The sequence below is a fragment of the Gasterosteus aculeatus genome, chromosome 12, assembly GCF_964276395.1.
Source record: "Gasterosteus aculeatus chromosome 12, fGasAcu3.hap1.1, whole genome shotgun sequence".
Taxonomy (NCBI): Eukaryota; Metazoa; Chordata; class Actinopteri; order Perciformes; family Gasterosteidae; genus Gasterosteus; species Gasterosteus aculeatus.
The window spans coordinates 19,154,195-19,226,283 of record NC_135700.1 but is presented as its reverse complement, the minus strand read 5'-3'; the positions used below and the strand labels follow the sequence as shown (position 1 = coordinate 19,226,283).

Genomic DNA, 72,089 nt, shown 5'->3' with positions numbered 1-72,089 from the left:
CACGTTTTGGATCGACATGAGCAATAGAACTTCATTAGAATCTCAATACACAAAATAGTCAAGAAAAGACCAAGAAACTAAACACCTAACTGACTGACAAATTACAAAGCATAATACAAAATGCTTTACCTTTCATTGGTATAAGCACAAAGAGTAAATGACAACAGCTCGACAACCCGGAGGACGTCATATCAACGCATTTATCACAATGAATGACGATTTACAGATCCAGTTCAAATAAAAACAACATTTTTAAGTTCTTCTTCTCTCGTCCCGGGTGTCAATTTGTGACAGAGCCGTCTGTCCCCTGGCCGTCCTCTCCAATCTCATGAAAAGCTGCATGGAAATGGGAAAGATTTTCTGGCGGAACCCTAAAAACGAGTTTTCTGCGGTGAACTGAGAAGCACAGAAACGCTTAATATACATTTAGCATGAAAGCAGTACGTTGGGCTGAACCTATGCACTCATTTTAATCAGAACACATCCTGTATGTGCATAATTCTTTGTTAACCAAATGTCAATGAGAAGGAATCGTTGAGCTGCATTTCATTGAAATGAAACAATGGAAGCTGTGACAAAATGTCCAGGCGAGCTGCTTTTCAGCCGCGCTTCAGAAACAAAACAGGTGTAAAACGTGGCTCATAGTGACTCAGTTACACAAGAGGTAGATCTACAATAATGGTCCTGGGTAATTATGCTCATGCTGAGTCAGAAAACCCAGCAGCTGCTGCCTCATGAATAATCTGGAGTGGCACATAAAAAACTGTTTTAAGTTACATTGCTGTAATTTTTTACGGTTACTATATTTCACTAAGTATAGTGAGATTTCCTCATAAACCACAGAATTATTATATCCTCATTGGAAAGTTTGGAAGACCCCAACAAAAGAAATTGTCTGTAGTATTCATGTATTTTTTTTTTTTGACAGCAAGTCACTCTGTGAACGGCAGGGACCGATCGGCACCAAACGTTTTACCATTTAGATCCGTCTTATTTTGCTTCATCTCACTGAGCTGAACAGAACATTCTCAAAAACATCAAAAGAGAAAGATGAAAACATCATAACAAAATGAGTGCTTCTTATTCTTAATTCAAAAGGTTGAAAGCTTTATTCAGACTGAACGATCATTACTCGGTTAGTCTTTTCTTTTCCGAGATATGCTGCTTGACAAAATCCTACTGTTCAGTGAACACCTCTAGTCTAAATACTAAAGACGGGTTGGGATGGTCTTTAACCCTCCCTCTTTGGCCAACCGGTGTCAAACAATGACACACCGCTCTGCCGCTCTCCAAATCTTGTGTAAATGGCATCGGGGTGAAAAACATTTTGTCTGGCACCACCTTAAACAAGCCACATGGCAATTTCATGAATGGAGCAGCGCAGACATTTCTCTAATTGGCATGCTGTTGTAGAAGAAATAATTGGCTCATTTTAGTCAGTTGAGTGATGACTGGAAAATGTTCCCTTAAAGAGTATCCATTCTGTTCTTTGGGGACTAATCTGGAAAGCATTCATATTTATTGTCTGTGCTCAGTTAGACATGGATTTCCTTGTCTCTCGTGTCGAGGGTATGAAAGGAAGGGATGATTAATGATGCAAGTTTCTCTTTTAAGTGCCATTATGGGGCGTCATTCACCACCGCTATAACCTCGAGCACCGCGGATCTTTATTCAGTCCGGGCCGCCTGTGTGAAGAAGACAAGATTCAATCACTTTCTCCTCAGTAGTGAAGAGGACGGGCTGGAAACAACGTGGCCGTGTTTTAAAAAGCAGGTGAAGTGAGGCAGCTACGTTGAATTCTGCCGTTCGAGAGAGTTTAAAAAGGGCCAGAACAAAATGTTCTTTGTGGCGCTGCTCTACAGTGGATTTATCCGTTCTCTGTTTTGCTATTTACGCAAATTCATGAGCAATTTTTGTTATTTAGGTTGGGATGTATTTGAAAGATGTCTGGCGTTAGACATTGCTTGCTTTGCGGGATCCACACACATTCATAAAGCCTCCTCTCTCCCTCCTATGGCGCAGTTGACTTGCTTGAATTTGCCCCACAGCACTTTCTCAGACAGTAAATAATGGAAAAATTATCCAAGCTCCCACACGTTTACCATCCTGTAAATAAACCCAATTAACAATCGCTACACTAGTATCTCCACACATGCATGTCTGCTACAAATTACTGTACATTCATTTGCATTAGCAATCATGTTTCGGGGGAATGTCTTGGGGTAATACAATTACCAATGCAAAATACATTGGATTGCTGTGGAAATCAAATTACTTATTTTCTGCTGCAACGCAACACTGTGTGTGCGTGCTTAAAGCTGTGTTCATCTCGGGCAGGTAAAAGGTTCATTGGAGAGTTTGGTGCAGGACTCGGCTTGTAAAAGGTGTGGCTACAAAACAGTGAACCCGCTATCTGTTTGTACAGAATTCCTAGAAACCACACCGCTCAGTGGCCTCCTGTTTATCTGTCGTAACACTAGTGTGTTTGAGCTTAGATCCCTGTTGGGATACGCTGTATAGTCTTTTTTCCCCGACACTGAACGTCAACAACTGGCTATTGTGTTTATGCCCTTCAACAGGCTAAAAGATACAATTCTGCACCAAAGGATTGTTGTGGTTGTATCAAAAGATAAAGAGCAGGATTAATACACCTCTACAGTAGTGATCTTAGTATAGAGGTGTGTTTATCTGACCCTTATCTTTTTTGTAGTGTTTAAAAGTATTTATTTAGCGTGACAATCCCCACACTGTTATTTGTTAAAAGATGTCTTCATGCATAGTTTGGGAAGGCTGAAAAATGGTTGATTTTCAAAATATTTATGGGATTGCCAGCCAGAACATCCATCAACATTTCTTTTCTCCAGAGGATAATTACCTTTGACCTTTAGAAAAGCTCTGAGGTCAAAATGTCCCCGCGGCTCGCACTCAGAAAACAAAAGGCTGGATTTCGATAAAACAAATGTGATATTCATGGTTCACAGGCGTGATTTTTCCTGCAGCACCAACGTCAGGGTAAAGGTTCCTCTAAAAAAAAAAAAGCCCCTTTGCATTTACTCATCCACTGTAATGGTTTAGCAGACCCTTGTTCTGCCACTTCATAATGCTACCAGAAGGTACGCATCACCTTATCCTAGAGGATATGGTGTATTAATGATGCAACTAAAGCCCAGGCACAGTAAGGCTGTCAACCACACAAATCATTGTGTACTTACTGTGATACCACTATGCTATCTAATGCTGGGGTGGCTGCAGCGTTGGGCTTTTTCAAACTGTTAAAGAACATCAATTCTGCTCCTAGAGCATCTTTACAAACATGGTCTGTGTTGCCAGGCAACAGACACATGTATCAATGGATTTAAGCATGCCCAGACACACTATTATAAATGGAGGGACTTGTTTGGCATGACATCAGCTCAGTCACGACGGTTCCCAGTGCTATATCCTCAAGTTCTCTCCTTAAGCACAGCAGGCAGAGGGAAACATATTGCAAACAGGGTGTTATGTTGTGTGCTCATCTCTCTGTTTACACCTCAGGCAACACAACATAACACAACCAGCGCTTTCAGTATTCGACTGCAGTGAAAAGGATCACTCGCTCAAGTTTCGCAATCCAATACATTTTAATAGTTGTATATGGGAGCATTGATAAAAACACGATGTGTATTAAAAAAAAAAGTACAGCAATTCTGTGACCCACAGTACTACAATCTGTGCAAAAATATACAAGGCTCAATCTGCTCGACGTGCTGCGCAGCCCCCCGTTTCCTGAGAAAACGTCTGGCCGAGAGGCTCGAAGGGTGGCGTTATAATATTAAGCACTATGCAGTCCAGCAGAAATACAGAGGGCCAGTAAGAGCAGAGGCAGCATAATAAATAAATATGACACCAAATCTCTAAAAATACACATAGACTTCATGTAACGCATTTCCCTAATATTGATCCTGCATATTCTGATGTATGATTGGATTTTACTATAATTTGCTTTACGTCATTTCACAGAATTTTCTTTTCAAAGCAACCCAACGCTGGACTGTGCACTGTGGCACATGCCTCCACAGGGACTTCTGGATCAAATCATCACATATGATCTACTGCCAAATATCAAAGAAATTAGAAATGATTACTATATCTTGGAATTCAAACAGTAAACCAAATATGTAGATGAAACAAATATCTTGCCACATTTGCCAATAAAAAAATGTTCAGTACATACGTCTGTAACCATCTACGATCCACCATCTTTAGTGCCCTTTTTGTTTCCCTATTTTGTTGATTAGAAAGTCATATTAATCTAGAATGTCATGAGAGATGGGGAAATTGTTTCTCGGGATAACCGATCCAAAAGTCTAAAGACTAGACATTTAATTATAACTCAGTTATGGTTCAATGAGAGCCGGGGTCCTTCCATGTTGACGAAGCTTAGACCACTAAACCAGTGAAGCAATTAGGAGAAAAAGAAATACGTTTCCCCATAAAAAAAATCGCTTACAGTTACTGTGGTGCTGACTCAAAGTCCTGCAAATACTATGTCATCAATCCAGAAACAGATGAGATGAACAGCTGTGAGAAAACCAAAACAACCAATAATTGAGGAAATGACATGAGAACACGCGCAAAACAGTTTTTAACATGTTAGACCCAGAGGGATAAATGATCAAATGTTCTCACTGTAAATACCTCATCTAGTACTTAAACCATCAGCTATTAACCCTCAACAAGGCTGTGCATGAATTTGTTGTATACATTTCTTCATTATATCACAGAATAATGATTCAGTAACTGTAGATGGCCTAACAAGCCGCCTAGTCGATTACTCGATGTTGCTATCATCATGGTGGAAACGCAGCCACTTTTCCCGTTAAGTCTCCACATCTGCCAGGCGGACTCTGTCCGAGTGTGAACGGTTTGTCATTAAATAAATGCTACAACGTGACTCACATGCTACCTGCTGATTAAAGTAAAAAAGCCCCAAACTGCTTTTATCGTATATACTGCTTTTATTTTCACAGTCTGTGAACATTTAAACCATCAATTATTAACATCCCTAACAGTAACCTTTCCTTTCTCCTAAGTTCTGCCATTTCCCTGCAGCAGATGGACAGTGAGCAAAGAGAGCCAGTGAAGCATGCAGGAGGCCTCATGATACAGAGGAACATGCTCTATAGAGAGAGCGAGGGCTCAGGTTCAGCACGTGGGCTCCTATTATTTGCTCCAGATGTGCAGTCTTGCTCTTTCAGCGTTTTACTTAAAGCCCGTGTGTTAGAACTGCAAGCTGCCAGTTTGATATCTGCACCAAGAAGCTGCTGTTTATCAATGCAGCTCAGCTGGGAGATGGAATCTCGGCTCATGAGGCAACTACCCATGCAATTACACACACACACACACACACACACACACACACTATATATACATACGCATTTTTACTCTATTGTGTTCTTTTACTAGGCAAGGCTGCTAAGGATTTGTAGCAATGTCACAGTATGTTGACAGTTCCGATGTCGAATGACAGCTTTGTTAACAAGAACAAACTCATTCACATTTCAGCAGAAACAAACATCAAATATTAATAAGGAAGATAAACACCTCTGAGCGAAGTTTATAAAGGTTTAAGAATACAGACATCCGTCACGGTCAGTCATTCATCCCACATGTATAAACAACAGTGACCAACAGAATTAAGATTCATTTTCATTTTCGTGTATTTATAAAGTAATGGAATTTTTATCCACTAATACTTTATTGCGCGTACAGAAACGGGCGTGATTACCTTGTGCTTTGTGTGCATGTTGGTGTCCGTGTGTGTGTGTGAGTTTGTTTGAGAAGCAGGAAAATAACGATTCTTAGTTTCAGGTGTTTATACAACGATCAAAACAAATAAAGGATTAGCGCTGCTGCTAAAATAGAATTTCCTCTAACGCAAAAAACTTGCCATGCTTTCTTTAAGCAGCCAGATTCATAGGCAGCATTTATGCGATTAACCTCAAAAAGGAGAGGGGAGACAGGTACAACTAGTACCAATAATTACCCAGTACAGGAAATGCAACTAATAAACAGGGTTGTCTAATATCGTGAAAAGGGTCTTTTATTAGGACACATGTCCTACGGTTCGTCTTTGTGTAAACTGCCACACATTTTGTCTTTGTCGATGGACTGCCTGTCTACAGAGAACATTCTTTGCAAGGGATCAAACGAGTGACAATAAAGACATTTTCTGCCCCTTTGTTTTTCTTGCTGCCCTACTTTTGTCAAACGCCACAGAGGAGGAAAGAGTTCCTCCAGTTCATGAGAAGCAGCAGAGCCGCAGGGCTGCTTTCAGATCAGGGGGGAAATATGCCACGTTTGTATTTTACTTACCTAGATTTTCCTCTCAGCCTTATGTCCTTTAAGGTTTTCGGAAATGTGAGCGTAATTTGCAATAAGATCTCAATTCTAACAGACGAGCATTTCTTAAAATTAGCTTAAAACAATATAATTGATTGTTGCATAACGTTAAATAGAGGCTGGTACTTTCTTACACACTCTGGGAAAGTACTTTGGTTTCTCTTTTCTGGTTCAGTGTATAATCACTGGCACTCGAATAGAAAGACTCACCAACTGACAATGCTTCCATTATTGATGATAGGATAACAAAAGGACATTTTACATACATATATAATTATTTTTGTTGACATATACATGATATTATGTAAGAAATGAACATTGCAGGAACAGCAAACAGATGCTAAAGAACATGTTGCTTTAGTACAGGCCTCTGGCTAAAGGATTAACACAATTTAAAAGGGAATTAAGGATGAGGAGATATCAGATATACTGAACAGACTGATTCATACATGGCCTGGTTAGTACTACTAAGTTTTAATAGTTTCCAGCTCAGATGTTATTTTTATGAGATGTTTTCCATAAGTTTCATTTGGGTAAATATGTGAGGGTATTCCTGCATACAATTATGCTCTTTAGGTCGATCTGAGTAAGATGTAAATAGTGTAAACAGGTTAAAGCTCTCTGAAGGGGAATTTCTACTATGAATTTACATACATCATCTCTGGGTTAGTAGCGATCACCTCATTGCCTTTCGTCTGTAGCCTTGTGAAACAAATAAAAACTATAAATTTGACATTGCATGTCCCATGGAAATACCGTTTCTTATTCATCCACCTTGTTCTCCTGATACGTGTCCACGTCTTGTCTGTTATTATAGGGAATTGACCATCACTGCCTCCCGCCTCAGACCCTGCAACAGGAGGGCCAGCTGTAATTGGTTACTTGATAAGCGTAGTTTACTGTGCAAAAGGTTGGAAAATGTCATGAGCTGCGTCTTGGTGTAGCAATAACATGCAGTTGCACAGCACTACAGAATCATGAATAATGCATTTACATGTGCACACACACACACACACACACACACACGTACATGCACAGTACAAACATGCGTACAGACACACAGCAAATAAATCACGTCAAATAAATGCTTGATTATAATGTATGAAATGTTTCTGATCAGTCGGCTGAAAAACTAATTTAATTTCCTCATTTGAAGTCTCTGCCTGAGGCTCATTTTCATGCCAGTGTTTATTACTCTGAAAAACAGAAAATTAAAATCGTCAGCTCGGTCAGAACCAGAGCTGTCAGTCACTATTTATGACGGAGAGAGAGAGAATTTTTTATTAAAGACTGGACAAGAAATGAATGGATCCATTAAATTTTACTGAGGCAGTGGATATACAGCCCACATGACCTTTCCTTCTCCAGAGATTTGTTGCCCCGCTGTTGTTTCTAATTTTGCAGGTAGATGCAGCAGGTTAGTGAATAGTTGGTGGACAAGTTAATGACTAAGCTTTGGCAAGCTGAGTAATGGGTTTTAGTGATGAAATGATTACAGAGTGCGAACATTTTTATGACCAGCTAAGACATTTCCTTTTGCTTTATTTTGGTTTTCCAGGAGAGATTCCAGTGCAATTGGATAGATTTGCACATAGTCATTATTCATTACACACACAATTTAGCTTCGGCCATTACAAATACGAGCAAGCAAACCACTTCTGTGTAAATGCTGCATTTCGCCAAAAGGCCCAGAGACACATTATAAAAACACACCGAAAAAGCAAGACCAACAAAAAGAGATGCAGAGAAGATCAATGGCAGGATGGAAAAGGCAAAACTATTGAAGAAGCATACACTTGGTGGAAAGATTATTCAATTTGGTTGAAAATATGTTTTAATATGCAGTAAACAATTATGTACAATTAGTGTCAACTTATAGAAAATGCCAAAGGTCTAACTATGGAAGTCTGTTATTCAGTCATTCGGATTGGTTGGTATTTTTATCCCCTCGGATCTCAAGACACGCTCCAATTTAGATCCGTGCAAAACCCTGCGCTGCGGCGGTGTGAACAACTGTAACAGTAACAACACATTCGACAGGCGTGTGGGGTTTATTTGGGGTACAGTTCATGTTGATCCAAGGTTTTACTCCCCACAAATGATCCTGGCAGCTCTCAATGAGGATGAAACGGAGTGTTGTCGTCTTTACAGTTGATTACACAAAAGGATTTGTATTTAACTTTGTTTACCTGAGCGTCGCCCTACGTGTGGCCTGTTCATTTTAATACAGTCCTTACACTATTTTACACTGTTTATATTGAACAATAATCCTGCTATATAATCTTTTAATTGTAATTGTGTAATGTAGCTAATACTGTAAATTTTTTTATGTATTAAAAATAGAACGAGACGTATGAACTACACTGTTTATGGTGTTTTACGGTGATATTACACTTAGTACCAGCTGTAGGCGGCAACATTGACATTTATGGAAAGATGAATCAAATGAACTGCTCCTGAATCAATTCTGTTCTGAGTGGCAGCAGCTTAAAAGAACGAGGCTTTTCTTGTCCCCACTGAGGGACTGGTCTACACCGCGCCCCCCCCCATAAACACACACTCATTATTGACAGCTCCGTCCCCCTGTGCAGAATCAGGTTAGTCAGACATGTCATTTTCTATTATGGTGCCTGTATAATTATTGCACCTGAGGCACTTATTTTACAGCAAATCATTTTCTGCTTTTAGTTAATCACATTTTCGGATGTTAGCATTAGCGTGAGGCTCCCTGCTTGTTGTGCTGGACGTATTCTTTACTTCATCACTTTTGTCTGCACACTAAATAGACTCAACCTCATCTGTATTGCCTTGTAATGTTTTCCTTTATTACAGCCCTACTACTTTCTCCCCGCTTGTTCTTCGCTGATGGGCTGTGAGTGTTGCCATGGAGATACTAGTTTGTTTCATTTGTTTCACATCTGATCAACAATACTATTAATAATAGACGATGCATATCTTACAAGTGTAAGCAAGAGTCGAGTAACAGACTTTCTGACCACGTTGATTCTTACAAATCCACTGATATTTGTATAAGACAAAAGTTAAGAGTCAATGCTTGAGATATATACGTTTGCATTGGGCGGATGCATTTCCCCATAGCGACTTACAATAAGTGCCTTTAAATCAGGAGTGTATGGAGCCAGAGCGATATGCATCAAGAAAAGTACAATTTCCTCACGAAAGCCAAACTACAAAGCCGTAGAAGTGGGGGCCGTCGCAAGCGATAATTTCAGCTGTGCAAGTCAATATTTTCAACCTCAACCCATCGACCGCAGGATGTTTTGCAAATTCCTGAGGCATGATCATACAGCACACGCAGAAAGTAGCTCACTGAGCCTGCATGAGATTTGATTTGTTTAGGATTCTTCCTTCTACTGAGGCGCACTCGGCCAGACCTCACTCTAAACAGACTTTATTCCACATCACAGAAACATGTGTCCTGACCTTTCCACCAAGACCTTTCATTTATTTTTTTAATACAGTTCCCCTTGTGAGTTACACTGCTCTCATAGTCATAGAAAAGGTCAAAGCAAGCACTCATGTCTGATGTCTGCCTGCTGAATTAGGATTTTGGATTAGGATTAGCTGAATTTCTCTAGAATCGGACCTCACCACCCTGCCGGGTCTCATTTGATGGTAGCGTTTGCTCAGTATTCATGCTGCATTAAACATAGTAATGTGCTGTATATATATATTTGTGTCTTAATTGAATACTTTGTGGGTCCCCCCTCCGAGTTTATGCTATGAATGAATAAAAGCTCTTGAATATTAAGGCTATTGTATTCTTGCAATAGCCTTGTATTCTTATTCTTGTATTCTTGTATTTCGGACATTGTGAAGAAATGACCCCTTTATCCATGACAACAGCATCAGAGAGGAGGTGGGGGGGAAGTGGTGGTGGTGATGGTGCCGGTCTTAGTGGATGTTTATTGATTATGAACACAGAATTGGCCCATTAGAACTGGTTTAATGAATAGACCAACCACCAGCCAGCCCCGAAGCCCCTACAAGAGCAGCTAGACGAGTTGACTGAGCTGATTTCTGCAGAGTGGGTCTGCAGCTCAGCTCTTTAGTTTGGCCTGATTGTCCGCAGTCTCAAGTTAGGCGCGGCGTGGGGGGGGGCGGTGTCCCTCGAACAGACTGCATTAGACCCGCCCCTTAGACATGGACAGGTCCGGTGAGTGGGCCCTCGCCACTTCTGCTTTACTCTGATCAACAAATGCTACTCTTTCTGTAAACTAGGAGACACTCACCGAGTCAAGGGGGCTACAGGCTTCTCCCAGACATCAGCCAATAGCTCGGATTCATCAATGGAGCCCATGCTTTAATTTTCACTACGCCATTGCCACAAAGTTAAACCCGACACTCCGGTGCTCCCATGCACATAACGATCTATCTAATCGGTTAACATTCATTTACATCTGTTGGCAATATATCATGTTAAACTGAGCTCTGGCTCTGCTGCCTGGTTATTAATAAAGCACCTAAATACCATACAGGTGTTTGCTCAAAAAAGTAAACAAGTTAATGGTTGCATCGTATCGGTGAACTATAGAAAAACACACCGTAAAGACTTGCTTTACAATGTGTGCCAGTGAGGAGCGCCGACCCGGCCAAAGAGAATCTGGACTGACCGATCGACACGGAGGTTGCTGTTGTTTTGTTACGTGCACATGGGTCGACACGGCAAAAATAAATACGCTCACAGGCTACGTAAAGCTACCATAGCGGCCGGGCCCCTGTCCTTCATGCTAAAAGTAGAAGATTGCTCACGGCAGAGCCGAGGATCATGAAGTGGTCAAAAATAAACCCTCTACGACCACCAGCCGGTTAGTCCGGAGATGGATCAGCTGAGCAGTATTCTTCCAGATGGACCGTTTTTTGCAGTTTCTGGCAGTTCTTCTAATGCGGTTTTCTTTCTTCATTGAATAAAAAGATGGACTATCCAGAAAATCAAGATGGCATAAAGTTGTCAGCCGGGAGTAGATCGGATTATAAAGAGCATTTAAATCCAGCCCCTCCAATTTTAACTGTGACAGAATCTTAGAGCAGAAAACGGCAAACATAAAGACCAACCAAACAAACGGTTGCTGTGACCTCACCTACGGTTGACGTGGTGATGGAAATGATGTATATTTATTATCTAATAAGCAGGTTTACAGCAGTTCAAGCAGCTCGCTGTTTGTTCGGTTTTCCTGCACAGCTTTGGGCCACACAGGTGTTTTCACTTATTTGCCTGATTAAACAAATCTCTTCTCCGCGTCCGTGTGCTGAATTAGTTCCATTGACGCCCCTCTCGCCTGTTTGTTGGTTCAGTTGCACCTGTTGGGGGGCGGGGCGGTTTACACCTTTATCTTCCTCGTTTGGGTGTGGAGTTTAATGGCCTGAAGAAAGACTCGTTACGCCGACCAACGGCAACCCGAGCGCCAGGTCCAATAGGCCGGGATAATTAACAACACCTGCGTGTGTGAGAGTAACAAGTCTCTGGGAAAATGATTCGTTAGAGGTTCGCCGTGTATAGATTTATGTTGTTGCTCCAAAGCCACATGGCGACGTGACTGTGTGTGTCTGCGGATCCTAACCCCCCCTCACGCGAGTTAATGAGCCACGACAACTGAAGTTTGTGTGACCTCATGCGTTGAACCGGAGACGTCCGTCTCATCTGCTCTCGTCAATATTGGTGCAATAAACTTAAGCCAAGACACGTCGCATTAAAGCAAAAGGGGAAAGGTTTTATGAGCACAAAAAGAGGATAATTGGCTGCAGAGAAACGGAGACGGGCTGAGATAAGGTTATAAATAGTTAAACGGCACGAGCCGATTGCTGCTCGTTTCTTCAGCCGGAGATCACATGTGGATTTATTTGGAGATTCATAACTCTTACTACTAATAGTAATCTTAGCAATAACAAATATTGTTTCTGATCATATAATCCGTAATTCCTCTCCTACTGAATTAATTTTTTTAAATATCAACCGTAGAAACTTTTGTGAAAACCATCAGTGTTTTTACGGAAAACATGTGGATGGAAACCCACTTTCAGGTTCGTGGGTTGTGTACGTGGGAGCAATCCTACACAACACCAGGTGAACGTGGAACCGACGTGCAGCCTCTCGGAACCCCACTTGCTCCTTTCGAAGTAAAGATGGAGACTTCATCACGTTGATTGCTAAGAAGTTTTCTTTCACGTCCCCCGCAGATTCAATTTGTAATACAAGTAAAAAGTCTTTATTAAAAGGTGCGAGGAGGCGGATTCCTCAACTGCAGACGCGGCCGCGACGCGAGGTGTTTTAAATAGTTCAGCCGCCCCCGACGTGTGAGTCCAAAGTGCAGTGTGTTCAGAACGTGCTAAAACACTGCTACGCATAAATAACAATTAGGTGGCACTGGCCTTTTAGGACTAAAAGGACTGTAGGTGCGAATGTGTTGAGGGGGTAAGTGCGGACCCCTGGCGCCCTGCGAGACCCCGGCCCTGCTCCTTCCCCTCCCCTTTAGCTGGCCCCTTCTCTCTCTCTGCAGGCGCTGAACAAAGAGAGGACCCAAACAATGGATCACTCTGAGAGCTGAATGGCTTTTGCGGGTCAAGCACTAACCCCCCCCCCCCCCCCTCCTCCCCCCGCCCCACCCCCCTTCCTCTTTGACAGAAACACAACCCGCACTTGTTCTGCTGAAGAGAGGCCGACCCTCCCGGCAAAGAAATAATGAACGCTGCCTGGGCATTAAACTGATAGAACCACCGGGTTCTGGGATCAGTTTGGCAGACAAATCACCTCTAATGGCGTGAGGCTGGAGCCTGTCTTCTGTCCTGTCTCCCCCCCTCTTCATTACAAGTCCACTGTACACTGCCCAGGCATCTAACGCGGCCGTGCTGAGCCCCTCAGCGGAGTTCACAGCTCAGGACGTGACCTTAAAGAGCAGCTGTCTGCTCTCTCTCCAAGCATTGCTCATTTCTATCATTTATTTCTACTCCTGCTTTGCTTCCACTGCGCTTGAGATGGTGTAACAAACGAGGGGGGGGGCCCATCGTGTGCAGCCAAGTGAATGGTTATTTGTTAGGCAAATTGGCTGATCAACTGCCACGGGAGCTTCTCTTTATAAATAAAAGCTCTCACAGCGTCGAGGTACAACCCAGAAATTTGCACGCGTCCGAGTCAAATTTGCTAAAAAATACACTTGCAAATCATCTGCAGCTTTATTATTACACCGCTCCTTCCTGGAGCCACAGCATCTGGACATGCAGTCGATGTCCCAATCCCATCCCAGATATATGTACTATTTCTTTTCTGCGATTGACGGAAGCTTCTCGTGCAATTTCAGTGGTTTTTATAGCCGCAAAAAACACACCCGAGCATCTGCTACTGTGGGGTTATGGAATTATTGTAATGTTATGAATCATGCCAAAATGCAATTACATCCTGGTCTGTTCATAGTCAGCGTAAGGTACGATAAGATAAAACTTAATTATCCCCATAGGGACAATGGCTATCATCATCATTCACTGATCCCTCTCTCCTCTTCTTCTTCCTCTTCTCCTTCTTCTTCTTCTTCTCCCTCCACTTTGACTTTGTCCCTCCTCAGGCCGCCGCCTCACCGCCTCATTGTACATCAGGTGCATTGGAGTTCCTGGCGGCTTTTGTGTTCGTGGATGCCGTGACACTTGGTTTGTGGCTCAAACGGTGGTTTTACTGCTCAGCGTCTGCATGGGCAGCTGAGGTCTAGAGGCATGCAAGCTGTTCGGTCTTTCACCTTCGCTCGCGGCCCCTCCCCCAGATCAGCGACCATACGCTGGATCAAGCCGGGCCCCCGCAGGGTCGCAGGAACCGGTGCCAATCACACCACAATGCAGCATAAAGCAGGGGTGGGCGGAAGCTATAGGTCTATAGTTACGGATATTAACCTTTTTCTTTTTTAATAATAACAGCTCCTAATGCCTTGGATGGGTATAAGTGCAGAGATGTATTCATGTACCTGCCGGTAAAAGGGCAATTTTAAATAATTGCGAGTTTCTTGCCTGTATTTTACTTAACCTTTCGTGTGCATTCAAATTCAGTTCTTTAAAACAATTCAACAGCTACTTGTGACTTTACAGGTTAACATTTCCAAACAAAACCATGAAATATAATCAATTGTATTCTTACCTGTCTTAATTTATAATCCACCATCTGTAAATATATATCGTAATATAGTAATATGAAAGGGTCCATTTATTTCCATGAAGAGTACTTTTACCTTTTACACTCTACAGAGATGTTTTTTAAATCTTTCTGTACTAAGAATTGTGATGATCAAAAAGAGTATATTAATATTATCACATGGCAGGTAGCGCAGTGGTGACTAATTATTTTACCTCTGAAGGAAAGCAAGTTAAATACTTTTAGGTAATCCTTTCTTAATCCCACAGCGGTAAAATGTGCAGGATTATACGTTAAACTGCGCTTTGACAAATTGCGATGGTCGTTGTATCACAATTTTTTGACAATTTAAGACTAAACAATCCTTGGATGAAAAATCGGATTATCTAAGAACAAAATAAACATTTAGTTGCAATCAGAAAGAATGCATGAACCTTCCTGCCACCAACAGGTGTGCTCAGTACAGAGAACGCTAAGCGTGCTGCTGCTGGAAGGCCCGCGTGTGTCTACACCTGCTTCCGCGTGCACGAGGCAGCAGCCATTCACCGCGAGCCGCCTCGACGGCTCATTTGCCTCCGCTTCTGCACCCCGAGAACCCACTGTGTAAAAGAATCATCCTCAGCTTGAATCCATTATCACCTGATCCCGCGCTGTTTCAAGCCTGCCAAAGCCCACAGATTGAGCGTCTCGCGGTTAACCCTTTCCCCGCCGCTCTGCTGGACGGCATCCCGTCTCCCTGACTGTTACCAAGAGCTAAAATGTTTTCCCTCACCCTCTCCAACGAGTCATTTTTGGTGTCAAACTTGTCTCTAACCTTTTTACTACTCCCCCCCTTTTGTTTGGCTTTTGTTTGGCAACAGCTGTTATCATGGATTTCTTTTTTTTTTTTTCTGGTCAGCTGTGATTGCTCCGGGCAAAACAGGAGCAGATGGTGTTTTGCTATGCATGAATGGAGCGTTAGAGGAGTTGGACTGAATAGGCCAAGTTTTGAATGGTGTCTACACAGCACCTGCCTCTTGTAGCAGCAGGGACATCCTAGTGGCACGATCTGTCTTGGCTTCGCTGCCGTCGTGAAGGATGAAAGAAAGAAACAGAGGGGGGACCTTGTTGGGTACCGTCCATATTTATTGATTTTTCTTTGCAAGTCGTGGCATAATGTGGAGTACAGTCAGTTTGACTTAATTGGATGTGACACAGCGTGCACGTGTAATCTATCACTCCGGTCTCCTGGTACACTTTATCAGTTTTGTTGCCATAGGAACATGTCGGCCCGGTAATAGCCTATATTAACAGGCTAAGTAAGTTGCAATAAAAGGCAATTTCAGAGTCGGGATCCTCTGCTGAACACAAAGGCCATAAAATAACTGATGAAATAAATCGGTGGCAGTGGGGGGAGAGCGAGCTGGATTTTACATTCTTAAACCAAGGCAAGTCCAAATAAAAAGAGACTGCCATCGCTTTCCATACAATGAGGGGACATCTGTCAACCTCTGAGGCGCGATGATCTGTCACAATAAAGAAAGCTTTCTCAAATCACTGACAGCGCGCTGTGCATTTCTTTGGAGAACTGTAGAACTCACGAGAGAGTAAATGCTCCAGATGCATTTCCTCCCGCAACATTGTGAGTGAAGCATAATACTCCTCATATGCTCACCGCTGTTATTGTTATGGTGACAACTGCTGCTAATAAACAGTTTTTCTTTGGGCTTCGGATGTTTATTCCACGACCTTTGTGTCGTCGACAGCAGCAGGATGTAAGCGACTTTATCTGTCCTCATTCGTGCTCATGCTCGACTGCGCAATACACTGTTAAATAAGTATGTTTACTAAAAAGCATGTAAGTGTATTACATTTTCATCGCTTCGTTTGAGTTTTTATCTAACGGCTCATGACCTGGGTGGAGGCATCTCAATGACTTATTTGCTAACATCCAAACCGCAACCGGTTTGTTTTCCATCACTGCATATCTCAGATGTGGCTCCGTAATGTCACAGATACGTGTCTATGCTGTGATTGTGATGACATACTGTTAATCCTGCACAGGAAACAGGCTTATTTACAGTCATTAAGCGCTGCAGCACTGCCTCTGGCCTTTATTGAACATCAGTCGATGCGGTGCACGGTTTTTCTGTTTGTCTTTATGAGGATTGTGTTGGTATAGTGGGCTGACACGGGTCAAAAGACTGGCAGATCAGATCCACAATAACAGAACTCCACAAAAGAGGGGGGCTTAGCCTAATGGCTGAGGCGCCGCGTCGCCAAGGCAACACCATTGAGCAGAAATCCAAGGGTGGAAAACGCGTGTATGTGTGAGTTTGGATGTTGCGCGTGTGGCTGCGAGATGAAAAAGACAAGAGACGGAACAAAAGACTGCAAATGTGGTTATTGGTGCCGGGGCTCATATTTCCTGCACAATAACAAACCTGTACTTCTTGCTGCTATTTTTCCATGATAATCTTTGGTGAGGTTATCATAACATTTAAACTGCCCCCCCCCCCCCCCCCCCCCTGTATGTACCGTTAGCTGAGCTCGGAGGCATCGCCTGTGGCACTGCTTTTAGTCCGGCGGGTCAAAAGTTCTCTAAACAAGCGTTACCATTGGTCGAGGATGTCAACAGTCCGGCCAGCCTACCGAGCGGCCAACGCCCCCCAACCGACCCCACTCACCCCCCAAACAAAGTTCACTATTCATCTCGGAGGTCAATAGTTCCCTTTACAAAGCTCATCATGGCAAGGTCAAGAATTCCTTAAACAGAGTGATCCGTTTGACCCGAGCCCCCCCAGTAAACTGGCACTGGACTTGCGGGGTCAGTTGTCTCTGCACTTCCTCTTATCAGTAAACAGGCCCGCTATTTTCTTTTTTAAGGGAGACAACGTTTAGCGGCAGAGCAGAGCGGCAGGTCCTGCATCTGCGACCAGAGTCCAGACTGTGAGATTGGCCGCGGCGTGGGTCTGATGGTCAGATGGTCAGATGGTCAGTGTCAGCAGGGCTTTTGTTTCGCTCACATTGTGTATGTGCGATCAACGGGAAAACAACAAAAGAGCCAAATAAATCATTAGAATCCAGAATCCCTCGGCTTCCACATCTGACTCCTTAGTCATCCTTGGCACGGTGCCGAGCAACTGACCTCCGCGGGGAGGTGGAGGACAATTAGGTCACCTCGTGATTGCGTTACTCGAATGACATTTTAATGTCATAGTGTCCTTCATCAGCGTTTGTTAATGATAAGGGCCGAAAAAAGGGAGAGCATCGATGGCCTCGTGTTTCTATGACGATATCATGTTACAGTGGAAAAAGAAAAACATTTATCTTGCACATACAACAACAGCACGAAGCGGTGGACTTTATTTATTCAGCTATTCAAATTACACCAGTCCCCATTACAGGAGCAACAGTGTATTATTCTTGTAAAATATGTGTGTGTGTGTAGCAATGTTTTGAAAAAATATCTAACCTTTTTATTGCAGAGCCCCATAACTCTAACCCTGGCTGCGAGTTATTTGTACACACAGTGACCGCAGCACTGAGGGGTTATGGAATAACAAGGAGCGCCATGCATTATTAATGGGCTCTGCTGTGAATCTGTTCAGAATAATAACGGCGATTTCCCAGAGCCTCATTACTGTGTGTTTTTAAAGCAAGTGTTTGGTATCCATGGACAACCGCTCTGCACATTCTCCTCTTCTCCCCCCGTGTTAACATTCAGGTCATGCATGGCACTTGGCGGTTTTTAATATTCATTTCATCATAAGCACTTTAAGACGGTTGCCAGTGCTTGTTTGCGGTTTTCCCGCAGTCCCCTTCGCTCAGGCTTCTGACGGGGCAGATGCTGTAATTAATCAGGGCAGAGAAATGGGCATCGTTTCCATGGCGAGCCGAAGAGCCAATCGCGGCGGCAGCACCTCTGCCCAAATTACAAATGCTTTCTTTAAAACTGACTGATTGAAAACAAACCGAGAGTTTGGAAATTCTAGCGAGCAGCGGTATCACAGCGGCACAGGAGCAGATTCTCGCTCCCAATTTGTAACTGACATTGAGCCACGTCTGAAATGTCTCTGCTGCTTTGGAATAAAAAAAAAAGGCTCTTCTCTGGGCCACTGGATTCACAGCCTATTGTGAAGATATGATAATTATTGTTTGCCTGCCTTCCCTCCCCCGCTCGCCATTTTATTCAAGGGAGCTCGGCAAACCCCCCCCGGGGACGTCTTGGAAATGAAGCGATTTTGAAGGGAGTAAGAAAGAGGCAGAATCCAATGCACTGGTGTGTGAGAAGGGGACTGTTATTGAGACAAGTACCAGTTACAGTACATGCTGACCTTGTCCGATGTTGACACTATTTTTCACACAGTTACAAAGGACTTCCATTCAAATCACAGCACACACTATGTTGATGCCCACATGGATGCTCATGTACCGCTGCAGATTACTTTTCTCTCATAGAAATGCAAATTCTCATTAAGGGCCGACTGCTATGGATATTTATTCATTTTCAATAACCAACAAGGAGACATTAGGAAATATCTCAGAAAATATGGCTCACTAAGCTTTTGAAATAAACAGATTCCTTCAAATAAATATTTGTGATTGATAGTTTAATTTTGAACAGAGACACAAAGAAATATATAATACTTCATACAAAATTATGGCTACTATCATATTAGTGATGGAATGTCTCTGGGTTTGTCTTCATGGCCGAGCAACAACTCAAACATTAAATTACTTTTCCTATTGTGAGCTGAAAACAACATTTCCGTACCGATATGCGTTTAACTCTATGGACAGTTTTCAAAAGCAGTTGGTTTCATAAGCAAAATACAAACAAAAATGAATCGCTGCGATTGTAACTCATAAAAAAAGTATAAAAGAGCAGAAATGCACTATGTGATATAGCAATCCACAGGTCGTTTAACAATGTTTTAATTAAAGCCTCACATATTAAAACTTTACAACATGTGATATGAAAAATGTACAACAATTTTCTTTCTTTCCAGGGATTTCTGTACAGCCGGCAAAAATAACTCCGATGCCTTTTTCAATTGGCTTTGGCAGTGCAAGAAACTGGCTCTGCTAGTTTTCTTTTTTCCTTTTTTAAAACAATGACGCATCAAGGAACAGAGTAAAAATGCATTAATCCCCAAACCGTCGGCCTTGACATTTGCTTTTACCATAAAATATCCCCTTTGTTACACAAAATAAAAACATAATTTAATTGTTAAAACATCTGGGTTGCCAGGGACGCGCTTTTGGGCAAAGATTATGGGATGCGAGAGGTCTCGTCTCTCCTCACTCTACAAAACATGTACAGCAGATCACAGCTACAGCTTGAAAACGTGATGAAATAAATGATCCATGGCAGTTTCCGTCTCCGTCCGTTCAGTCTTTCATTCATAGAGCCATGTCACTACACTTTGTATTTTCTGTCCACATTTTCCTACATTTGTGACGTGACTTGCGTGTTGCCACATCAGCGGGCCTCCGACCTGTGATGATTTGAAGAACCATTTTCCTCCCAAGTCATTGCGAAGGTGAAGGAGAAAGTTGAGTCAAGACCGTTTTGTCAATTACTGGCCGGTGAGGGAACAAAGATTGATGTTTGTGTGTTACTGGTTTCCAGCAGATATCGTCTGAGTCACTCAGTCCAGGTAAGAGCCGATAGAAATCCTTTAGTTGAAACGTATTCAAACTGACAACTCTGGCCTCATAAATAAAGCTTTCTTGTTAAATAAAACAGGGAAAGACAAGTCTTTTAACATTTCGTGTGCCCAGCCAGTTTAAATTGACAACCGAAAGACCGCACAAACAAACAAACACTGGGAGCTCGCCTTATCAGGCTTCCGTCGTAGCTCAGCCTATTTTATAGACAAAAACCCAGTCAACATGTTCACCCCCTGTACACGCGTGTGCATATCCGTCTATAACAATGGACAAGTTCTTTGTATAACATTCTAAGTCTTTCACACTTTTTAAGTGCAATGTAGAAAAGCAACGGGGAACGATGCTTTTATTCTCTTCCTGTTCTGGGAGATAGGACTTCCATTTGGCTCAGTAAATGCTCACTTGGGACAGAACCTGGGCGTGGGCCTGGATTTGGGAGGGGTGTGGTTGCTGCTGTTGGGCGGGCTGGGGGCTGCCAAGCGACGCAGAGCCTCCCACTGAATGGGGGGTACCGGGAGAGTGCTGGGGTGGGGAACACTGGGACTGGTGCTGCTGCTGCTGCTGCTGCTGCTGCTGCTGGAGATGTTGAATCTGCTGCTGGTGCAGCTGATGCTGCATCTGCATGTGCTGCATCTGCATGTGTTGCTGCTGTTGTTGTTGTTGCTGCTGCTGATGTTGCTGTTGATGCTGCTGCTGCTGCTGCTGTTGTTGATGCTGCTGTTGTTGATGCTGTTGATGCTGCTGTTGATGCTGCTGCTGCTGCTGCATGTGGTGCTGCTGCAGCTGTTGCTGGAGGTGGTGTTGGAAATGCTGATGCTGCATTTGCTGCTGGATCTGCTGGTGATGCATCTGCTGCTGCTGCATCTGATGGTGCTGGAGGTGCTGCTGCATCTGCTGCTGCTGCTGGAGCTGCTGCATCGCATGCTGCTGCACCGGTTGCATCGGTGGGCTCATCTGAGAGACCGCTGTGGACTGGGCACCCGCCACCATGCCCCCTCCGGCACCCATCTGGCCGAGCAGCTGCGGGGACATCCCAGAGGACATGTTCTGGTGGGAGACCGTAACCGAGGTCACGATCTGATTGCCCCCTAGTCTCATCTGCAGAGGTTTTGGGGCGATGGCCCGTGGTAGGGCCTGTTGGAGGGCCTGGGCCGCTGATGACATGGAGGGGTGCTGGTTGAGAGGCGAGGGCAGCACCAGGCCCGGGGACAGGCTGGTTGAGGCCAGGGTCTGCTGTACCGAGCGGATGGTCTGGGCCTCGGCCGATTCTGCTGCAGCCTGGATGGAGAAAAAAAAAACCATCCAAACTTATCTACAAAGCCACACTTTTCCCCTCTGCAGAATACCATTTCCTCTATCGAAAGAGGTACACTGCAAAGTTTCTTCATCAAATAGCTTCAGTGGCCTTTGCCAAAAGTTTTCTCCAGCCTCACAGTACACGATGTAATACTGTCAAATTCACAGAAAAGACACAGGAAGAGTGTCTCACCTTGGAAACCAGGCTAGCACGGTAGGCAGCAAGGGCTTTTAAATATTCTTTCTTGGCAGCTTCGGTTTTGCTTTTGTAAACCTGTAATGAGACAAAGGTACATGTAAGTGGAAAAATAAAGCTTCCCATCAATTAGAGATAGTTCCTTTTGAAATACTGAGTACGTTGCACATATTCCACGCCGTACAATCATTGGCTTCTGATGACGTAACAAGAGGAATCTGCATAATATTTTTATTAGTACCTGCTTCTGCTCCTCTCCCAGACCGTCCCACATAGAGGCCACAATCTTGGACACCTCCCCAAAGGTGGCGTTGGGATTCTGACCCTTGATGGCGGCCTGGGTGTCTCTGAAGAACAGCGCATAAGCCGAGACCGGCTTCTGGGGCTCATTGGGATCCTTCTTCTTCTTTTTCTTAGGAGTCTTGGGCTTCTTCGCGGGATCTACGGGAGCTGGTCGCTTCTCTCCAATGACCTGCAATAATTGAGAGAAGGAAAACAGGGTTGATTAGTTCCCCAGAGTCATGACTCTCCACGGTTAAATAAACGAATTCCTTCCTTCGCTCACCCGGTTGCCTTCCTCCTGGTCGTCTTCATTGATGGAGCTGGAGGGAGACGGCGTGGCGGACTTGCTGGCAGGCGGTGACGGGGAAGTATGGGTGATGTTGGGTCCTGCCATGTTTAGGCTCAGCTGCGCACTGAGTTGGGATTGGTTGATGGTGGTCAGCTGATTCCGTGATAACATCCCGTTGGGGCTGTTCATGCTGATGATGGACTTCATCACCATGGCTGGGTTGGGTGGGTATTGGCGATGGTGGCCCGGTCCAACATTCTGTAAAGGAATGGGTACAAAAGCAAAAAGACATTTGTTAAGAAAGAAGAAAAGACTTTAAACTCATTCTTCCAGCTCACAGGTATCTCTGCATTGACAAGGACACAAAACTCATGGAGCTGTATCGCTGTACTAGAGAGGAAATCGGGTCATTGGATTCTGCAGATCGTCATGAGGGCAGATCACATGACCCTTTGTCCCGGCCCTTCCATGTCTCCATTACAGGCATGATAAATGATCTCTGCACCAGAGGTGCCAACTTTATAAGCCAGTAATAGATGGCCAAGGCTACTCGGTTGATCCACTTCTAAACTCTATTGTACGGAAATCTGTGACACAGCTTTTGACTGGCCGGCCCCTTTAGGGGAACAGTGTGGTACATAACTTCAAATGCCACAATAAAAGGACCGTTCGAGTCGCAGTTTGTATGCATGCACTTAAATGTCAGTTGAGTTTGAGGCGGCCGGAAGCCTGTACGCTTCAGGGCAACTGTTCTAGCTCCTGGGCCCCTTTCATAGATCATGTTTGAGTCCACGAAAGAGGAAAAACAAGAAAAACAAGCGCCGCTATATAATCAACTCAATGAATTAACTGGAGCAAGGCATGGGGCTTAAGGGCTTTGGACACGTCCCCTCACCTCTAGCACGCGGCATACGATGTAATAACTCTTCCCAAAACGCTTTCACGGTTTTTAAAAACATTTGGTTCCTGAAGGAGGCTCGGTAGAGGTGCAGGCGACATGTTTGCATTGATTTTGGTCGAGGATGACATTACAAGGACTGCCAGCTCCCCAGAGGGAAGACTGATCAGAGCGCAAGCAGAGCGGACATGCAACACGGGAACACAACTGGAAAGGTGATTTGTTCTCCCTGGCTTCATCCATCGGGTATGCAGGAGCACAAACTCAATCCCTCCCAACATCAACACATCATAAACCCACACACCTGGCTTTATTGAAAGAGCCTCGTGAGTGTGCGCGTCTGCTGAAACAATATTGCAACACCGTTGCTGACAGAAACACATTGGCTCTGCAATCTATTTCTTTCTCAAACGCCATGTCGGCTGCTTATCATAAATACAATCTATGAAGTGAGAGCGGATGGATATTATTTACATGAGTGAGGTACATTCGGCAAAGGTGAGCCCGGGGGTTGGGGGAGAAATTGAAGGCATATTGTATTGATGCTTCAAAACATGGAAGCTCTCAGGCTTCCTGCAAATAAAAGCTGCAATAAACAAGCCTGCGACCGAACGACTGTGATTTACATATCCGCGACGCGGCGCGTTCCAAGTGCTATTGTCATCTTCATTACTGGGAGCACGACGACTCGCAGTTGGCCCTCTGCTCGCTGCGAACATCAAAGACGCACACACTGAGCTCATTAGTCGTGGCCATCTGTATAATAACCCTTTTGCCGAATCCCAATGATGCAGTTTTGACTTAGAGCAATGGCCCGTTCTGCCATTTGTTTGGAATATGGTGATTCCTCCTGAATGGCCTTTGGATGTGGTGCATTTAAAGAAATAAATATCCACTGATGACCACAGTTAAACACTCACTCATGTCCCATTCAACAAACAGCCTGCTAAATGTCTTGTTTTATCACATATTATAGCAGTAGCTGGAGTAGCAGTCATTTTCACACCGTCTAACACAACGATGACAGCGAGAGAAATGCCGGCATCAGCGCGACCGATTTGAAAGAAAAGATAACGGCTAATAACACGGCGGAGGAAATAATCTAAGGTAACATTTGCCTTGATTGTGAATATGAATCCGGTACCGGGATGTTTATTTATGTGCTTCTACACTCTCATTTGCATTTTGATTGCAGTATTGTCAGCAGTCACAGCAGACATCTAACTAGATATGTTGATAGTCATCGTAAATCTGCAAAGAAGTCCTTATCTTGAGTACACAGTGGCCAGATGTGCCCCGTGTGTGTGCGCGCGTGCGCGCGTGTGTGTAGGTGTGCTTTCTGCCATTGTGTTTGTACGGTCAAACAGTAACAAGCTGACATCTACTCACAAATCAATACATGTGTTTTTTAAACGTAAATTTATTTTGTAATTCGGTTGCTTTTAATCTGAATAAGCTGCCAACGACACAATGCCTTCGACTGTGTGCTGGAAAAAAAGAAGAAAAATAGCTTGTTTTGAATGTTATTGTTGGCCTCATCCACACCTAACAAAGCAAACACTCCACACAGAGCCACATAAAGACCAGCAGATGAGAAAAAAACACACAAAAAAACCCACTGTTGACAATGTGTGAAACCTTTTCCACAATAAACGCGGTCCAATAAACACAGCAGCAGGACAAAAACAACATTATGAAGTCACCAAGTGATGACAATCTTAACACTGAGGCTGAAGTCTGTTCTTTAAGATACTGGAAATCAGAATTAAAAGGAGAATTTATGAACAGTGGCACCATGTACTGAGCTGTAACAGGCTGAAAAGAATGTTAACAAGTTCAATTTCCATTCAATCAATGCCAGAGCTCTTGGAAATGTTCCATGGCAGGAGAGGAGTAAAATCATCTATATGGTAATTATAAGGATGAATCCCCTAGTAACTTTCTCCAGCATGAAAGGTCAGTCCTATTAAAGATAGTTTATCAGTGCTCTGCACATATTCCTTTACTCGCCTTCTAAATGGGTACACCATTTTATTTTTTTCCCCCCTCCATTTTCAGCAACCTGCTGAAGTCTGTGCTTAAGCCAAATGAGAAAAATGGAATTTTGAATGCGGTAAAGGCTATAATAGCATGAAGATAAATTGTTTTTCTTTCCCCTGCCTGCCCCGTCTCAGTCAAACACACTTCTCTCTTTCTCTCTCCGTGGTGTTCAGACTGAGTCCATTTATCTTCCCAACCTCTAACCCCCCCACTTAAAAACAGATCTTTCTCCCCCCCCCTTCAGATTGGGAGGCCAGTAGGTTCCCTCCCCTTGGTCTGGTACAGCCACTGACCCATACCCCTTTACACAATTTCTCCTGATGCATTATGGGTATTTAAAACTTGTCCGACATGACATCATTTCATTTTGAGAGCTGCCTGAGAAAAGTAAATTACAGAATCAATCATGCAGAAGGTCAAGCTGAGACTTCATTACAAGTATTGCATGCCTGCACGAATATCTTTCATTCCTGACTGACCCAATATGTCACAATAGCAGTCTGTCGAGGGAGAAAAGAAAAAAGAACCTAGCGAATGGGAAAAAAAAAAAAAAAAGAATCCACTCTCTTAAATTGATGTACAACTCATGTCAGTGCTTCTCGGCTTGGAAGGGAGATAAGAGGGAAGCATGGAGAAAAAAAAACATGCTTTCTGCATCAGTGCCCATGTGTTCCATTTGATTCAAGATATAGTGGTTTTTGACTATTCAAAAGCCAGCGCATTCTACACAATAGCATGCCATATCAAAATCAAGTGAACAACAAACTGCAAATCTCTTTCCCAGACGTTCATCGAGTAGATGACGCACGCTGTACGTTTGCTGCCGTAGAGCCAATGACATGTGACACAGCCAGTCGTTAATGAAACATATAAAATGCATCACCACATAGGGGTAAATGTAATAAGACGGCAGGGCTCATTTCTCCTAAATATTGAAATTAATCATTTTGTAGGTTTCAAATCCAATCGGGAAGGTTGGTTTCTGTGCACGCCGACATGTGTCGAGAAAAGCCGAAAGTGTGGCGAAGGCACCAGGTGTTTTTTGAAATAGAAGCCAGAGACCCTTGCTGTGCAGGGGGAAGAAAATCGAGAAGAAATTGGGAATAAAGCAATACTGGCAGCTCCAACTCCAGCACTATTTGGCACTATTGAGATTCAATCACAAATCAGGAGGACACATGCTGGGAGACAAAAATGAGAGTCAGAAGCTTGTTAGGAGAGCAGATTAAATAAATAATGACTTTGGATTCATGGCTTGCCAGGCACATTGCGGCTGAGAAAATGTATTTCTCTTTGTAGCGGACCGGCATCTGTGGCCAATTTGCAAGACATACGCTGAACATTATGGGGAGAGGAATTAACAGAACACTTGGCAAGGCAATGACATGGAAGAAGCTTTTGAAAATAGCCCAGGTATATTCACTGCTTGGGTTTCTCATTAAGTTCTGATAAGGAGACAGGCTTCCACACACACACTAAATATTCCCCACCAGTGAGCTCGCATAAAGAAAGAAAACCAAGACAAGTGTTTGGGAACTGTGAGCATGGCGGCTTGATGAAAAATGTAATTGCAAGAGTGCACGGTTTATTTGTTTGCCCCTGCAGCCATAACAAATACCACAGAATGTAATCATGTATATAAGGTTGTCATTCCTTTATCAGTGTGCTGACATAATGACAAAACACCCCTCTTAGGGCCTTCGTTAATCTCTGTCTCTGTATATAGAATGCGCTGCAAACAGCACTGGTACTCCTCCCGTTCAAAAGTTGGGCTCACTTTTGAAGGCAGAGATGAAAACAAATCGATGAGTAGAATTTCTGAAAAGACATTGTGAGGAGACTTTTTAGGGATCAATCCCATTTACGGGAGAAACGAAGGGCCACCGCCAGCTACAATGTGTGATGACCGATAACAAGGGAGCGGTGTGCCGACGACAAAGCCACGAGGCAAGGAGCAGAAGCCCACATTCTCCCCTCAGCTTTTAATAGTCTCCACACAATCAGAGACATGAGCCATGCAAATGGTGTTAAAGAGGAATAATGTTTGAGAATCAAATCTAATCCTCCAGCAAGTTGTGAGAACAGTCAGGAACGTAATTGTGTCAAGGTTTCCGTTTCTTCCAGATGTAGAGAGCTTAACTGACCATGAAATGAAAATTCTTCAGGCAAAAGCCTTGCGGGGCTCACTTACTGTATGCGGCGGAGATATTTTAAAAGCAGCAATTATTTTACATGCCAGAAGCATGAAAGCGAGAAAGGGAGCAGTAAATGGTAATACCCCCTTTCCATATGGAATGTAAATAAATATCTCTAATAACAATGTGATTTAACAAAGGGAGGTGGTCTAAAATACATTAAATGTACTGTAAATGTACATTCATCACGTTGTGTGGTTCGGCATCTCCGCTTGTGCCTTTTTGTCTTTTCATTTCGATTCTTCCATTTTTATAATCGGTCTGTAAGACAACTACTCAGTCAGTGACATTTCTGTTCTTCCTCCTCAATGCTTCTATGATTGTGGCATTTGAAAAATGCCTTTGCAGCCCAATACAACAATCGCTCAATCTATAGCACGACTCAACATCAAGAGAGTTAAGGAGACGGGGGAAAGGCGGATTAAGCTAAAAGTGGAGAGTTACTCTATACAAACACAAAGCTGGTCCTAAACTTCAAAACAAAGCATGTGTCTTTTCCTGAAGACCTCGTGTGACATTGGACAGAAGCATGCATCAGCACTTACAACAGACAAGGGGCTTCTGGAGGCAACATGAATTAAATATGAGCATGTGAAACGGTGGCACTTTTGGGTCCTATTTTCACCGTCCTTCTGGGCCTGAATGGGCTTTGTACTCCGACACCTGTGATCTATTCACATTGGCTGACCTTACAGAAAGAGATCATCTGCACTCTGTGTGCTTTGAAAAAAAAAAAAAAAAACTCTTAAGTAACATAATATCATGACATTTACTTAATATGATCCTATTCCTCCCGTGTTGTGAACACAGCCAGATGCTGTGCCAGATGCAGGGACAACAGGAGGCATACAAAAACTGTGAAGGTGACATTTTGCTTCAGTAAAAGGGCTTATTTAAGAACTGTACACATCTGATATCATGGGGGGTCCAGCAGTGTATAATTTATAAATCTTATTTTTGATCCATCATCAGAAACCACATCTGGAGCTGCAGCTACAAGTACCGGAGCTGCACTAGTGCAGGTTTCTCTGGGTGCTGACGTATGATAACGTCAAAGTACTTCTCGATTTGCTCGTGCCGTGTGTGAAAAGCGGTGCTCACCACAGCTTGGCCGTTGTTGACGGAGACCCCGTCCTGGTCCATCATGTTGCGTGAGATGGTGATAGAGGGCAGGTCCAGGCTCTGAGGGGGGAACTGGGGGATTAAGAGACCCCTGTGAGGAACTGGCGGCTCTGGCATTGCTGGGAAGGGCGAGTCCACATCTGATAGACCCAGACCGGACTCCGTCTCAGGTGGAGGTGTAATGGGAGGAATCTCAAACTCCTCGTCTCCCAAGCTGGGTGTGTGAAAAGTCTGCAAGGAAGAGGAAAAATCGTGAGATCCAGCAGCACAAAACGGGCAGGAAACATTCTCTGAGGTGGGGCTTATCTAACATGCCGGGAGGAAACCTTCAGGGATTAAATCAGACAACTGTGTTTGAGACTGGCAGAGTTTGGGCCGAGTGGTAATACACTTGTCTGTAAGTGCACTAAGACGTAAAATTTCCTAAACCCATTAAACGCCACTTTGAGCGAAAAATAAGGAAAAAGGGCAAGTGCAGAGGAAGACGTCAAAAGCAAAAATATCAAGCGGCAATCACGGGAGGGAGAGGATACATGATAAAAGCCCTTAATCTTGGGGATGGAAGATGTTGGGTTGAAGTTCAGTGAAAATACACGTCACAGGGAGATGGGTTTAAAGAACATATTCAAAGATTATCACGCTTGGCCAGAAGTGTTTCTTTATGTTCCCCTTGCCTGCACCCTTGAATCTGCTCATCAAACAGCCTAATCCTTCTGCTTTCCGAATTAAAGCTTTCGGTCACACTTAATTTGCTTATGTGCCGTCTTGGAGATGGCACGGTGCACCTACTCGGTTCTTGTTTTCATCCACACATTGCATTAAGCTACTCTCCGGAATGCCCATGCATTCACAGCATCACAATGACCACGCTGCAGGTCCACGTGCATGTATGCACACATGATATTAACGGGTTGCTTCCAGCAGCTATGATGAAACACAGCTAAGTTGATCTACAGGTTGATCCCATGCACCTCTTTGTTATCCTCAGATCACTTCCACGGTATTGCTTCGGACTTTCCTCCAGCGGCCGCATCACCTGTTCCAAATGCGTTGTGCAATCCTTGAAGGAAAGCGGTTGTCTCGGAAGCAAAGTAAACAGGAGGTAAATAGGTATTGACGGCACTTCCAGCAGGCACCGATGAGTCTCCCGCATAGCAGAATCACAATTCCACACACCTGCTTTTTCATTTTCGACCGCGTCAAGGTTCCTGGAGACGATCACGGCTCACTTTGAGATGAACCCTGCTTCTTTGAAAGGGCAGCCGGTCCGTATCGCTGGTTTTTCACTCACTCTTAAAACATGTGGCACCATTACGTCCCGTCGGCACGTGTTGGGGATCCTCGCTTGGCACAACCCATGGGAATCCACCTCCTGCGCTAACAAACCTCCAAACTACCTGATATTGAGAGCTGCTTGATCTGCAAGCAGAGCACGCTATGGTCCACTACAAAGCTAACCAGGCATGGCCGCCATGTCTTCCACTGCTCTGTCTTACGGTCTCCATTACGGTACAAGGAGACAACGGAGGGAATATGCCACCAGAGCCCTTGATTAGGGAGTATTAATGTGTCCCCTGTTTGCTTTAGCACACGAGACACTTGAAACTAATTCATTGCCTACTCAGGGCGGCTGTCTTGACAAGAACTGATGAATTCCTGTGGCAGAGGCAGCAAAGAGTTCCTTCTTTTTCTCCCTCCCTTCCTGCTGCCCGACCACCGTTACACTTTTCAGTGCTTGTTTCGCGGCTAGAGAATCAGTTCTCCTTTTAAAAGGAGCTGAGGTTATATTCATCACAGCCCCATGGCCTCTGGCTCGCAGAGTGCCGCATAAATCACCGGCGCCTTCAGTAGCAGCCATTTACGAGTCCTCTGCTGTCATATTAAGCTTCAGTCCGCTCAAAAGCCTGCAGAACTTAGTTCACAATAATGCCTCTTCAGCAGCATGTGAATCAAAAGCCAGTGTTCATAAAACTATATGTATACAGTATATATGAAAAACGAAATGGTCGTGAGTCATGGACAGAAAGCTACAGTGGCACATTGGAAGGATCAGAGATCGTTTTATCCTCGTCGTCTTCATTCATCTTTTTCAACGTCCCCGGCGGACTGAGGTCAACCTCCACACCCGCTTTGAGATCTATGGACTCGTCTGTATGCTATCATGCAGCGACGTGGAAACACGGGCAAACTCTCATAATATCTGACAGAAAAGTATCACCCCGGTCTTGATCTTGCCCAGGACCTACAGAAACGCTGCACCGGATGACCTTAAGCACATTTATCCACATAAGCCCTTGCAGGAATGCTTTTGAGGAAGGGAACATATCACTTACCAGTTGTTTTTTTCTTGAACTACTATATCTACCAGGGCAAAGGCTTGTGCGTTGCGGCCTTAATTACAAATGTCTTATTTATTACTCTATTAAAAAGACGAGTTGTCAAAGGAGACTGTTGGATGAAGAGAGCTCCACTTTTTTTGTAGTGGAGCAGCCAGAGGCCCGACTATGACCTTTAAGCAAAGCGCAGACATGTACTTGGAGGAGAATGCTTGTATCTATTGTCGTCTAAACAGAAAAGAAGAAGAAGATGGACATAGACAGAAAAACAGGGAGGGAAGATTAGTATCAGAGAGCTGGCTCGTCTGCCTTGCATCGCTTTGTTAATGATGAACGCAATTAACATCTGTACCAGGGGCCCCGATAATGGAGACATGGCATTTGTGTTTCCTGTGAGGTTGGGGGGCATGGAAAGATGTCAACTGTCTTACAAGAAAGGGCGATCTCCTCGGGGAAGAGAAGCCAGATTTTGCTAGAACCCACAGAGTGTTGCGGCGTCGCACACGGTCTAGTGTCATTTCACATAAACCACTCTAATTCTGCACCAGGAGCCGCTTAGAGTGCTCTGATCGGAGATTAAGAGATGCACAATCCACTTTCTTCGGCATCACCAGCCTGATTATCCGTTTAAATTGTTCCGAAAGGCTCAGCGAAGCCAAGTGCCAAGCCAGATGCTGGCATGAGATGTGCAGGCATGTACATGTTAAAGGGTGGGCAAGGGACAGCCCAACACACACACACACACACACACACACACACACACACACACACACACACAGAAAGATGTGTGTGTGTGTCTTTCCATTGGCAGCGACAGAGGCCAGTGGTATGAGGGCAGAGCAGTGCTTGTAACAGAGAGGCCTGATGAAGCCAGCATGGGCACACTGAGCGGGCGTATGTGAAATCAGTGCTCAGGGGTAAACCTGAAATGATCTAAACTGCACTGCAGTTTCTGTCTCATAGTCTATATTCCGCCTGGAAAATGGTATCGAATAGTGGGGTTTATCTGGTGCAAGGCGATAAACAACCCTCCCCTGATAGTTAATAGCAATCAGAATTACATGATGCTGCATACCAAATGAAAGGGACAGAAAGCCGAAATAAAGAGTCTTCAGCACAGCAGTCCTTTGAGCTGCTTGTGCTTTGAGCTAAATGCTAACGTCAGGCTGCTAACCTGCTCACAATGACAATGATAACATAGTGCTGTACAGATGGTGCAAAACCATGTGAGGATGCCAACTTTCAATAATGAGCCATAAACTCAAAACACAGATGTGGCTGATCCGAATGTTATACTCGCCCTGAAAGTGTTTAGTCCTAATCCAAAGAATTCCACAAAGGTGTCCATTGGATAGTTGGCATTTCCCAAAAGACTATTTGAAATTAAAAATGTCAGGAGGAAAATTGGTTGAGGAATTATCAAAGTCGTGTACAATATATCAGGTACTATCTGACAGATGTTGAAATACCTGTATAGAGCTATATAGATCTATCTATCCTAATGTGTCAAATAGCTTTGAGGCACTGAATGAAAAGTCAAGGAAATTATCAATGTCGTCCCTTTCGTCAATCCATGATTTAATTTTCAACAACATGAAAACAAGAGATATTTTGGTATTGGTAAACTGTGGACAGACCAACATGGCCATCCTTTAAAGGGGAGCCACCAGCATAGCTAAAAGTGAGATTTGGGTTCAAACATATTCTTTGTATGTTGCTTTATATCTGTATTTTGTTTTACTGTTGCTCTATGCAACATAATTGAACAATAAAATAATTGTTACACATCTCACTACATGCTTCTTTTGTTGTATCAGTGAATTTTCCCCTTCTGATATTTTATCCTAATGCCGTCCTGGTGCTCTTTCAATATCAGCACAAAGAGCAAGAGAAAGCTTCTCAGGCAATATCCCCAGCCCTTCAATAAACGTGGTAATGCAATTCACAGATGCAATAACCAAGACTTGTTAAAGGCAGCAGCATGCAATTACTGAATATAATAGGCCTCCAAATCAATAGAGGCAGCATTGACTATCCAGTTTCAAATATCTAGACGGGCAGAGTGCAGCTACTCAAATGACAACATCAACCATGGCACCCCTAATCAACATTATTTCAAACTTGGATCATTTGTAGTCCATTTCTACATATTTATAGTTCATTACACGTCTCTAATTGGATTAGGAAAGTAAAGCGATACATCTGAGTGGAACACAAACTCCGTGTGTACAGTATCCTTTTCCCTGAGGGAAGCAGTCAAGCTTTCCCTGCTAGGATGTATGCTTTACCAGGCACACCAAGGTCATCTTATCTCATCCTCTAAGTGCATAAGGTAAACGATACTGCAGCCATCTCAACGGCAAGTACAGGGCTGCTGTTGCTGATGTGCAAGCACACAACCCATAATGCCATCTAGATGTGAAGGATGATAATGTGTTATCCCTGTACAGAATGAATAATCCGTATAATCGTCATTATATTGATCAAAATAATCTAGATTATTATTTTGCTGATAATCGTGCATCCCTTGAGTTTGAGTTTGTTTTAGAGTTTTCTAACAAAGTTTTACTGCACATAACAGAGTCAGCTCACTGACTATGGCCCGTCTCGCGTTACATAGTGGACCACTATGTTTCAACATGTTTCCCTACATTGTAATTAGTCTCCACAGTGGCAGCTGTTCGCAAAAGTTATATAGTCTCACTAAATTATAGGTGAAACAACTTGACACTTGCATTGCAATTTCTTCATGTAAAAAAGGTGGCAAAAGGGCTGCAAAGTCGCCGACTGTTTTCTTTCAAGCAGTTTCATTTCCCCTGACTGACGCTAACTTATGGAGGTTACAATGCTCAGGTGGGAAAATAAAAATTGTTGCATGAGGTGATGTGTTTTAAGAGCGATGAATGTTGGAGGGAAATTAGATAAACATTTGGAGAATTCATGTGCAAACGCATGTTGGCTCTATAATCACGCACACCACTGAAACTCCAGGTCAATATTTGTGCATGTGTCAGTTCTAAAGACAATAGCCATTCCATCAGACCTCTGTAGACCCACAAAGTAGCAGTGATTCATTATAGAATTATTCTATAATAATACGAGGGTGCAACTATGCAAAACACCGCTGGTTTGGATTAGAAAACAATAGCTAAACAAATTTGTTGGCATAAAGTGAAGGTGCGGTCAACATTGGCTGTTTATAATGGAGCCCAGTGAAGGCACATCAAGTAGATGAATATAGCATTACAGCGGAGATAGAGTGAAACCTCAAAGTGGAGGTCAAATTAACCTTAATTTAGCCCTGAATGCAACAAACAATACCGTGGGCTCTCGGAGAACACAACAACTCATGCTTAGGACGTATTATCTCATTCTCTCCTCAGCACAATACCATCTGTGCCATAACACTGGAATCAGTGCTTCCTTTTGATGAAATGCAAATGAGGCCGGGCGGTTTTCAAGAAGAAAAAAACTGCCCGTCCATCCCAGTTTCCTCACAGCCACATTGGGCCCTCACAGCTGGGGGTCGGCTGTGGGCCCCGTTGCCGTGGCCCCACCGGCAGCCCACGGAGACAGAGGATGCCCCCACGGGGCGTAAATGTGGGGAGAGAAATACAAACTTCTTCCATAACGCTCCCGGGGCCACACTCAAAACACTTCAGTCCGAGCTTGAATGTCGCGGTTGCATCCCGACTGGCCGAGTGACGTGAAGGACGGCGTTGGGGTTAACCGTGACATCCACCGCGTCATTTAGGAGCGGCGTGACGCCGCTTTGCCGTTTAGCGGCGGATCAATCTCCCCTGTGACAACTTATGAGATTGTCCCGTTTGAACCACAGCGGATGATGGGTATTTTTGGTGCACTTGTCTCTAAATGACAGGGCAGCGGAGTGGGTGGAGGGGGGAATAGAACAAGTAAATTTAGCACAGCGTTGGGACAACTATGGCTCACGGAGGCCTTCTGAGAAACAACGGTCCCCTTCTTTCTCCCGATGCCACAGTACAGCGTGCAGAGCTATTACAGCAGCACGTTGTCGGTGACATTGGATTTCATGTAAGGGCCAGCAGACGGTATGTGACAGAGTTATAGCGCCTCTTTGGCTCTTTGGGCTCCTCCGCTTTGTCTTTGGGAGGTTGAAGAAAACTGGGGTTTGTAACCTTAGCTTTCTGTGATATCAATGTATCTTACAGAGTGCAGTCAAGCCAGTCGGATCCCATCAGCAACGGATCCCAGAAGTTACCATGAGGCGCTATGGGGTGAGCCCAGCTCATCTTTCTCTAAGCTTATTGTCTTTTGAGGCTCTCGGGACAGGAGGCATCTGAGCAGGCAACGTTTCAGGAAATAAAATGATGTTGCCTTCAACAAACAAAATTCAAATAGGAATGTATCACTGTGGATGTTTCAGGCAGCTTCACAGCGTGAAATACAGAGCTTCATCCTTTAAATACTCGCTGCCACTGTTGCCGACTTTTCCCGATTACGCTTCCTTAAATAGGGAAATCTGAACCACAGAGAAATGTCAAAAAAAGGAGTATCATGTAAGGACATGCATGCACCTGTGAAAACTCCACTGTCCTCAACTGCATTCGTATTGAGAGTATGTTGGTCGTATTGAGTTTTCCATCTTCAAAAGAGAACATTAACATGGTAAAAAGCAGATTTACTTACATCACCAGCAGCGAGCAGAGCACCGTTGGCCTCCGCCATGTTCATGTAGTTGTTGTTGTTGTTTTGGAACTGCAAATGAGAAAAAAAGAAGAAACACAATCAGCCCACTAGTGTCCAGATAACATCGAGTGCAACTCCAGCTCTCCTTTCATAATGGACACCTGTCCGTCAAACCGATACTCACACTTGGCTCTGAATGTTTACACACATTCTGCCTCTCTGCCATGACTGCGACATGACGAGAGGCTTGGGAGAGGCCCAGGCCATTTCAAACCACAGTAATGAGAATCTGGTCCGGCTATTCAGCTCATATGGGATGGCAATTAAGGATACGTTTGCATCACAAAACCATCAAGATGCAGTGGCAGGTTATTAACTTCAAATAAACGATAGAGATACTGGGGGGAAATAAGGAGACAGGGGGTTTTCAATATGGCTGGAGTACATTTTGGGTTAATGGGGGTTTTCCAATTTAATTCACCAATATGATTTCAAAATGTATTTTAAATTTGCCCTATTTAAGTGCAACACGTAAAAGTGTGTTCTTCAATAAATTACCTGTTAATATTAAAGCTGATATCAGAGCAGTAACAGAGCAACCACCGGTGCTACAAGTGTGTCAAGAAAACCTTTAAAACTGTAAAACGCCAGCATGCAAGACAATTGATGAGTTTTTAAAACCCCCGTACTTTGGTCACAAATAATATGTTCACAACACACGCCGCCCTCACAACACACACATAGCCTGCTGGCAAAATGGCAGCCACTTCCTTTCTTTGGAGACACAGCCACGCTGACAGGTAGGAACAATGGGACATAGAATGAAGAATTATGGGCTAGCAGCTGGGCCCAGGAGCACAATGCACCTCTCTGTGAGTGAGGAGTGCAAAAAAAAAAAACAGCCAGTCAGTACGACACGGAGGAGAAAGAGTCGCAGTGCATTCGCGTCTTCTTGAGGTTCCACTGAGAACGCCATTTAAACAAAGCTCGCCAGCAATCTCTTTTGTGTGTTTATTACAAAGTCACTCTCTTAAAACATTATGACCGACGAAAAACTCCAATAGATGGGGAGAAAGAGAAATAAATGGCTTCTTATCCGAGCCGGGGCCAAACAATAGTGGAAACAAATTAAGATCAGAGCCAACTGAGAAGTGCATTCATATATTTTCTAGCCCTTTGTGTTTTTTGCCCTTCTCCTTTTCTTCTGAGTGGTTAGTGTGCGAATGTAATTACCGAAAGAACTGCTGCTAATCAACTGCGAATGGTATCCATTAATTAGTCTGTGCCCTGGAGAGGGAGTGGGGAATGAGCAGCAATGTTAACAGCGTTACGCTCCAGCGAGAACCCGGAGCCACAAGCTCTGCTAGCAGTCGCTGGAGCAGGTGGTTGGTGCTGTCTAAGCCCCCGGTGCCATCTTACCTGGAGATGCCCCACTAAACTAGACTGGGTGCACTGGGGGGAGAGGGGTGGGGGTTGCATGTTTGCACAAACGCAAATGTGTGTAAAAACACGCTCACACACCTTCAAGTGGGAGCCATCTGTCTATAGCTAGCGCTCCTTCACTTCCCAGCTGCGTGGAACTTGGAGACGAGACGTGGCTGGGTTACGTCAGCCAGTCGCTCGGTAATTAACCTTATGCTGGGCTTATCTCACAAGTGTTACTTGGTCCCTCTTCTTCTTCAAGATAACAAATTGAAGTCTGAGAGATATTCAAGCACGGGGAACGTTGTTCAGATTGTGGGGCCTCTGTGCCGTCGCTCGTTTTTTTCCGTCCCCGTGTCTATCTGATGTGAATATGATTTTTTTGTTTTGTTTTGAAGAGTGAGCAGACAGCTCTTTTTGGTAAATAGTTCTGTGAGGCTGCAGGATATCCCCCCAGAGGAGCACGGACGGATCTGAGACCGTAATGCCGCTTTTAATACGGATGCTTGTACGCTCTCCTGCCTGAGCAGAGCAGCTTCGTCTCAGTCTGTGCAAACTTGTTGGTGGCACTTTTTTGACACACATTCCAACTCCATCACTTGCCACGTTAGACTGCTTCACAAGCGTGCAAGTGTTCCGAAATCAGGAAGCAACACTCTGATGTATGGTTGAAATGTACGGACCTTACGTGAATCCTATTAGCGCCATTGGAGGACACATAATCAAGTTAAATCCGGGGGCTGATGAGTGGTGTGAAACTCCCCGGTCTCTGTCTCTGTGCGTCATGTTTTATTGGGTTTCCTTGGCCCTTTAAGAGCAGTTCCTTATCTCCTCCGAGGACTGCGACTAACATCCCGAGAAATGTCCCCGGCCACCGCCGGTATCAATCTTCACCATTAAAAGCTGCACCATGTCGTATCGCAGCCCGGGCCGAGGCCCCGGCGGACAACCAGAGCAGGGAGTGGTGATTATCATTGTTATTCCCCATTTGGGGGGGTGGGGGGAGGAATTGGCCACTCATGTTCGCAGCAGTGACGATTGACTCAAATGCCAGATGAAATTAAGTGTGATTGGAGGGACCAAGCAGCTAAAATAGGTCAGTGCAGACAATGAAGGCTCTGTAATTAAAATGATGTGACGAGCTAGACGAGAGCTGCCACGTGAAGGGCCAAATAGCTAAATAAGAATTTTAGATTCAAGGAAAATGAAAAGTTGAGCAACTCCGAGGTGTGGAATTACTTCTTTTTTTTTACGCTCTTGAACACAGAATAAGCGTGCCTTGTGTCTCCAGCGAAGAGTTATGCAACAGCTCTTGGGAAACAGCGATGTTACGCTCAAGAAAACTGGCATATCTCACCTAAAGACAATCATGGCAAATGAAGTCCCAGCTAAAAAGGTGCTCTGTAACCGGGTCAGACACGGCTCCATGGCAGAGCAAACACTGGGCGCTCGAGTGTTTTTATTTCTGCTTCTGCAACACTGGCACATTTCTTCAACTGTTTAACGGGAGGGAATCAAGAGCTTAGGGGGCCTGATCCGAACGTGAAAAGACTCCATCGCAGGCAGACAGAAAGCCAAGCAGCCAGTGAATGGGCGTTTCTGGGGTTTTCTTTAAATGCATATTATTGGCTTTCTTTTTATTCAATGTCAAGATAGAACGTTGAGGATTCCCCTTGAATCAATGTGAACGCTCCAGTTAGACAAGCACAATCAGATTCATAGCAACAAATATCAACATGTATCCTTTTTCTTTCGACTGTAGCGAAGTGTAATTTTGATGCCTGATTTTTTTTTTCTTCCCCCAACACTTTAAATCCCAGGGCAGGAATATTTGTATGAAAGAATGTCCTGTGGGAAATAAGGTGTTTTACAGCCATTATAGCAAACAAAATTATTTCAACCTGAGGGTGAACACAATATTGCACCAACATGACCCCATCTCACCCCCGATATGATGGAGTAACCACACAGATCAGTAAACATGAACCCGACAACCAAGATCCACAGAATACACGTCTGAAGGGCCTCCGATGGCACAACTTCCATCTCATGCATCTAAATGGAAAATAAAACATAAGCCTGTACTTCATCTGAACTTTGTGCTTTGTCAGTCGTCCATTAAATAATAACGAATGACTGGAAAAAGATGCACACGACACAGCAGGTTACTCTAAAAGAGAAAGAAATGGAGGTACATCTGTATTTCCACGCGGCCAGGAGGCTGTTCCCTGGTTTTAAAGCACATCAAACAGTCTTAATATCAGTGCTGTCTGCCAGCAGGTAACTACATTGTGGACACATTCTTCCTCCCCACAAAAAAAACCCCAACTAATTCAATCAAGAGCCCAGGCTTTTCCAAAAACCTATCAGCTGCTGACAAGTGATTTTACAGTTCAGCTTGAGCTCAGTAATCACAGCCTCGCATGTGTTCTCTGGAACATGACACTTGTGCTAATATGTTCCCCAGTAGTCTCCATAAAAACGCACCACGGTTAAAACTCAACCTCCAAACCCCGAGGCAATTTGCTACGTATTATTTTATACCATTTCCTTTCAAGCTCGGCCCGCCACCAGACCTCTCCCGTTCAGCGACGGGGATCGGAGACCGTAAAGAGCAGCGCGGTTTCCGTTCCCGTTATAAACCTGGTCAGGCCCTGCTGCAGCCTCTGGAAAAGTTGTCTTCCGACTCCCGAGTCCCTCCTGGAACACAAACGCACGCTCGTCTACGACCTAATTCATCATAAACGCTCCACGGCTGCCTCTCCGGTGATCACGAGGCCTGTTCGCGCCCAGCGGGCCGCCGCGCACGCAGCGCCAAGCCGACACACACAGATACGTTTCCTCCTACGTGTGCAGCAGTCAATTTGTAAAGCGACTTCGGCAACACAGCATGTGCACGCGGTCGGCTCTCAACCTGGGTTCTGATCTGTGTGCCCGATCGATTGGCAATTCAGTTTAAAGTTAAAATCATTACTCCCCCCTCCGCAGCCCGGTCCGGCTCTCTGCTCGGAATCAAGCCGATGACTTGTTTGGTTTCGGGCTGCGTGACGATTCTCTTTCTCTGAAGACGGACCTGGAGGAAAAGTCCGCAGGAGGTCATGTTTCCTGCTACATGTAACAACAATGGCACAATCGTTTTTCACAGTTCGCCATCTTTCTTTAGCGTTGGACCGGAGGTTGTCGGACATTTTCGTTTGAAATTGCGACCATTAACTTTAGAAGACGCCATCACTTTGGCCTCCAAGTTTAAGGAAATTATAGACAGAGTTTGTCATCGTGAACCTAAAAACAGAGCTTGGGCTTTTCGTCAGATGGCTCCACATGGCACAGTCACGCGCCATGAAACTCAAGTTTGCATATCCAACCACAATGACAAGCTTAACTATCAGAATAAGGGAAAATCTGAAAGTGATTTCACAGCTCAGAAAATATGTATTATGTTTTTTCAAGCTACACAGTCATTATGGTGGTGTTGAAAGACGATGAAAGGCAAACTATAGCTGGTGCGTTCATTCCTTGGGGCCAAATATATATTCAGCGAGAGTGAAAACACGGAGACGCAAACAGACGAGGCTGAAACAGCAGATCTTTGAATTCCTTTCAATCATTCCAGGATGAGATTATTTGAGTTTACTGCATCAGAAAACACATCAGTTAACAGAGAAGCTGTCAATCACAGAAAAGTCAACTCCCTTTATACTATAATCCAAAAACAATGTTCTGCCAATGCTGTAAATGTATTTACACCTATGCTTTACCACTCTGGCTATTGTATTGAACGAAAAAAAACACCAAGCCCAAAGTCATTTTGGGATCTTCAGCTATATGTGGTTGTAATATAATATCGGGTCTCCCGATTTAGAAGCACCGTTACAGCTACCAGGGCTAAGCAGCGCTCAGGCTGTACTCGGCCACCACGGTGCTGAGAGCCATTCGCTAACATCTGCATGCTCACCATACACACGCTGAGGTTCAGTAGCTAATGCTTGACCATTTTGTTTAAACGCTGCTAACGTGTCCGTCATCTGGTCTCATGTACGAATGTTGATTTTAAGAGGAGGACCATTACTTTGTATCATAGCCACATCCAACACATTGTTACACAATTGCGGTAAAGCACACAAAAGGTTCACCATGGCTATGTTTTCTCTTAAGGCCTTGAACTAGCAAGTGCTGCCAAAACAAAGATGGTCTTATCATTTGTCATAATGGATCCAAAGCATGAGCCCAGAAGTCTTAATTCTATGAAGGTCAACATCCCCCCTTTTTTTCCCCCCTTACTGTTGAGTCTGCTCTGTAGTCTCAAGAGCAAATCCTAAAAGAAAGCACGAGCTAAATGGGGTTCCATCTTTGATCTGGCGGGGTGCAAAGCCATTGGCCCAGAGCCACAAAGGAGCTTAGGCAATGGAGAGGGCCTCAGAAACACGGTGGAGCTTTCCCACAATGGCTGCTGTTGCACGGACACACAGCTCTTGAGGAAGCAACATGAGAAAGACTTGGCTCGGCCATGTTGTATTGCTTTTACAGCTAAGCCTCATCTCAAGGCTGTTTACGCTCAGCGGCTTTGAAGCGACTCCAACTCAAGATGCTCTCCGGGGTGAAGATTCCAAACAAGCTCACTCTGCTGTACTTGTCATTCTTTGCTGCAAAGCAAGGTGCTGCTGTGGGGTTACGGAGGCAAAGAACTAAAAAAAATGACACGGTTACCTGTCATGCAGAAGGAAAACCTCTTTCAGCCACTGGGATTGGGTGTAGGTGGAGATAATGGTGATGGTTGTGCATCTCCTGGTCTGTCAGATGGCTTTGAGCTCTGATACTTGGAGCCACATAAAGCTGAATGAAAACCAGCTGGGAGCAGAGTCCTCTCTTATTGCTCCAGCAGCACATGTGTATTTGTCTACTGGCCAATGGACTCATTAGAACTGGCTATGACAATGCGCACAAATTAAGAGCTTTTAGCGACGGGCTCAACATGATCCTCAATTTCATATCAAGTAGTGACAGAATAGGGAAATATTTGGGCTAAAATGTATGAAAGGTATTTCATTCATTGACACTAGAAACTGTAAAAAAGGGTGTGGTTGAATTCTCATCACTGGTGGTTTGTGCAGCCAGCTGGAGGCGTCTTTGTTCCTTCCAGTTACTTGCTGATCAGATATCTTTAATCCACTCATAGATTTTTAAAAACCCTCCTGTGTGTACAATCACAGCACCTTCCAAGTCGGTGTGCAACCTGCGTCTCTTTGGATATTCTCCCCATAAGCACGAACCAAACATTTGTTCAATCTTTATAAATCTGAAAAACACAAACTGCTGAGCAGTGACTCATATATCAGTCTATTATATACTACAGGGCTGACTGTATTAAACAAATGGCTATGCCTGCAGCTGGAAAAGAGAGGCAATACAGAGAGAGCAGAGGTTATTGTCTAATTTAAATCTTGGCTGCTTTCCCAGAGCTGCACCACATTCCAATTTGTGGCTGTGTTGCTTGGCGCTACTGACAAGAGGTCCGGCTGCAAATACTCCCGGGCTCCTCTCCAGAAATGTCTCGGAAACTGACAATCAACAAGTTGGCATGGAATAACGATTAATGACTGAGGCATATTAGGTGGCGTAACGAAGACGCGCGCGCATAGTCTCTACACGCGACCCCCCCCCCCCCCCCCCCCCCCGCCCTCTGTGGTCTCAATAATGCATCCATAATCATCAGGACCCGATGTGCGACACACAAAGGCTCGTAAAGAAAGCCAGCGCATTACGCCTGTAATGTCTTTGAGATCCATAATGAAACAGCAGCTGGAAAAGACATCTGTGAACACATAGTAGTCACCAAATGGTTGAGCGGGCTCTTAGAAGCAATTAGCTATTTTGAAGCATTTTCTTTTTGGCACACTATTGTCCGATCATCTGTTAGATTGACAGCCCACCAGGACATCATTAGCAAACCCGACGGCTGGTGAGTCGCAGACATTGTTTTTCTTGTGACAGCCAGCATCGGGCTAAGTGCTTCACTAATGTTTTTAACAGTATTTAAACTCAAAATGTCACTTCAACATTTCCCACTTCAAAAGCGGTGCAAGATTAAGATACCCGCTTTGAGTAATTACAAACGCTGAGCTTCAACTTGAACACCATATCATTGCGCTGACATTAAATGATTCAGAACAAAGAGATTTTAGGGAAAATGGGTAAAAAATATATTCTTTTCCTTCATGCGAAAGGTTGTAAATCAAAGGCAGGCGTTAAGCAGGAGGTCTGCTGTGTGTCGAGGCAGTACATGTTTAAGAGAACACGGTAACTTGGCAAAGTGTTCACGCGTAGAGAAGAAAACTAGTCAGGGCACATTTATTTACCCCAGTTTAAAAAATATATATATATTTATAATATATATATATATATATAAATTTTTTTCAAAGGGTAACTAAGTCACAAGTAATGTCCACAGGGCGGTTAGTCGCAATGGGCCGTAGACGTGACGTAATGCGCTTCAACATTACGACACATAACTTACAAGAAAATAAAGTGGACTCTGAATCTCATTTGAAAAGAATTTCTCCGCTACAGGTCACTTAAAAAAAAAAATGAAAGGGCCTGCTGTCATTTCCCTTATTTGAGCCTTGACCTCTAATTTAGGACAAGCTGTGAGTTTCTCCACCAAAAGAAATGAGAGCAAGGCACACGCACACCTTTGCGTGCACACGTTTCATCATTTGCCTTCATTAGGCCCGTTCATTGCTCAACCAGTATTTAAAACACGAAGAGAGCATTAGAATGTGAGATTGTGGCCGAAAGCCCCCGCGCTCCTGTTTATATGCACGCTGAGAGTACTGGCTGCCGGTGTAAATCGGAGTGAGAAGCAGAATTCCCACCGTCAACTTGTCATCGGCTAATTCACCTGGAGCCGGAGGGGGGAGATACACTGGACACATATGGAGAGTTAATCTCTTCATTCATCTTTGCTAAAGAGATCGACCCAATTAGCTTGCCCCATTGACTGACAGCCCTTGTGTTTGCTTTTCTCCCTCGACCCCCCCCTTCTTAAATCAAGAGTTATGCGGTTCATGCTGGCTCCATCTGAAGGCCTCGGAAATTATTCGAGGGAACTGTGTGACAGCGAAATAATCATGATGTCTTTATTCAAATCTGTAGAGTCTGAAATATTCACCGCTGCAGTATACTGTGACTGATTAGCCAATGGGAGGGATGCTCGGGGATCTCTCTCTAGAGTTCTGTAATTGAGAGGATTTGACTTGAGAAGGTTTTTTTTTTTTTTTCCCGGCTGATAACTAACACACATTCCTCTTTTTTAATGTACTTTTCTTTCTTTTTTTCAGCAGCTTCTAAGAGCCACTGCTCGTCAGAATTTCGTCGCTCGTAGAAACAGCAGCATGTATGGCACTTAGTTTTTCTTTTGATTGATGTCCCTTGAAAATGTGATTCCACATTGTTTGCTTTCCCGTGATTTACCAAAGTGTGCCTGGCATTGGACCAAAGACCCGTCGGTGTTCGCTGGCCACTGCCGAGATGTCACATCGAGAAACTCAAAGATCAGGGTCAACAATGGCCCCAAGGACGGCTACCAAGACCTCTGACATCCCATGATACACAACGTAGAGAACGTTAATGCAAGTGTCTGCGTGCCATGTCTGATATTGCATTGAAAAGACTTACAAGATAGTTATGAAGAAGTTATTTTGCCACACAAAGGGTACCCATTATTGTAAAAAAACATTAATTTTGTACTAGCCATATTTTAATAAAATATATGTTAAACAAGAAAAAAAATGACATGTTAATATTATATGGCATTATCAAATAAATGCTGCTTTGAGGCTAACGTTTGCAACATGTAAATCATTTTGTAATTGTCAGTCACAACAGTGATCACTCGCTTTAAATAGGTGACAATGGATTTAGTGAAAATATATCCTGCACCATAATAATCACTGCCTTCTTTTCACAAGTCACACCCAATAGATGTTGACAGGTTTGTCAAAGCTGTGACGGTTTGACAAAAGTATGCTTATATTCCGTAGCTGGCACGGACATACAAGGATTAAAAAAAAAAAACAGGATGAAAGGCATCAAATAATGAGCTGTTGCATTATAATCCTGTTTGGGTAATTATGAGATTAATATGTCAATGCTGGTTTTGGCAGGTTGTGCAGCTAGCCGAGGCTCTATTTACTGCAATCTGTGTGCCACAACGTGCCGCAAACCGCTTCCTTTCACGTCAAATCCCGTTCGTATTGTTCAGGAAGAAAAAAAGCCATATTGTTATTATTTTCCAAAATGCCCTCCTAATGCTCTGGGGCCCGATTTGTCATTGTTATTCAGTGCTCGCTCACCTACACTTAAAACATGATCCTTCTAGATTTTAATTAAGCACCAAGGTACCTCCCAAGGGGTTCTGGCTTGGCAAAGGAAACTACTTTGATTTATGCACTACTTTGTTGTTGCTGCTTGAAGCTTGCCTGTTTTAAGAGACTGTTGTGATGAATGAAAGAACAGGGCAATTATTCTTATTTGTTCATTAGTTTCTATGAAGAATGTCTTCTTCCAACAAAATCAATACCCGCTAATAGTGAAGCAGAACATGACCCGCATCTCCTAACCCTCAAAACACAAACCAACTGCCGTCACTAGGAATCTTACTGGAACACATTTAGCTAATTTCAGCAACAATTATCTGCTAAATTTACAAAAGCTGATGGGATTTGTCTCAGTGTGTTCAGCATGCCAGCTGGATAAAGCATATCTTCATGTGTATTCATCTGCCATAAAAGCAGCAAATAGCACAAGACAGCAAATTATCTAAAGTACTGCACTCATTTGCTCAACATTATCGGATGCCATGTATTATGTATTCATATTATACCTCTCGATCGACAATCAATAAACACTGTGGCAGTTTAAAATAAGGGCTGAATCAGAGGTGTACATACAGTATATTATCAGTATATCATCCAGGTATGTTATGAGGCTCTGAATACTCTTCATACAATCAATATGACAAGGCCCCAAAATGAAAACACTAAAAACAAAAGCGTTACTGTACAGTGATAAATATAAACGTACACACACATTTTGTGAACAGTAATGGGAAGCCAAACACATTACAGGCAGTGTTCACAGATATAATATTCCGAGAGTATATTACTTATTAGCCAAACCTAATACGACTGTTTTTCCTTTTCTCCTAATGCATTGCTTATTCAGTCATTGTAGAGCGTGGAGAGCAGCCAGTTTCCAATATGAAACTTCAAGTATTGGCAGGAGCATAATTCAGACTACCCAGGTGTGCAGTATGTAGCTGTTTGCAATAAAATACCACATGCACTGCAATATCTTATGACAAATACTCATGAGCGATGTAATAATGTTCAGACAATGATCTTTTTCATTAAACAGTCTCCGCCACTGTAATTCTTCATTCTCATCTTTGGATGAGAGTTAACGGATTGTCTTCAATGCAAAACTTGCCCGGCCAGTCACAGCGGTGGCTGAAGAAGGAAGTGAAGACGGTCGGCCGCCTCGGCAGCACAACAATGGCCAGAGAGACGGACCTAATACAAGGTCTGCCCTCTCCGAGATTTGTATCAGAAGGTAATGGAGTCTCGGATCTGCGGGGGGTGCTGCAGGATCGCTGCGATTAGCTCGTGGAACTGCTGAAGCTCACCACTGCTGAGCTGAGCGGCCACAAGCCCTCATAAAACCATGCGGCGTATCATTATTTCCAAAGTGTTTCATTACGGACGGTTAACCTTGGCTAACTCCGACCTCGCACTTTAATCAGCGGCCCGCAATGCCTTTGAAGCGGCGTAATCAGACGGCTTCTTTTCTTGTTGATCAGCGGGAGAGACGCACAAATGTTTTTGTCTTTAAAAATAGGGAGGAATGTCTTTCCGCTAGGCAGTGCAGGTATTTGAAAAGTTACTCCGCGAGTTTCGGTTTCTTTGCAAGGAATGCCATTTGAGAGAAATATCAGTGGCAGTCCAGAGAGGGGAAACCCTGCCAAGGCCGAGGCCTCACAGACCGCGATCTTGTTTCTATAGTGCTGCCATCCCGCACTCTGACCACACGCGAGAGTCCACGAGCCAGCAGAAACACAATCACCACAATAAACATGGACACGCTGCGAATGAGCCTCCACTTCAACTCCCCAAGACATCTGAAAGTTGGCTCAGGAAGTTCACGGGCTCTGATCACCATCCCTGTCGAGGGTTCAGGGACCGGAACCGTTCTTATATAGCGGGAGCTTTTACATGGAGTCCATGTCCATTGTTCCTTTTGATCATACGACTATATTAAACCCATCTGGATGATTTTAAAACTGGAAACCGGACATAAGGAATCCTCAAAGCAGGGTGAGACACGGTGAGAGCTTTGCTCATTCAACTGAAGATGATTATTGGGCAAATACAGCCAATAGGACGAAGTGAGACTGATGTCATGAGTCAGGCTTTTTCAACAGAACTCCTTTGAAATGTCACAATATCATGTTCTGGCAACTGCAGCATGATTAACATTTGTGTGGTAATATTTAGGCAACACGGAGGGAAGAGATTATGATCGTGGATCAATATTGGAAAAGGTCTGTGTGTACTGCCTCGAGCAGCTTGTACAAAGATACAAGTTCATTATAGCAAAACATGGTAGAGATGGTTTTTATAAATGAGCGAAAACAATGACACTAGATTAGAGGGCAGAAATGCAAAGACAAACAGACTAGTTGTTGTAAATTGCTTGCAGACGGGCCTTTCTGCATGAACATGCCGTCGTCTAGTTACAAAGATATTTTTGACAAAGTATAGGGAAGACATAAAAGGCAAACGTTTTCCTCCAGGAACAGCTGCTTCATTCCCCTCCGGGGCTCCACGGTACAGCGAGACTGTCCTCCAGCGCTCTGTGTCCAGATCTTGAGATCATCATGAACGTGAGTTATGGAAAAACACAAAAGTACCATTGCCAGAGAGTCTCAGTCTAATGCACGGACATAACATTTCCAAGCAAACTGTAGCAGAGAGAGATGGTAGTTTTCCAAAGGTAAAAGCCTATTAAAGCTCATTTAGGGGGGTGGGGCGGGGGTTTTATAGTCTGCATTACTATTGCTATAGTAGAGTAACTGCTGAGATCGACATTAACAATACCCGTTTTAGAAGGATGGCTGTGTACCAGCATGGAGAGAATTGAGCCAAACGGGAACTAAAAACTGCACGTATTTGTAAGAGTTATGTTTTAAAGTGACCTTTACATGTCGTCGTGTGACAAACGGCTTGTAATTAAAGTCGGCCATTCAGGAACTGCGTCAGCTCCAACGTTGCATCTATTTGACCACTCAAATAAAAAGTTTTTACCCCGGTTATTTAAGCCCTTTGTTCATCGGGTCTGAGGGATATTTGCACACCTGCTACTATTGTCTGTGCGTTTAGTGCAACCCAGTAACACGCTGCATTATGGGAATGTGTCACGTAGGAGGGAAGCAGGTGAAAGGGGGTTTCTTGTTTAGTTAACAGGATTCATTTCTACACTGAGAATTGCTTTTCTTGAAAATAAGACATTCTGCACAATTGCCACCCGAGTCAAAAGTAAATATGGCTAGAGGAAAGTTGAATATAGAAATAGCACTAATCAATTCAACTGGTCCAAAGTATTACCCAGGAGGAGGACAGTGGTCGGTGGCCTCTGCTCCTTCAGAGAACGAGAGCCTAAGTTAAGCAAGACGAGCAGAAAAGAAAACAGCTGAAGGTTTATAATACAGTGTGTGAGCCCATTAGGAGAACTGCACATCACATCTATGAAACATGGAATGGCTGCCTCTCTGGAAAGCTTTAAAAAAAAAAAATGAATGTGTCTGAGCAGCGAGGCGAACCACTAAAGGGACCCAAGACTTATTGACTCAGCGAACCAGAAAGTGATTGACTGGTCCTTTGGAAAACTGCTTAATTCACGATAAAGGCTGTTTTCAGGAGTGCTGGGAGTTTTTTCTTTCCTTTTTTAATCAGTCTGCGCGGTTGAGGCTGTAAAAGATGTAATGAGCCAAAACCAGATTAAAGCGCACACATACGACTTCTACAGGAGGGCGTTTTACCTTTGACCTCTTCCTCAAGATAAACTGATCCGATCACTGGATTTACTATTTTTCATGTCAGAGACATAAAGAATGTGACACTCGAGTAACTGAAGTGCCTCTGGTACTCGAGTTGAGAGGCATCGCCGTCTTATCACATGATCATCAACCAGTCCTAAAACACACCGTCTTTGTGTGGAACTTTGACTTATGGGTGTTTCAGTGTGCGTTTAGCTTTGTGTATCCTAAAAAAACAAACTGACTTTAAATAGATTTGTGTTGTGGTACTCACTGTGTGTGGACTGGTATTCAAAATACACTGAACATTGGAATTGTGACCGTCATGGTTCATTGCAGCGTCCTGATGGATTAAATTATATTTTAGAGAGAAGTAATAAGGGGCATTTTTTCCTTTTAGAAGCAGATTGTCCTGCACTTAATCTAAATTCTTTACTGAGAATGTGATGACATGAAAGTATTCCTAAAGCAATGAGAAATGGAGCTCATGTTTCATTAAAGTACATTCACATCACCAGACAACACTTTGAGTACTACAACAGAAAAATAACATCTCTCCTTTCATGACTTTGAATGTCAAAACAGACGTTTTATCCTCGGGCACTAACATGGTTTGATGGATGATGTAGTGATGTTGTGCACATGATAAAAATCCAATAACTGCGCTTCTCTTGTGGGTTCATCCACTTTGAATCACTGACACGGACGTCTGTGTAAGCAGCCATGCAGCTACAAATAGAAGACGGCCTTCTGGGTGAAGACATTGGAGGTGTAAGCAAGTCTCCGTAAATGGTGTTACAGCGGACCTCCGGTTTGTCTCAGGCCAACTCCGTACAGAGAGATGTTCTCCGTCAACAGGTCACATCAGGAGGACATTTGATGGTCCACAATCCACTAGTTGAGAAGCTATTTGAGAGGGTGGGGTCCACCTAAATGAGCCGCACTGTGCAATGCAATGAAGTGGATTTATGAGCAGCGATGGCAGGATTACACAAGGTCTTTACAAGTGCTGATCTGGGTAATGGTCTTTGTCTGCTTTAGATTTCAAAGCATTTCTCATATCCACCTCATAAACAACGCAGACAAGCCGGTCTGATGTTTCCCACAGGTTCAGACTGTGGTTTCACATCAGATTAATCTCGTTGCCCTTCTGCTGTATGTCAACATTTCAACAAAAATGCAGAGTGAGACAGCGGAGATGTTCCACAGAAACCATGCAAACCCTTTACAGGGTGGTTTTTCACATACATTACAAGGTTTCCATTCACGAGCGAGCGCATCACTGTATGCTCTCATTCCGTGTTAGGACGTCCTGCAGGAGGGGCGCTGTGCATTAACGGAATGTGAACATCTGCCCCGTGAAGACGTGTGTGCAGTGCAGTTAGTCAAGCAGAGCAGTCCCTCTCGGAGGCAGCGACTCAGAGTACAGTGTGTCTTCTCCAGCGGGCGGACTAAAAATAACACCTTCTAATCTCAGTGGGAAAATTGGGCGTTTAATAAATCTGTTGAAGTGCATCTTCTGACAGGCTACAATTAAGCGAAAACACATCAGCTATTCACTGCTTGGACATTTAAACATTCAACGTGCACCTTGAAGTCATATCCATCAACGGCAGAGTTTGACAAAGCAGAAAGCCTCTGAGGTTACACACCAGCCCCCAATACACACACACTTAAAGCTGTGTTTGGATATGTTTAGAATGTGTGTGATGAAATGGCACCAGCTGTGTACACTGGAGAGATGCACAAGTACCCCGCCCCCCCTACCCGGTTGAGCAGAGCATTAACCCCTTCCCTCCCGATGCATCAGAGGGGACAGCAAAGACAAAAGAGGCCTTGCTCACTGAGGGCACAATAAGATGTTACTGCTGGGGGGGGCGGGTGCTGACTAAAGCCTTCACTCAGCTCTTTAAATATTTGTTGTTTTTCAGTCTCTGGATAAACACGGGTCAGTGGGGCCGACACGAGCGGGCTTCTGTTTCACCTACTTCCCCACATTCTACAGACATAATAAACCCCTCTGATAACGTCCAAGTTATTGCTTCACATCGCAGGTCAGACGATGAGAAAATACAAAGACAACGGTTAATGCTTTCTCAACTTTTTCCACGCTGCGTTTTTTTTTTTAAAACAGGAAAAAGTGGACTGTGTGCAACGACGAGAGTTTCCGTGTCGACATCGGCTCGACGAGCAGCTGCTTACTGAGTAACACAACAGAGCTACAAACAACTGTGCTTCTGTTTACAGCATAAACAACCAAACCATTGAATGTTGATTTAATAAAAGAAGTCAGTCAGTAATAATTACAACCGCGTGGCACTCGGTGAGCAGTTGTTGATGAAACGGCCCCCCCTCCCTTTTTATTGTAGCACTGTCACCATAATGGATTTACTAACTCTGATGCATCATTGGAATTGTTTATGGTGCCACGGGGGCCGTTTGCACATGAAAGATAATTAGCCGTTGTGCGTGTCTGGACAGTGAGCAGAAAGCACAGCTGAAAAGTGGCATCGAAACCATCTCAGAAACTCAATATTATCTACACATCCAATGTGTGTGACCGTACCTTTGCACGCGTATTTTGTATGTACAGTTTCAGGTGCAGTGGGAACGGAGGACGCTGCCACTACCGATTCAAGCGACAGTAACTGCAGAGCGGCGGGGCTCACGCCAATGTGGTTTGATGTCAGGAAAATAGGAAGCTACCGTTGACAAGAACTGAAGATAACTTTCAGTGGAGCTTGAACCTTGAACAATGAAGCCATTTGTCTACATCTTTGGCCCACTGAAATACTCTGATGTGGGGTCAATTCCCAAAGAATCTGAATGTCTCAGCAGGGCTGGTATTAGTTTTGCAAGAAAATCTCAGTGAGAGCACCGGTCAGGTGAAGAGTTTGAACATCTGGTGTTAATTTCAGTCTCTGCGCCTGGAGGCAATGAAAGCCCACACTAAACGGTTACTGTATCGGAGAACATTATTAAACCTCAAAAGAAAAAAAGTAGACCAGATGGCCATAAATATGGAAATAAGATTGAGTCAATTTCATGAAACCATTAAAGTTAATAACATATGACTTTTGCAAAATATCAAAACCAGTCAAATCAGCTCCTTGTCTTTGGTTCGCTAGTCCAGAAAAAAAATAAAGCAACTTAAATTGTTCTGCGTCACTGGCGTTACCAAGATGGGAAATTGGATAAATGAGGATTAGATGCCAATGTATTCATTTAAAGTTTCTTTTTAAAAGCAGCTCTCGTACATCTGAATGACTACGACCAGGTGTTCTTGACATAAACCCACAGAGCCGGTGAAACTAAGAGCCATTATCACAGATACATTGAAAACAAAACACTTGAAGTAGCAACCAATCAGTAAAACTATGTTCCTTGGCAGGTGTGCCCTTGAGCATAGCTGATAAGTGTTCTCCCTGAAGGGAAGGCGGTGGAAGAGGAGTGGACCCAGCTTTCACGGCCCGGTCTCCACATTTAATGGAAAAAACTCAGAATCAAGCCCTTTATATATTTGCTGTGGGGAGAGTTTAGATAAAAAGAACTGTGTTTATTTCTAGCCGATTAAAGCGAGGGATCTTTCCTGGATTCCTTCTGTGCGCATTATTCGTCCGTGTGAAGTCGCGGCGCGTTTCTTTACAGCACCACTGTTTCTCCTTCATCTCGGTGCCAACGTGAAAAATGGCAGCTTCATTAGTCATGACTGCAGCACCTAATTAAGTTTGTGCCACTCGTTTGGATTTTTCTGTAAATTTAAAAGAATCTCTGATGTTTCAAAGTGCCTCAGGGCCCTTCTGTCTCTGTTGTCATTAAAATTGAACATTTTCCTGCGCCAGCGCTTTGAGAGAGTATCGCATACTTTCAAATCCAAACTTGGAATCTCGGGAAAGTTACCTTTTTCAGGAGAAAGGTGCCGTGACAGCCTATAAATACATTAAAGAAGTGATAGCTCGGTTGTGTAGGACTTGTCAGCATGCCACACCTCTCGGATGACTAACCGCCATGCATTGTGCTCCCATTCAGCGGGCCGATTCAAATAAATCGGGAGGCCGATTTGAAAGATGCCTGCGAGAGAGGCTGTTTGTTCACCACGGAGAGGCATTGTAATTAGCATGAAATGCATGCTTTGTACTCTCCCTCCCTCTCCCTCTCTCCCCCCTCCAACATCACTGGCGAAGATACTGGACAAGCACCTTCTCACCGCTCTCGGCCTTCTTCTGCATCGTGGCCAATTACTGCCAAATCTCACTCGACCTGGGGAATTTTATGAGCAGGGGGAAAAAAATTGCACTCAAGACTCTCACAGCGATTCAAAGCGATGCAGTTGGAATTTCTCAGGGCTGATGAAGACATGATGAAATTGGGCACATATGACAACTTGGCCACACGACAAAGAGCTGATGAAACAGTGAGACAAACCTGGTAACTGTTTAGAGCAGCATCAGATTGCAAGGGCAAACAGCAGTATAGGGCTGAATGCATTTGGGAGGGGGTAGTGTGTGTGCGTGTGTGTGTGTGAGAGAAAAAGGGTGGGGGTTGTATGCAGGGGCCACCATTGTTTAAACTTTGTAAAAACACTGCACTCGTGTCATTAGTCCGTCAAGGAGATGTTCCCTCTCGCTGGGGGTGAGAGTGAGGCAAGCTCCTGATGGGTAACGGTTCAAACGTGTTACATCACTGAGAAAATATGCCAGAGTATCATTAGCGTTTTACATGACCTCTGCCTCGCGCAGTTAAGAGAGTCAATAAAGTTGTCATACCTCGGCAACGTTGGGCACAACGTACAGATGTGGGGGAGGTGAACAGTAAACAATGCAGGCTGAGCTGGTAGATTAAACGCTGTTGTACATCATGTGGTTGCTTCTACCAGTGTGAGGCTTTTTTTTTTTTTTTACTGAAGCCACGTTACAGATAAGTGCTTAACACAATGAAATGCATTCACAAAGAACCCATCACAAGTGTGCAGTGTCCATCTCTCTCTCACACACACACACACACACTTATTTCTGTGAAGATTGTGATGCAGCTGTTGAGTTGAAGAGCCGTCGGCAGGTACCCGGATGTGCGGTGGACTGAATGAAGTTGTTATGAATATTGGAAGGCAGTTACTCGACATGCCACCGGCTAAACAAGTAACACACGGTATTCTTTCTGTAGATGGTTCTTGTGACTGGATCAGAGTCCATTGTCCACACACACACACACACGCACACACACACAGTAATGGCTAGTGTAGTGTAAGGTGGAGCTCTGATGCAACCTCCATCACTAGGAACAAGTAGTTTTAAGTGTGTAGTTCAGCAGCACTAAAGTAGGATGGCTGAATCACAACGACAAAGTTAGTGGCAGAAGAAGAGGGGGGGGGGGGGGGGGGGGGGTATTAATTAAGCAACTCCAAAAAGACAAGACTATTGGTGTCTAATTAATAGTAAGAGGGGAGGACAACTAAGAACATGAATATATGATTACTTTACTCGGGTTAATCATGGAGGGGATAGTCACTCATTGGGACTGGAGAAGCACCGGCGCGGTCTCACAACACCAAACTAGACAACAGCGCAAAGCTTCCAGGGAGGGGGGGGGCTCACCTTATTGAAGTTGTAGTAGCCCAAACAGTGGGCAAAATCCAGGTTCGCCGGTTCTCCCGGAATAGAATTCCCACCGGCGGTCGGATAAAATCGTACATCCATGGCGCGCAACGTTTTGAGTCTACTCTGCACCGGAGACCAGTTCGTTTCTGCCGTTTACGATCCCAGCGCGCGCACAGAGAGGGAGACAGAGGGGGGAGAGAGACAGACAGACAGAGGAAGAGAGAGAGAGAGAGAGAGAGAGAGAGAGAGAGAGAGAGAGGCGGTGAAAGTGACCCAAGCTTTGTTGGTGTCGGGGTGAATGAGAGACACTGTGGCCGGGAGAGAGGTGGGAGGTTCGGTGTTAAGTTTTTTTGTTTTCCCCCCGGTAGCCGGTCTTCTACACCTGGTTCGGCGGGTCCATCTCTGAGGAAGCGCACGTGAAGGTCGGGCCGAGCCGAATAAGCTGTCCGTCAAGCGGCGGTAGAAGCTGTGGTGTGCCCATGCATTCACACACCGAGCGTGGTGGGTCCACCTCCCTTGTCCTATTCCCCCCCACCACCCGCCTCCTTCAGATGAAGGACGAGAAAAAAAAGGAAAGAAAAGAAAACTGCAACAAAGTGGTAACAATTACCACGAAGTAAGTCCGCGCGTCAAATAAAAATAAAACCCGGTGCCGTGCCGGACGAAGTGTCCCCCGGTCCTCCGCTGTGTCTCTCGGAAGTTTATTTTCTCCCAACTTGGCAAAACTCGTTGGTGGAGCAGATTGATTGGGAAGAAAGCTCCCTCTCTCTCTCTCTCTCTCTCTCTCTCGCGCGCGCGCTAAGCGAGCCCCTCTGCTAAACACAGCGCTCGTGAGGTCTGTAACACAAGCCGGACGACGCTGCGCAGATGGAGCAATTAGTGGAGGTGGCGCGGTACAGTGCGCGCGCGTGCTCGCGTTCAGCCCTCGGCTCCGCTGCCTGTCGTTGGGGATGAGCGAGGCGAAACGCGTGGACACGTCGGGCCCCGCCCCAAACACACGTGGCCACGCCCACCAAAAGGCTGCATTTAAAGGTGACATGTTGCCATGTCGTAACGCCCATTACACGATTCTGTGTTTAGTGTTTTAACCCACGTTTGTCAGCATACTTTTTTCCCCTCCAAGCGCCATGTTTTAAAGGATTCTATAGTAAGAGACAATGTGGTCAAACAACATTATTTTTTCTTTTGTAAATACACCTACCTATAAGCAGTCTGCATTTCAATGTCTTTCTGGCTATGTTCATAGTTTACCACTGGGATTCATAAACCTCAAACAGTCATTAATTAAACGTTAATGTGCCGACTAGATGCTAACGTGACTAGCTAGCAAGGACCTGTCCGCATACAGACTTCTACTTTCTGTTGTTCTGTCGTCTCCTCTGTCGTCCTCTTGTTCCCGTGGCTTCGTGAATTGGAGTCATAGAGCCGATAAACAATAGGGACATTTTTTACTTTTGCAGATGCATCTTATCATCACTGCAAACACTGCAACTCTTCACATGTACTTACTTCTGTGTTTGCTCCACCTCTATGATTTACAACCTTTTCTGCCTGAATACATCTCTACTTTCAGACCAACACTATAAAAAATCATCTATTTGGCACTTTTATTTAGGATACAGTATCCATACTCTTATATCTGCAATGCATGTTCAGTTAGGAAAAAATAATGAGCAAAGTAAAATACCAGAAAGAGCCCAGGCAGAGGTGGGCGGCACATTTTGGCAAGATCTGCTGCCGAAATTCACATTATCCAGTGCTCATTTTGACTGCGTGCTTAGAAAGAGACGTGATGTACTGTAATGGCGCTGGTCTAACCGAACTACCATCAACAGTAACAGAGCCAGTCCTAATGGGATTAATTGGGGAGTATCATCTTTCTGACATGAACTACATTTCCACAACTGATCTCAATTACAACTAATATAACATTACAGAGAGAAAAAAAGAAAAGGCTATGATTTTGCCAAACATAGTTTTAACCTGCTGATCTGTATGCAGACTTCTCCTTCGACTTTTGCAAATTAATATGTAACTTTATTATTGCGGTGGATATTTGGACAGATGATTCAAGCAGACATGTTGTACACCAATACCCCAATATACAGTGCTTCAAGGAGGTTTGTAGGGTAACCCAGTCAGCATCGCATTGGATCCATCAACAAGAAAAGCCAATCAGATTTTTTGAATAGTTGCAGAATATAATCCATGACAATCAATGCAAAATCTAGATATAACATAGCCCTACCTGTGGATATGTTTATCTAGCATAGCAGCAAATCACAGGAGTGAATAGTAGCATTCCTCCCTGCAGTGTAACATGTAGGCTGCCAGTGAGACAGCATTTACAATACCAACACAATGCAACATGCACACACAGCTTTAACTAACACTAGTTATTACACCTGTGCTTTTCCTGCTATGTGTCAAAATGAAAATGATACAAAAAGGCCCATTGTTATTACGATGTATAGAATGAATTTCCTCACACAAACTGTCTCATCACTTTAAATTGCCTAAGGAATCTGTGAATTTTATCCTCACTATACTGGGGCTTTTGCGGTAAGAACACACAAAAAACTCACCTGTCACATTCAGCTCTCCAGAGAGGGAAAGAGAGGTCAGAATAAACATGAAAATCAATGCTATCGGCCATGAGAATACATAAGCAAAGCTATGCAGGGGTGCCGTATTTGTCTGTAAATGTCAGGTTTTCTTTACCAACCATTGAATCTCTGCTTGAAATATGTCAAAATGAGTCTTTACACCCTAAGACAATACATTGTGTTCAAGTGAACTTCTAAACCACTGTTTTATCAAAAGGTAACCTGCAATTCAGCTTCGGTATCATCTGTTATTCATTGTCAGCCCTGAATACCGAGGTCTGTAGTTAAGAATAACAAGGTTTTAATTGGATACAGTTGGCAGACTGCTTTTGATAGTACTTTGTACCCTCTGCTCGATAATGCAATTACGCTGTTTTGTGAAGGTTAGAAAGTGCAGTAAGAGATAAATCTTTTGCAGACTTTTTGAGTTTCCAGTTCAAAGTTATTGCAGTTGAATGGGCTTCTGAACACATTGAGAGAGGATCCATACGGAGGATATTCCAGTACATCATCTGTATGCTTTTGTGCCATTTACAATTATACAATACAATTATCTTAGACTTATGTCAGTTTTTCAATTTACTTTTTTAAACCAGTTATCACCATTTTAATTATATTTTTTGGGTAGAAAACACAAAAAACGGATCTCTTTGATAACTCCTTTTTATTTTTTCCTATAACAGTACAAAGTCACCAGAGATTAAATAAAAATACGCCAGACTGACTTTTTGGCCGCACTGAACGTTTCCAGCCATATAATTAGGAATTATTCTTATACTTCACACATACAGGCACACTAATTAATGTTTCTGTGTTTCTATTACTTCATGTAAAAGCCATAATTGCAAAGTATTTTCATTTTTTATGGAATAAATCCTATATTTCTTTACTTTTCAGCTAAAATGCCTGCTTGTCTATCCTATATGAGGGTTCGTTTAACCACATGTAATGAGACAAGAAAACTATGCAAGTGGGATGTGCGTTGCCATTTGAAATACTCAAGCTTAATCAACGACATACAGAGCTAAAGTCTGCTGCGCTGCAGGAGATAATCCCCATTGCAACGCTCTCCAGTGATGGTCAACAATCCATTATAGTCACCAAGAAATCTACTTTGTAATTATGGACACTTTGATGCATATGCAAACCATTTTCTTGTCATGTTCCTGTTTGATAGTGGCTGTGGCATGCATAACAAAGCAATGCTTTCACATACTACACACACTGAAACGCCCACCCAATCAAATCTCATTCAGTCTTACACATACAGCCAAGTAAGAAACCCCACGCAGCCGCCCACACATCACATATCAGATAACTGAGCTCTTCAACATTCCCAATTCTGAATGATTATTGGATGTTTGGTTTCCAGTATGATACAAGTGTGAGGTGTGTATTGCAGTTGTTGTTGTTATTTATTCCTGTTTTTAATGTTGTTTGGCTGTGCAGGCAGGGAGCGGAATTCATTTATTTTCTGATGCTTAGGTATCAGTGTCTCAGCCAGATAAATTATGCTTTTCTAACATATGTCATTTCCTATCAGCATGGCAACAACTGGAAGCGTAACGTGAAAACAAAATGATCCTCTGCTGGCTCCTGCTCGGAATCAATTAAAATGGTGCAGAGTAATTATGTGTAGGTACAAAAGAGTAATAAATGCAAAATAATTAATTAACGTAATAATCGTTATTTAGTGTACAATCCCCTTAATGTTAAGTGTGATTCTGTCGATGTGCGACACCTTTACAAATTGCTGCAGTCTGATGCCTTACCATGACGTTCCACTGGAGATAATTATTTTTATTTAAATCAAGTTTAATTTCATGCACAGGTCATGCTCAGGGCTTTTGTGATTAACATCCCCTCACCCACTCTTGGATACTAGGAGGGTGTATTTTGTTGAGGGGTGTAATTTTGTAGTCGTGTAGTTGTGTGTGAGTGGCCTTATTTCTAACAATATCAGCCTTAGTGATGTGTGTGCAGCGCGTGTGCCTAGTTGTATCTGGTATATTACACATCGAGTTTGTGGAAGACTTCAGCCTAAGACTGGAGTGCGAAGGGAGCGGGTGGGAGGAGGGGGGGAGGGGTGTGTGTGTGTGGGGGGTGGGGGGGGGGGGGGGGGGGGGGGGGTTGCCAGAGGGTATTTCGCACACTGAGTGGATTATTATGGCATATGTTGTCTTCCATACTGCTAATGTATCACCGTAATAGAGCACAATTAAATGTGAAACAGTTTAAAAACAGGAAAGGGCTAAATTCTCTGGTGATAAAACTGTGCTTCCAGCTAAAATGTGTGGTTATAATTGTAACACATATTAGTGGGAAATACTAAAACCATGGCAGTCCGAAATACAATTAGTGAAGGAGAAGGAGAAGAAGTTCTGGTTAGAATGTAAGAAATGAGTTGTCATCGGGCGTAGGAGTTGCAGCTTTAACGCTGAATGAAGTATGAAGTACCGGTTGAAGTTCCAGCTCTGACATGCAGGAGCTGAAGCCGTGATGAATTGAGCTGTTACTGTCAGCCAAAGTGTAATTGCTGGAAGCAGATGAACTCTCGGTTGAACAATAAAAGATCGAAGCAGCACACGTGGTGAGTTGTGCGAGTTGAGGAGTAAGAGATAAAGCGGTCGAAATGTCACGAAGAGAAAGAAATGAACGCAAATTTGAAATTTGAATTGACATATGGCCACTAAAAGCCTCTGAAAACGTCAATTGGATAACTTGTTGAACTGCACGGCGGTAGGTAAACATTAGTGTGCAAGCAAGCAAATGAAACATCAGACTAAAAAGGCAAAAGCAGTATAACCTTCTGTGTAAATGTAGCGATGGAAACAGCAAAATATCAGTTGATGCAGATTGAGTTTAGGGTTGGCTGTAACCAATGACAGCAGCTGAAACATCGATGACAATGATTAAAAACAATAAAACACTAAAAGTGGGACTGTGCACTTAAAGCCACCATAACCTGCACCAAAGCAGATTATTGGTCCATGAAAGACCTTTGAGGAGATATCTTTCATCTTTCTTCCGACTCATCAACCACGGCCCCTTGGTCAGTGCGCCTGTGACACCGCGGCAGCGTTTGACTAATTGAAGTGTGAACTGCTTGGTTTTCCATAAACCCATTGTTTGAAAGTATAAATTCCATTTAATGAGTTGTCAGTGACGTAATAGCGTTGAAAGATCTGGCGCTGACGAGAGGCTCCGAATGAGCTTCCATTAAAACCATTCTCACTTTTATATTACACGTTTTCGTACATGAAAAATCTGAACAGCATTGAGAACCTTGACTTATCCTTGCACACTTGCTAGTTATTTAAGCAGGTATTTGGGTTAATTACCAGACTCTTTGTTCCTTAGAAGAAACATATATTCCCTTGTGAAGGATATTGGTGGTTTACTTTTTTTTTTACAAGAAGCATAATACAATAACCAAGGCAAACAAAATATATGTAGATGTTGAAGATGATGGGTTTGCCTTGGAAAAGACCATTGCCACTGTAAGAACAAAATATTTTTGTCTGTGTTAATGAACAGCCATTCCACTGAGACATAAAACACACACACACACACTGAGAAATGGAAGTCTGACACACTTTTAAGAGATAGTGAGTGGCCTGCAGCTAGAAACTGAAAAAACACGACAGGGTAAGAGGCTCCAAACGTAAGAAAAACCACACCACAACTCACCGTCCCAAAGACCCATATGAAAGATGATACCAACTTCCGTTCTATCCACATTTTATTAAAAATCTTCAAAGGTTGTGAGGTTCAAAGGGAGCAAAAACAATAAGGCCTAATCAGTGGTGTTTCAGCTGTGATAATCTGTTTTCTCTCTGTACAGAATGGGTTTTAAGTCATCGCACATCAGTTCTATCCTTCTGTTGCTCCCTTAAGTGATGATAATAGCTGCGACATGCTTCATCGAGGGGAGCTTTGATATTTATAAGGAGAGCTTCGCACCGAGGTCTCAGTCTCATACACCATGTCGCTATTAGCGTGTCCTTTTTATTTCTAAAGACGATCCTTTCCAAAACTCTCCCATCGCTTCAAGTTCCATTGATTAGTCCACCGGGCCGAGACAAAGGCTGAACAATCAAAACGTTCGGGTCATTTGTGAAAGCCAAATCAGCTCGAGGGCATACGTTATGAGTTTTTTTTTGGGTGAAAGAGCATGAACATCTGCACTCATGAAAGCCTTAAAGTACAAGATGTTGGTCATAGTGATGAACCAACAGGGATCTATCAAGTTAATGGAGCATTTTAGCATCTATTAGAAATTTAATTGAGAAAAAAACGCTATTAATCCACAGTGGGGGAAGTGATTTCCATCCTTTCCTTAGCTGATTTTTTATTTTGCCTCTTGTCTCAGTGTTCAGTGAAAAGCATCTGATAAACCCGCCGTACGCTGCGTACCGAGAACCAAATGGATCACAGAAGAAAGATGGCTCTTTGCAAGCAGTGCTACTTTCCTTAACGATAAATGTTCAACCTTCAGGCAACGGCATTAAAGAGACGAGATCGACGTGAAAACCAGAGCTTCACTATCCGACATCGGCGCGCTGGGCAGCTTCGTGGCTTCACGGCCGGTCATTGCAAGCAAAATGAGACAGTGCTGGATTTGCATCCGCATGCAGCCTTGGCAGCTATCATCGATGGCTGTAGCTTCCTACCATCCACCTTCTTCCTTCTTCCCTCCAGCCAAACATCGTGTTTGCATTCTATGTTGAGCCCTCGCGAGCCATTACCTATACAGTATTACACTTCTTTTATGGTTGACTAGATGAACACACCCTGAATACGCTGAATCATACGTTAGATTTTCCCAATGAACACGTGTGAAACAATTAATTGCCGGTTGTTGTTTGTATTCAATTCATGGACATATTGATTTGTTCCGGAACTTGTTTTAGGTACATTGTACTAAACACCATCCGCAAACAGTGGATTTGATGTTGGTTGCCGTGAATAGCAATTTCTCCTGCTTGGCATCTTAATATTGTTATTGTGTGTTGAATAAATACAAATAAGCAAAGGGAAAATTTGGTTACTCTCCTGAAGTGTTGCATAGAAATAAATGATTTGCCTGTGTAATGAATGACAGCTGGGCACTGGGTATGTTTTTGTTGCTCGACATACCGCTGGCTTTTCTATTACCAGTGGTAATAATAGTGGTAAAGGTCTGTGTGGTCCGAAAAGGCAAAAAGGGCTGCATTCTGACTAATCTGCAGGACACTTCATTATATTATTCTCAATTAAAACCTGTCCTCAGCAGCATTAGTCATCTTAGCACTCGTCATTCGTACTAATTAGAGATTGCCTTCCGTGCCACATGCTGGAAAAGGATATTTGAATATCCAATTAAGCGATTCCGAGATATGCCCTTGATTGACGTTCCCATAAATGTGGCAGGTAATTACATTATATGCTTCAGTTTTTCTTTAATACCCTCAGATTTCCTGAGTTTCTTTTCTGTAAAAGTAATTCACCGCCACAATGACTCAGAGAGGCTTTAAAGTGCACATGTGTACATTATAATAGTGAAATCATGCACTCCTCCATCAAGCTATGTGCAAGATCACTATTCATTGCAGTGACTTTTAAGCACGTTGGGATCTATGAGCTTATCACTATGTGTGTATTTTCCGTTGCAAATTTCCACAAAATGATGTCTGGGTTTCACTCAATTTACTTGCTGATTTAAAGCTGGTCTGAATGGGCCGAGGAGCCACAGCACATACAGTACATTCACTTTCTAAATCTGCATCTATCTCAATCAGTAACCATTTTCAACAGAATAAGGATGATAGGTGTGGTGTTTATTAGGGACCTATTTCTTTATGCGTAAGCACGCCCCGGTGGTTTGATCTCCTATTGGTTATTCGCCATGCGCATGGACACATTGAGTGCGGAACTGCAAGTAAACTACGCAATGTTTCGCGTGTGAACTCAACCTCCGAGTGAGCCTGGTTGTTTTATTGATAAGATAACAATAGGGTTGCTATTGAGTTTTCAAAATGTCAACATGTGATTCCTCTAAAGTCTACAGCACTTGGGTCACTGGGGACATCTCAGAAGCATATATCTCTGTAGAGATATCTGCTATACTCAAGACTATACTCAAGTGTATACATATCACTAGTGTTTGATTTTTAGTTCGGTTCGAATTGGTTGAAATTGTAAATGTATCATTTCAATAAAAACGCATGCACTCAAACTTCCAAGTGTTGTTGCATCTTTTTAGAATATTTCCCTTCACGCATACAAAAATATGAACTATTGTGTGTTATGACAGAACAACTGTTACTCCAGAAACCTTTGCTGATAGAAAATACTTTGGATTTGCTCTTTAGTGGCGCACATATTCCAAATGGTCCATTGTGATAAGGTTTTTTCTTTGTACAGAATGTCCAAAGCGGGATGATTAATAGTTCCAGGATCCTATTTGTAGAACACAATCAGTTATTCTCTAACATGTCAGCACAGACCTTCTTTTGTTTGTCCCATCTTAACATAGAGGAAGCAGGTCTTTGTTTTGCTTCACAAGGAAATTACAGTGTTCACAGGGTAATTGTCACCTATACAAGGAGAAGGGAAGCTGTCACCTGTCACACACATTACAACCTCTGTCTGCTCAGTGCGACGTTCAAAACCCCATGATGGTACGCAGTGAAAATAAAATCCCAGGTATGTTAATACATGCAGTGAATGCACATCATGTATGATGTAAAATGGGGATATTAAACTGTATTGTATTCATCAAACAGCAGCTTCGAACATTTTATTCAAAGTATCGTTTTTCAGCTTAATCGTTATATGATATCATCATAGTTGTGTGTATCATTCACGTTTTATCCAATCCAATGCTTGTCATACTATTGATTATGTTACATTTGAACCTGGATCTATTATGTCTTTAAGTGAGGTCTAATTTAAACATAGATATCCAAACTGCACCGGGCCGTTTCTAATTCTGGAAGCTTTATTTTGTGGCAATAATTGACGCTTGCTAAGCCAAACCCTCAGATCTCCCACGGTGCCTCAAATTGCCCAAGAGGGGTTCTTAACATGCATTTGAAAGATGTATTGTGGGTGTCAAATTGATTCATGAGAGAAAACCGGTAACCTTTAGTATTCCCTATGAAGCTCGCATATGTGTTATATTTAGAGTAATGTATATCTTCTTCCAACCTCTCTAAATAACGAGTATCAATTTAACCACAACAAGCTAAAAAGAAAACAGAAACAAGTGCATACGAGTCTATGGAGCGGGGCTGGTTAGTTGACGGACCCTGGTCAGAGATTGACCTAAACTATGCTTTGATTGATCAGTTTTCATTCAGGTAAAGAACCTATTGAAGGAATTGTTGTGACAACCTGAATAGAGCTAGAATAAGTTTTTATGGGACATGTGGGTCTTCATTTTGAGGAATAATAAAATTGCATGAAATAGTCTTTTGCCAAAGCTCGACTACCCAAGTCAAACGGTATTGTTCCTCAAACTATGATTGGTTTGGTTGATTTACTGGAGACGTGAGTAATCATCTCGACCGATTCCAGCTCTGCATCCATAGTCCATGACTGAACTGATTGTGAAGGAAGATCCACAGAGAGAGGGGTTTTAACAAGTCATATTCTGTCCCATATACGCCCTCTAAGCACTGGAATAATGCGGGAACCTCTGCCACATCAAAGACAGGTATTCTATTTGATCACATGTGACCATTCTCTAATGCCTGTCACTGGCCATATTCTTATGCTTATATCATGGGTTTGGAGGAATCCTCATGAATTTGTATGCCCCTGGGCAACTGAACGCTCAGCATAAAATGAAATACTGTGCTGCTCGAGGGTTGTTTGCCTTGAGAGATAAATCTAAATCTGCATATTGCCCGTTGCATACCAATAGAAGTGCTACAGGCTTCGACCTGCAGGCTACTTCCAGCTACTAGTCTGTACCTATAATGAAGATACCAGTTTGGTCGTGCTGCCGATACATTTTATTTCTTTCATTTCATGTTAGACTGATTTACTGTTTTGTAAAAAGAGTGCATTTATTATTTCTCCCAGATTGTCCTTAGACAGTCATATGTTTGTTGCCTGACAATCGTGTTGCTGTGTGCAATGAAACGGACACAGTGCATGGGCACTGCCAACACGACATTATTTTCTGGCTACATTAAAATAACTGCATTTTGTCTTCCATGGTCCAATAACTGAAGAAAATATCTTGATTTGTTTTCCCCTATGGCTGCAAATCTTATTTTTATAGCTCAAGATATTATGTGCAAACCAATTCCAAATCCACTTTTCCCGTCTACTTTTCCATTATCACAATAAAATCGGGGCTCAGTTTTATGATGTTGAAACACATTAAAATGGGTCTGAGAATAGCCTTGCCCTGTTGGCCGTTGTCTTTTGAATTAAATGTCAACACAGGTGTAAAACAAAATGTAACCTCATATTCAGCTGAATATAAATGTGTCATTTGCTGATATAGATGAGTCTGGAAGAGAAAGAGGCTCATCTCTGCTCATAAATTAACGCAGGGCTGTCCGTGGTTGAGTGACACGTCTTTGATTTGTAGGAAGCAGCAGTTCATTTCAAAGCCTCCGTGCTCAATTGTACCAGCGTCCCGCTTCCTAGACCGCCATGCAGCGAAAAGAAGAATATACGGCCATCATATAAATGACACGTCATGCAACCTTTCAACATAAGCCATTTGCTAATGTAAGCTTACGCAAACATACATCTTCGGACCATCATTTAAATAAACACATGCAGTTGGTTTAATTCAGCGGACCAATTTAATGATTTTTCCCCACTGATATTTTTCCACTGTAATGGATTTCCACAATGTAATTTGGTCAGAACAAACGCAGCGTAGCGTGGCGCTCACTGGAGCCCTGTATTAAGTTGTGCGAGTCGAGGCTCAGGAGGGCAGCCAGTTTGGACAGGAGAGAAACAGAGGGGTGGCTGGATGCGGGCCATGACCCTTCTACTGTCTCTCTCCAAAACTGTCATTTCCATTAGTGTAGACTCACCAGGGCCCTGACAAACTCTCTCATCCCTTCCAACTCTATTCGATTGGACAAGCACTGAACTGTGTCGTTAAATTCTTCATAAATGGCTGGGTTCTCTGAAGCATGAATAGCTCAACAGTGCTGGTAAATGAAATCATAATGCGGGATATGATGGGAGTTTTCCTTTAACGCTGGACATTTCACAAGACGTAAAGACGCAGGGTACGACCTGGAGCTCATTCAAATAAGATTGTTTCCTATGTGGGGGAGCCATGTTGTTGGTGACTGATTGGGAAGGAGGAGCTTGCATGATTCTAGTCTAAATAGTCCTAATGATATTCATGGTTTCCAGTTCTGGCCAATTTGATTCAAATACCGAGATAATTCATTTAGACATAAGTTGGAAATACATACATGATACATCTTTTGCACTGAATCAGGAAGTGCAGCTTTGCCTGCAAGACAAGAGACTTTACGAGAAACAGTGAAATGAAGAAGATAAGAAACAAGAGGAGAGGAGAGGAGAGGTGTATGAAGGATGAAACGCTCTCTAGACTATCCATTTACTCCCAAACACACCTTGGGTTATTGAGAACGATAACAATGCAGCAAGGGCCTTTTGTATTGCAGTGCACAGACACATGTTTCTCCCAGGCTGACATAATTGCCATTCTTCCACTATTTTCTATCTGGGCAACATCAATCTCTGTTGCCAGTCTGTCAGAACTGTCAGAGGCAAAGTCAGCCTTCCCGTATCAGCTCTTTGTGAAGTGCTGAAGCACAAGATGCAGCTGAGGACGAGAGATCATACAACTGGCTCAGCCAAAAAGACTCCGTCCCCCTCTTTACATCATGTGTCACCAGATAGATAGATTCAGTGTAAACTCTTGACTTCAGCACCAAAGCTCTATACAGGCTGACAGTAACAAATTGATTCTTGTTGTCTCTGCGATGTCTAATATCACATCAATCTCACCTAAAACGGATGGCAAAAGCAGAGGCCGTGCAACACTGAACGTGGTGGCATACCAGAATTGATGATGATGTACACACATTACATACAGGAATTTGAAAAGAGCATATTGAATCAAGTATGAGCTCTCGCAGTCGGCCAAAGTATGAGAAAAAGAAGCATATCCTGTGCACTGTGAACACAGACTAATCACTGTTTCAAGCATTTTTTTTCACAACTTTGGGGTGAAAAAGATTGTTTGAAGGGAGAAGCAATATTTCACTGGGTGAAATAGGTGCAGGCAATCTGCCTTTGGAGTAGAGAAGGCAGCAGTGTTTTATAATGGAAGAAATTCAATGTGACATGTCGAGAATGAATTGCTCAGTCAACCAGAAATATCCCTTGTTCTAATGGCTTGGGACATTCAGTGGCGTGTTCTCTCCTCCACCTCCCCCCTCCCCGCGTGTTCCTCTCTATCTCTCCCTCCCTCCATCTCCCTCTCCGTCTGTACAAACACAACACACATCTGCAATGAATAAGGTTACAATCCTTGATTGCGGAAATATTCCGAAATACGCAGCACCTAAAAGTGTACGGCGTGTATAAAGGGGATTTGTGGGAGCACAGAATACTGTGTGGAAGAAATGGCTTAACATTGTAACTCACATTATCCAAATTGTGACCCTGGTATCACTGCTTTACCACGTCCAACCTTGAAGAAGGAAACAAGGATCTTTTCAAAATAACTGCGTTCACTGAGTTTCATATTGAGAGTTCTATCCGAATACTAAATGATTCTGCATTTTAGGTAGAAAAAATGAATTTAAATTTAGAAAAATATGTTTTTAATGACTATGTTGTGGAGTAGGCTTAAATTGTACAACAAGCTGTATTTGTTGTATACGTTGCCTGAATAAGATACGATTGTGAGCAGATTTGTGTTTTTTTTTTAAGCCGTTGACTTTTAAGTTTACCCTAAAATAGACAAATCCATTCATTCAAAAGTCTCAGATAGAAAGAGTAGCAAACCGTTGTTGCATAGCGTCTGAAGATGAATACTGAATGGCAGCCTGAAATGATACTGTTGAAAACAACATAAATGTGATTCTGACCTTATCAATCAACGCAGCTTCATCATTACATTACATTACATGTCATTTAGATGTCATCACAGTCTGTGAATTAATCACAAAATACGATCTAAATGTTTTTTTTGTCTTTATTCGTAAAACATTTTGTTTTGACTTTTTTATTGGCGATATTTTTGTCCTGAGAGACACAGAGGAACCCACAGCTGAATAAATGACCACTAGTTTAAACTTCTTGGAATATTTCAGGTCACAATTGTTGCCTGATTTTAAATGATTAATATCGAAAAAGACATTCATGGCCACATTTGTTGTCATTAAAAAATTACGTTTAGTGGCATGTTAGGAATGGAAATTAAGGTCTTTGAACTCATCATAAATATGACAATCAATGCCGCTCCGAAAGCGTGTTCAACGGATCATGTTGCAGCTTTATCCGTGCAGTGGGCTCAACATAATGTGGAGATGTGTGCGCGCATCATGATAGAAATGTATTTTCCCCGGGTCGCTGCCATGTTGTGATACGTGTCTTCTTCCTGCTGATACAGAATATATTCCCTTCTCTGTGAAGATGGAGGATGCACTGTCATGTATCCTTTTGCATTAGTGTCGTTTCAGTGTATACACTGTGATTGGCACTTCAGATATTCATTCCGTCCACAGAGCATGTACGTGGAATACAATTTCTTGAAAAGTGTAATCATGGGTTGGAAGATTGCTTTCTATTATCCAGGAGTGAAAATGATGAATTGGATGGGGTGGGGGTTTGGCGGGGGGGGGGGGTTTCGGGTGTCAGTTTCATCATGGGGCTATTTTACACATGCGCTCCGTTTCATTGTGTTAGGTGTCTGATCGGAGTAATGTTGGAGATTGTGATGATCCTCCCCTCTCATCGACGGGGGTTTCGTGAGCAACAAAACAGCATAACATCTGTTGGCAGGATGTTAACCCACAGCAGCACAGCCAGCCAGGGGATCACTTTCTTCTGAACATTATACACCTTCGTATTCACAGTTAGTTGCTGTCCTTGTGCTGAAACACACACTGGAAAATAAACCCGACTCGGGAGGGTAACAATGTCACAGCAGTAAGATATGTTATCTTGGTTCTGATAACAGGCGGAACAATACATTACATATTAACCAACATTCACACTTGGGGGAGGGGGTTTCATCAATCACAGAAGTTGGCCTTATTTCAGAAAGAACTCCAAAAGCACTTCAAAATCAGTAGTTTAGTTTAGATTTCTTCACTTTTTTATCCGTTTTCTATCAACAAACACGCCTTGAAATGCCACCGTTGCATGTGTTGCACAGCAAAATGCTGTATAAGTACGGAATGCATAGAATGTTTATGGTGCGTAAAACATTATTTCAAAAGAGCCACAGCAATCCACAGAGGGTGGGGTCCAACAAAGTGGGTTGGAGAATTTGTCATTAGATCATTAGAAGTGGAAAGCCGCTGCCTATTGGAGCTAATGCACTGTTGTCCTTTCACAGGGACTCATCCTTTCCCGAGCCCCGGCTGCGCTAAGCTAATACCCTGCGAGGCGTTAACATTAAGCTGGGCTACAATGTCCGGTGGAGCTATGGCAAAAGGGGCTCCCCATGCGGCCCCCCATCCAGCGCACCGTTTCGAGTCAGCACACCATTAGTCAAATCTCCTCAGCCATGAAAAAGTGGAAGGTGGGGAGGGGGAAGAAAATCAAAACAAAATATGCATGCATAAAATTCAACACATTTGTCCCCATGGCAACCATTCAGCATGTCATTCACTTGTCAAGCCGCATCAGGGCCGATGGGGTCCATTGTCTGGGACCTGGTGAGCATGGTTGCCTGGAACAGAGGCCGCCCCCTCTCCCTCCCTCTGAACGACATCCAGGTCATTCACCATGCTGTTATTTCTCTTTAATTCACATTGGGCTCGTTTTTTCATTGCTAATCACACGACAAATGACCAAAAAAAAGAGAGAAGGGGATAATGCAGTGCAGTACTGAGGCATGGCTTTTATGATTCTTATGAATACCATACGGAGGGGGGGGGGCAGAGGTTGGGATTAGGGAGAAATTCAGGGGCCCGAATCTCAGGCCAACACCTCAAAGATTCTCCCTTCCAGCTTTTAGATTTGGTGGGCGGTGAAGGCAGCGTAGAGCCCAACGGTCTATGACTGGCTGTCAAGACCAGTTTAACAGTCACAATAGGAGAAAAAGGCCATTTGACTTCTGTAATCTTTTCTAACATGCTCCGGAGTTGCTGCTGATTGCCACTGCTCAAGTATTTCCTCTGAGAATACTACTGTTGGATGTTACGCTTGAGCAGTGTTGTACTTTGCTTTAAAACATTTCTTCAGGCACATTGTTCCTGTATTTTTCACTAAATTATCGCACAAGACTTTGAGTGGAAGAGAGCAGATGAGTAACAAGTAAAACGTGTCTTCAGAAATTGTTACATGTTGTGTTTTGAAGAACTCCATTAAATACAGACGCCTGCTTCCTCCTTTAGTTAATAATCAACTCAACCTTTTACTTGTTAACATGACTTACAAATGTGTAAACGTTGGCTGTGAAGACCAGCTACTCTGTTGTACCTGTTTCCGTGACAACAGCAGTTATGAAACTGTGAAATGCACCCTGTTTTTGATGATACAGCTTAATCTCTTAATTCCTACCTATTGACAACACTTTTTTCTAGTTGATAACAATGTATTGCCAACCATGCTACCAAGCAACACAGCGCCGATTATTAAAACCTGCGCCGTGGAAGCTCTGGACGTGTTTTTGTGAGCTGCATACGGTCCTCCTGAGGACGGCTGTAAGCTGAGGCCTTGTGGTCAAACAGGCAAGACAACGTGGCCGTTCCAACCAATCACCTGCCTCGACTCGCTCCATCGATATACATCAGCGGAGATAATATATGGTATCGAGCAGTTTATAAATCTTTTTATTTGGTCTGCTCAGCTGCTGTGTCATCTTGAGGGGGACGGCACGCAAACCTACTGTGTGGTTCTCTGAAAAAAAAACACTGTATGTAGGTTGCAGTTCATCAACGGGAATAAAGCAAACTGAGATCTTTTGTTTTTATGGTTATTATTAGTTTTTCCATGGCCGCCTATTTAGTCATTTGTCCTCATGCTTGCATAGTACACCTTCAGCAGACACTTTTTACTAATTTGTTTCCCCTTAGTGATCAAGCAGAAATCAAGCTGAATGAACAAAGAAAATGACAGATAAACCGTTAACAACTTAATGTCCGCACATTAGCGTGAGAAATGTGTAAATGCAAAGTGAAACAGGTGCAGACAATTCCACAACAGAATAATTCACAAGACGGTATCCTCGGAAATAGAGAGGTAATGATGCATTGCAAAATAGATAAAATCACAAGAGGGGGAAATGAAATAGAAAGTATTTTTCATAATTAATAGGAGACATCTAGAGAGAACGCGGTAAAATGGACTTTTATTCACATGCCGCCTTTAGTCTTCCCACGACGGAGAGCGCTTCCCGCTGCACGCCGACATTTACCCCGTTCACACACTGGTGGCAGAGGATGCCGTACAAGGTGCCACCTGCTCGTCGGCATCGGATCTAATGCTCCTTCTATACGCACACACTCGCCCGCTCACATACACACAGAGCTTTCAAGAGCAATTAAAGGTCCGGTATCTTGAGAACACTTGAGCTCCTGAGCTCCAGCCGCACCAGGGTACTGGTATGTGTGAGGCCTCAAGCGCTGAAAGACTATGTGTTTGTACACAACATTTGAATCAATAACTCCTTATGTTATCATAGAGTCTTCTGTTGTGTATGACAGAAAATCCC

The 72,089-nt window shown here is 43.4% G+C and overlaps 1 protein-coding gene across 1 annotated transcript; it reads right to left on the bottom strand.

Annotated features, from left to right (window-relative positions):
- Positions 1–19,087: 19,087 nt before the first annotated feature.
- Positions 19,088–55,555, bottom strand: tox3 (TOX high mobility group box family member 3). The gene is made up of 7 exons (XM_078085554.1): positions 54,597–55,555; positions 35,490–35,558; positions 28,465–28,716; positions 22,225–22,488; positions 21,901–22,131; positions 21,657–21,737; positions 19,088–21,445 (listed from the first exon to the last, which is right to left on the bottom strand). The coding sequence occupies exons 1-7, from the start codon at positions 54,696–54,698 to the stop codon at positions 20,555–20,557; spliced, it is 1,890 nt and encodes a 629-aa protein (XP_077941680.1). The 5' UTR covers positions 54,699–55,555; the 3' UTR covers positions 19,088–20,554.
- Between the last annotated feature and the right edge of the window lie 16,534 nt (positions 55,556–72,089).

Bases quoted from the DNA above. Each gene is read 5' to 3' on its own strand.
- tox3 (XM_078085554.1), bottom strand. From the start codon at position 54,698: ATGGATGTACGATTTTATCCGACCGCCGGTGGGAATTCTATTCCGGGA. The intron at 28,717-35,489 runs GTAAGTAAATCT...TCTTCCTTGCAG, and splicing joins CTCTGCTCGCTGCTGGTGAT to ACTTTTCACACACCCAGCTT. The intron at 21,738-21,900 runs GTACTAATAAAA...GTCTCATTACAG, and splicing joins TGGGAGAGGAGCAGAAGCAG to GTTTACAAAAGCAAAACCGA.